The sequence below is a fragment of the Marmota flaviventris genome, chromosome 10 (assembly GCF_047511675.1).
Source record: "Marmota flaviventris isolate mMarFla1 chromosome 10, mMarFla1.hap1, whole genome shotgun sequence".
In the NCBI taxonomy this organism is placed as follows: Eukaryota; Metazoa; Chordata; class Mammalia; order Rodentia; family Sciuridae; genus Marmota; species Marmota flaviventris.
This window is the reverse complement of record NC_092507.1, coordinates 110,180,273-110,250,636: the sequence shown is the minus strand read 5'-3', so window position 1 is coordinate 110,250,636 and position 70,364 is coordinate 110,180,273. Positions and strand designations below refer to the sequence as shown.

The window sequence follows — 70,364 nt, the reverse complement described above, 5'->3', positions numbered from 1 at the left end:
TCATGTAACATTTGCTGATTTTGATATTGAAATTATCACCATGTGTTTGCTTCACTGGAGCCTATAAGTTCTTTGAGAGTGGGAATTCTATTTTATTCACTGATGTATTTATGCTCCATAAATATTTATTGAATAGATTGATTTGTCTTTTCTCCTTCTCTGAAGTTATATCCTCTAACTTGATTGAAGATGATAAAACTGGTAATGGAGCCACAAGGCTCACAGAGAGGACATGAGAAGTAGGTGGGGGAATGTAGTCAACTAGATGCACTTGTGATTTTATTCAGAATGGGCTAAAGTGGTTTTGACAACACCACTTAAAAAGCTGTGGCTAGTGATAAAAAAAAAATTAGCAGGCTGATCTAAGTATAGACATCATTGAGTGTAGACACAGTAGAAAATAAAAACACATAACAACAACAAAACCCAGAATGGTTTAACAGAAACACTTTTCCGTCTGTCAGTAATTCTTTTCCAGTCTGTGTTTCAATGCCTTGTGCGTATCCACCTCCTACACTCCCTTGGCTGGCTCAAGATGTCATTCAGGGTCTGTACCTACTTCTCCAGTCTCAGACATTGTCATTCTGTGTAACTGTTCTGCCCCATTCCCTGCCCTACAGCATCTCAGGTCTTTGCCCTTACTCAAAGTGCCCAGAAAACCTCGCTTCACCTTTGGGCTCAGCTGCCCCTACTAGGAAGCATCTCTGACACATCTCTGACACTCCCCATTTCTTATGTGCTCCCATTGTCTGCTTTGCAAGCTCTGTCCACATGTGCTTAGTGTCCTGCCAGATTTCTCTCAGGGCCTTCATCTTCAGTTTTATTCACTGATATATTCAGGCTCCATAAGTATTTCTTATTATCAATTGTCACTAACATTGAGCACTACACAGGGAAGAGAATGGCATTGGTGAACACAGTGTGTTTATGGCTACTGAGTGAGTGAGCCTGTGGGTGAAGGGATGGATGGAGACTACTTCTTGGCTCTCCTCTTCTCACTCTGAGTGTTCCTATTCAGAGTAAACTCTTGTCTCTTAGCCTTAAATTCAGCATCTGAGGCCTACTCAAGAACAGTCTTGGGTTAATATAGCTTTTCTTTTTGTGGTACCGGTGATTGAGTCCAGGGGCAATTAACCATGGAGCCACAACCCCAACCCTTTTTAATTTTTTTAAATTTTGAGACAAGGCCTCACTAAGTTGCTTAGGGCCTTACTAAGATGCCGAGTCTTGCTTAGAACTTGTAATCCTCCTGCTTTAGCCTCCCAAGATACTGGGATTACAGGCATGCACCAGTGCTAATGAGCTTCTCAGAACTTCATTATCCTTACTTGTGAAATAGAGATTATTTGTGAATATTAAATAAATGAGATGAATTCCAGTTGAAAATAGTTCCACATAGATGACCATAGCATCTGCAAACAACAGTTTTATTTCTTTATTTTTTTTTTTTAGAGAGAGAGAGAGAGAGAATTTTTTTAATATTTATTTTTTAGTTTTCGGCGGACACAACATCTTTGTTTGTATGTGGTGCTGAGGATCGAACCCAGGTCGCACGCATGCCAGGCAAGCACGCTACTGCTTGAGCCACATCCCCAGCCCTATTTCTTTATTTTTTAATGTTAATAATTTTGATTGTCTTCTCTTGTTGGGTTGGTGTAGATTTCCAGAACGAAGCTGAAGAATAGAGTGACCGTGGGTATTCTTATCCTGCTTTAAAACTTAGAGAAAGAACATCTAATGTTTTCCCATTACATCAGGTAGTGGTTTGTTTTAAAAACTTAGTAAACTAAATATTTTCTAATCTTTGGAATACTGAGTACAACTATACCTTGGCTTATATGACCCAGTTTTTCCTGTTACTTACAATTGATTTTCTTCTACTCTCCATTCTTGACATGTTAGAGGTTCCAGAGTCTATGGAGCCCAGCAAGGAAGCGGTCTTAGGCTTTGGTTAGGGGAAATGTTGTCAGAGGCAGGCTATTTTAGGGACAGTCCTCAGCCTGGCTAATCCCAGTGATAACATTCCCTCCTCCTCCCTCCACTTCCTTTGATCAGATGGGAAACACTTTCACTTTCTTCTTCCCCAAATTCTCCTCTGGGGATCAAGATGTGCTTCAAAAATCTGAACACATGAATGAAATATTTATTTTTACCATTATACTTTAATAAAAAGCTTACTGTAAAAAAGTATATCCAAGAGAAGTTATCCATCAATGAACATTGATGCTGTTCCCCACAACTGTTTACAAAATCTTCATTAGATGTATTCAATGAACATTGTTATGAATCCCTACTATAATAGCTGAGCACTGTGTTAAACTCTTGGGACAAAACTATGAATAAGGGCTGGGGCTGTAGCTCCGTGGTAGAGTGCCCGCCTCACACGTGTGAGGCACTGGGTTCGATCCTCAGCACCACATAAAAATAAATAAAGATACTGTGTCCAACTACAACTAAAAAAAATATATTTTTTAAAAAAAGTATAAATAAAACAAACAGTTTCTAATCTTCATGAAGTCTCCATGCTAGTTGCAGGAGAGAAACAAAAAGCTGGTAAACAAAGTTTAAACTATTTCAAATATGAAGAAAGCAAAGAGCTAACAGGGAATCAGGTAGGCTACTTTACTCGGACTGGTTGGAAAGATCCCTATCTGGAGGTGACACCGAGGTTTAGTTTTACATTCTCCCTGGTGTTAGGGATGGACAACAGGGCTTCACACGTGCTAGGCAAGCACTCGACCGCTGAGCCTGGATGTTTTAGGTTTAGGATGAGGAGTTACTCACAGGAAGGCTGGGATAGGAGCTGGATTGTTAATTCTAGGCAGAAGAAAGGAAAAGGCCCTGATATGGATGTGAATAAAAGAGGAACTGAAGAGGAAGACACTAAGTGGCCACCAGGAAACAAACAAAACAAAATGACACGAGACCAGAAAATCAAGCTGTAGGTTGCCTATTGATAAACCAACCAGGCTCATCTATATCTTTAAGGGTTGGAAATCCTTTTTTTTTTTGAAGCAAATAATCCAATACAAAGATGAAACTAAGTCAGGCACTGACTGACTTACCATTTAAAACCTAGAAGGTAGTCAGGTGGTGGGTTTACAACACACAGCTGTAACCATCCAGGCTTGGATTGTGGAAATAGAGAGCTGACGCTGGGGACAACCGCGTGTCCTTCCCCTCAGATACAGAACTCTTGGTTGATGGCTGATGTTTATGTAAGTCTGTGCTTTTGACCGCTCTTGATTTCCCTTCCCTCTTTTTCTGAGTAATTTCACCACAAAAATATACTGAAAAACATTCCAATTCCCTGAGTTTACTCAGGACGATTTCTGTTGAAATAGGCAGCGTTCAATTCAAATTGGATACACAAACAGAATGGCAGGAGAGGGGAATTTAGTGGTTTGTAGGATTGAAAAGTACCAGGATAGATTAGAAATGGCCACGTGAAAACCTCACATAAATTTCTCTCTCCGTCTCTCCGCTCTTCCTTTTGCTGCACTGACTGCGTGCAGGCCACATTTTCCATCATGTTCAGGTTTATCTTTTTGATTAGCAGTTGCTACAGAGAAAGAGGGCTTCTTTGACCTTAGCTTCTGCGTTATATGCCCGTCCCTGACCCAATTACTAGTCTGTGGGGTGTGGGAGGTGGAGACTGGCCCAGGCTGGGTTATAAGGCCAGCCCTAGAACTGGACAATGAAGAGGAAGAGGTGGGGAAGAAAGCACCCTGTTCCCCACAAAAACCCAAACGGAAGGAGAAGTAGGTGGTTAGAAGGAAAAATCAGGCTATTTTCACAAGAAAAAGTAGAATTGGATGCTGAGAGAGCCATCAAAAAGCAGTAGCCACATACTGTGATCTATTTCCTGCCTTCTGTTTGTCCATACACATGATTTTAAAAATGCCCCTACTTTCTGGGCATGGTGGTGCACACTTGTAATTCTACCTACTTGGGAGGCTGAAGCAGGAGGATTGCACGTTTGAAGCCAGCCTGGATAACTTAGCGAGATACTGTCTCAAAGTAAAAGTAAAAAGGGGTGGGGATGCAGCTCAGTGGTACAGCAACCCTGCATTCAGTCCCCAGTACTGGGAGTGGAGGGAGGAAAAATCCCTACGTAATAGCATGAAATTACCCTACATATGCATGAAAATCCATCCTCTTGTGCTCCAAAGGGAGTGTACATTTTCTCATGTCTAACTTGTCTCGGTTTTTCTTGGTCCCCAGCTTCTAGTCCATGACGTTTTAATGATTTTCATTCTCTCTACAGCCTGTGGCTAAACTACAAATTCAATCACTCCCTACACAGTCTGTGTAAAATGGTGGAAGGGAAAATAGGGTAACTCTTACATGAAAGCAAAGGAGAGGGTAAATAATAAGCACAGAGACTGTCCTAGAGGAAGTATCATATTCTTGCTAATTAGAAATAGCAAGAATTACCTGCCCTGAAGAGAACTTGAGTTTTCTGGCCAATTTAACTACTTTCAGTTTTACTCTCAGAAAGGATTCTTACTGACTCTTTCTCCATGACCCCGACTTGATGGAAATTGAGGAGGGTTCCTTTTCTTGGGAACCGAGCTGTTTTAGTCACTCACTTGATATTGTATTTCAGAAGTATGAAGTTCATCTCTGCTCTAGACCCTGGCCTGGAGTTTTAAAGACAGGCTTAGGGCTGGCTCATTCTCCAGTTTTGTGTTTAATGGTGGCCATTTTGGCCTCTGCCAGGGTGATTTGAAACGGTTGTCTGTGGGTGAGGACTAACAGATTGGCTTCTGGTGCAAGGCTGTGTCTTAGTGGATAGCTCTTTTAATTAGGGTGACCTGCTTTAGAGCAGTCATCTAGGTCTAATTATTAATAGCACCCCTATTTGCACTCAAAATTGTCCCATTTCAGACGATAAATTATATGGCCACTGTACCTAAAATGGGGTTAATTCTTCCCTTCTTCAGATAGGGACAGCACAGCAGGAGGAGTTTGATGCAGACCTGGGTGATAGTCTTCCCATTTTTAGTCTTTACCTTAACATCATTTCGGTCACTGTTTTGCAGGATGGCGATTTCAGTTCTTTGGCATGACTGGGTGTATTGGACTCTTTTTCATTGGGGGTTGCTGGTTAATAGCAGGAAGGAAAACTTATAGCCAAGCTTTCCTTTCTTTCTCTGCTTCTACATAGCCAGTTTCAATATCATCATGTGCCTTTCTTTAGATAATTTATAAAATAATAAGTAGTTTAAAGTCTCTAAAATACTGACATTGGTCAATATCTCAAACTCTATCCCTGACACGGAGAGGTCTGACACCTTTCGTTCAGTTTCTTGGCAACCATTTCAAAGGGAATTTCAGCTCCCTAGCCTGGCACAGAGCAATCTTTTCTATTCTCACTTTTCCTCAACCCAGCCAATTGCTGGGCTGCGACATCCCACATAACAGCTATATAGAACTCTTCTAGCTACAAGTTAGAACTAACTCAAAATAGCTTAAGCCCCAAAGGGAATGTTTTGGCTCATGTAAACAAAAAGTCTAGGGGTATCTTGGTTTCAGGCATGATCAAACAATACTGTAAAGATTTGCTCGTGTGTGTTTTCCTCTGTCTCTCTTTCTCTCTCCCCGCACCCCTAGCTTCCTCAGTTCTACTTCCTGTTATATCTTATCCTGCATACGGCACTGGAAGTGGCTCATTAGCAGGTCTGGATCCTGTACCACCACTGAAATGGAGGTAGAGGATGGCTCTGCACCTCTCTGAACCACAAGGACTAAAGGTGGAAAGCCGGTTATTTATTCCTAAAGGTGAGGCTATCCAAAAGAGGAGCAATGGATGCTTGCCAGGTTAAGAAAAATAACAGATGTATCACTTCTACTTGAAAACTTTAAACATGTTGGCAGCTGGGCTTCTCTTCTTACGGCACCCAGTGTTCAAACAGCAGACTCTTCAGTCATGTACACAGCCTGTTGCTGATATGAGCTGCCCTAAGGGATCTTTGAGACAGTCCTTTAAAATAAATGCACATGTCTCTGATCTAGGGCTTTTCACAATCTAAGTTCCAGACAGGTATGCTTGTCACCTTTGGGAAGTCCCAGGGCATGGTGGCCAGAGTTCACATTGATCAAGTCATCACGTCCATCAGCACTAGGCTGTAGAATAAGAAACACATGATTAAGGCCCTTTGCAGGGCGAAGTTCAAGCACTCCCGCCACCCACCAAAGATCCACATCTCAAAGAAGTAGGGCTGGGCTGGGGATGTGGCTCAAGCGGTAGCGCGCTTGCTTGGCATGCATGCCGCCCAGGTCCGATCCTCAGCACCACATACAAAGAAGTAGGGCTTTACCAAGTTTAATGAGGATGAATTTGAAGATATGGTAGCTGACAAATGGCTTATGCCCAATGGCTACAGGCTCAGATTCATCCACAACCATTGTCCCCTGGACAAATGGAAGGCCCTACACTGTGAGGGCTTCCACTATGCTACCTTCTCCTTAGTAACACCTGTCAATAAATCCTGCTTCCTGTCCACCTACATAGTAATAATAATACAAAATAAAACTAGAACAAACAAACAAAAAACCAACCAAACAAACAAAACAATAAGTGTTGAAAAAATCTGTCCAGGTTCTTGAAATATGAGAATGAAAATAGTTATCTAGGGGCTGGGGATGTGGCTCAAGTGGTAGCGCGCTCACCTGTCATGCGTGCAGCCCGGGCTCGATCCTCAGCACCACATACAAACAAAGATGTTGTGTCCGCCGAGAACTAAAAAATAAATATTAAAAAATTCAAAAAAAAGAAAATAGTTATCTATTTTACCTCAAAATGTTGAAGAAAAAATGAAAAAAAAAAAAAAGGCAAGGGTACACTATTTGTTTAAGAATAAAATAACAATCAGTAGGCATATAAGTTGAGACTTTTCTGAAGTTGCTGTGTACTTTTCAAACCTATTGCTAAGCTGATACTCTGATACTGGGGAAGCCTGGTTCTTCCTTTCACTGACTTGTCTATTACCTTCCCCTGAGGACATGAAGGGCAGGGGAGGGCACATGACAAGGGAGAAAGGAATGTCATTTCTGTCGGTCTCAGGCTCTGCATATCTTAGCTGGGAATGTGAAGTTTATTCACTTCAATTTCAACATCCCAACAACGATCCGTTGCAGGAATTTGTTAATTCAACCAGTATTCCTTGAGCGTTAATCCCTTATCCTTTCTCCTCCGTCTTTATGTTCCTCTCTCTTAGACCTTTTCCATCAGCATTTAAATATTCCCAAGGATCTCTCATCTTAAAAGGCAAACAAATGAACCCCCCACAAACAGAAAACCTTCCTTTGATCCTAAGCTACCAATCCTTCACAACCAAATTCACACATTTCGTGTTCCTTTTTAACTGTCTGCATCTCTTCCCTCCCATTTCCACTCCCGCCACTTGGGTTCCACTCCTGCCCCATGGGAACAAATGGGCTTATGGAAAAAGCACCATTGTCCTAGAACACAAACCCTTGTATAAAGTTGTGCAGCACTTGAAAGCTATACAGTGATTGTGTGATGTCTGTCTTTTCAACTGGGGTGTAGACTCCTGGAGGGTAAGACATAGCTTGCAGTTACTCAGTGAATATCTTATTGTTGGATGTTATATGTTTACTCAGGCACAGTGCCGGGAGGAATGTGTTAAATAAATCTATGTTGAAATAATGGATTAACTGGGATTGGAAACAAAGGAGAGGCACAGATTTGGTATGGGGTGGGGATAGTGAGTAAAATTTTAACTATCCTGAGCAGAAATTAGAAATGTAGAAGGAAGCTTTTTGGTGTTAGAAGCAAGGCAGAAAATAGCTTCAATGAATACAGATCATGTAAAATGCCACAGGCACACTTACCACTTTTTCAGGTAGAGCTATTAGAGGCTATTTGTTTTGACGATGGTTATGAACTCTTTCTTGGGACAGTAGGGGAGCATCATTAGAATGTTACCAGGCTGTAAACTGTAAAGAAGCACTCATTTATAGGGGCTGGAAAAATGTAGGCATCAGGGTAAAATTAATTTATATGAGCAGTTAATAAAGTGATGAAAACTTTTGGGAAGTGGACAATCCTATCTGCATGCTTTTCATCAATTCTCTACCTTAAATTAAACCAGCCTATTTTATCTCTGTGGTTAGAGTTCTAGAAAAAGAAAACTACCATTCATCTAGTGGATAACCTTTTCTTAAAAGTAAGCTAAAATCCTCACCCAAGTGTCCTAATTCACATGGATTCACAATGTGAGATGTGCGGGTGGGAGGGTAAGGCAGGAGGATCCCAAGTTCAAAGTCAGCCTCAGCAATGTAGCAAGGTGCTAAGCAACTCAGTGAGACCCTGTCTCTAAATAAAATACAAAAAAAGGGCTAGGGATGTGGTTCAGTGGTTAAGAGCCCCTGGGTCTAATCCCTGGTACCCAAACAAACAAGCAAACAAAACCCAACCAGTTCCAGTGATTTCGGGAGGTCAGGGCAGGTAATTGTGATCTTCTGTCTGATTATTTTTCAAACACATTCTAGAGCATCCCACTTGTCCTTTCCTAGCTGGGTTCATTACATTCTGCTCTTTCTCCTTGAAAGAACACAACCTTTAATCATGTGACCACTATGTGGCCCCCTCCCTGAATTTCCCACAAGGGTTTGGATCCCAGAAATTTCAAGAAACTTGTGAAGGGCTTTCTTGATCCTCATTATGATGGAAGTGGAGTTCTTCTCTTGTCATCAAGGTCCCCATTCCTTAATTTCTCCATCCTCCAAACACACACTCAATATACCTTAGGCATCATGTCTGTTTTTATAGGATCAAGGGAGCTGAGTCTTAAAGATGAATGGAGCTAAGATTAGCAGAAAGTCCAGTACGTTCTTCATTCAACAGCACACTGGATTTTACATGTCTAAAGTTTAATTCACGTAATTTATTTTCCACCTCTTAATTCAATTGCTTTTCTTGAAAAGATGTCTGGGCCAAGGCCAACTTTGGAGGGAGGAATGTCACCGGGTCAGGATCTGGAAACAATCAGCCCTGTATGGTTTTAAGGGTGAAGCGCCAAGATCTTAAGGAACCCGAATTCCTGGTGAGCAGTCAAGTTCTTTTCTTTAATCCGCCTCCACCGGGATTCTGACGGCATAAAAAAGAAAATCTATTAAAAAAAAAAAGTCAACTCAAAGAGAACCCACCACAAACTTCCTCATTTCTAAAGAAAAGGCCGCTCCCACCGCAGAGCCTCCGCACACTGCGACAGCTCTGCGGCGATGTCCAACCCCGACACTGCAGCCCGTGCTGGGAGCGCAGCTCCGGCACCACGCGTCGGCAGGCGGGTCCAGGGCACCGGGCACAGGTTAGCCCTTTCCTCCCGCACTTAGGGGAATGTATGCCTGCCTTCCAGTCCTGGGGTCCTAGCCTCGACAGGGGTACTGCTGTGGTGGCAGGAAGTCCCTGCGAACTACAAATCGAGGCATGCTGGGAACATTCCCCTGCTCCTCCCAGGAAATGTCCTTTGTCCAGCCCTACAGGAAGCCCCAGTGAGGAGTCAGCCGGGCAGCCAGCCAGTCGGCTAGCTAGTCTGCCAGCGAGCCAGCCAGCTAGCGAGCCAGCCAGCGGCTGCTGGAGCCGCCGCCGCCGCCGCAGCACAAGGGCAGTCGCGCCGCGGTGCGAGGCTCGGGCCAGGACGCTTGGTGTCCCCGCTCCTCGCCGCGCCCGCCGCAACGCAGGTAGGAGCACGGCTGTGGCTGGGCTCCCCCGCCGCCTGAGGATGGTGCTGATAGGGACCCGACCTGATCACTGCGGGGATGGGGTGTGTGCATGAGAGCTGTGGCTGAAAGGCTGGGCTAAGTCGTGTCCCCCAGATTGCACCGTTGTCCGCTCTCCTCCGGGCTAAGGGTTGCCGGGCGCACGGTGTACCCTCGCGCCTCCAGAGCCGAGGCTGAGCTCCCTTTGGGGTCTCTGGCTAGGGGCTGGGAGGAGGCTACCACGCGAGGGAGGAGGCAGCGCTGCGAGAGGGAGTCGGACCGTCCCGCCGACCACCGAAGGGGGCATCAGAGACCCTCGGAAAAACGAAGCCCAGGGAGGAGCTTGGAAGGCCAGGAGAAGGTGAAGGGCTTTGTGTGCAGCTGTGGACCGGGGCGGACAGCGCTCCTCTTGCCCTGCCTGCTCGCTCCCTTAGCCCCACCGGAGGACGGCAGGGTCAGGGTGGGGGCTCCGAAAGGGGCAGCAGGTCATCTTGGGTCCTGGTGAAATGTCTTCCTCTCCTTTCTTCACCCCTCCATTTTTCCCGACTCACATTAGCGTTTTTGACTGCGCTCAGACTGGGCAAATGGCACAATAAGGACGGGTGGGTGGAGGGCTAGGCAGCAGTTCACCGCCCTAAAGGGCTCGCCATCTAGCTCTAGGAGGCTTCCCAACCACACATGGCCTTGTTGGAGGCTGGGCAATGGTGGGACCTGCACCCAGGGGACATGCCGAGGCTCAGGATTGAGTGTAGGCTTGGGGCAAGGCGTGTTGGGAGAAGTGGGCAAGTGAGAGGTTGTGGGAAAGCAGCGACACAGGGGCACTGAATGCATCTTATGGCCAGTGTCCATAATGGCCTCCAGAATTGGATTATTACTTCTGGGAGTTTCTGCATTTTCTGGTTTTCTTAACTGTTCCCCGCTGTCCCCCTCAAGTGAATCGCTTACCCCTCCACTGTGTGCTAGGCTGAATGCAATTAGGTGATGCTGTATTCCTGCTCTGTAGAAGTCTTAACCTGTGGGGTGACACACTAACTCTATATCTCCTATGGCAGTGTTATCCTAAGAGACTGAGTGTGGGGAATGTGGTGGGATAATGGCTAGCAAGTTAATGGTCTTTAAGAGCTGTGATGGATGAGTGGGTAACCCTGAACCCTGCCAAAGTATGACTGCTGCAACTGAATTTACCTCACCTAAGGAGCCTCTTTTTTCTGCCCTCCCACTTGTCTTCAAGTATTTTCCTCCTTTTCTTCAGGCAAGATATTGTTATTATCTAATATGGAATACATTTTTTGTTGTTGTACTGGGGATTGAACTCAGGGCCTGTCTACCACTGAGCAATACCACCAACCCTTTTTATTTTATTTTTTTAAATTTTTAAATTTTTAAATTTGGGGTGGGTACTGGGGATTGACCTCAGGGGCACTTGACCACTGAGCCACATCCCCAGTCCTATTTTTGTATTTCATTTAGAGACAGGGTCTCACTGAGTTGTTTAGTGCCTTGTTTTTTGCTGAGGCTGGCTTTGAACTTGTGATCCTCCTGTCTCAGCCTCCCAAGCCGCTGGGATTATAGGCGCTGGCTCCTTTTTATTTATTTTGAGACAGGGTCCTCTTAGGTTGCCCAGGATGGTGTTGAATGTGTAATCCTTCTGCCTCAGCCTCTGGAGTGGCTGGGATTACAGGTGTGCACCCCTGCAACTGGCTAATGTAGAACACATTTTAAGAACCAAATGGACCTTTAAAATTGCGACTTGGGTGGCAAGGTTGGGGTACTCAATGCTTATATTAAGAAGGATGTGATAGGGCACAGAGAGAACCTTGCACCCTATATAAATGGTTTGTAGGGGGAAACATTTCTTTACTGTATTGTCTAGAAGAGATGAGATATCTGAACTAAGGTAAGAATGGAATTGTCCAAGTGGAGGATGTGAGGATGGGGAAGTGGAGGAGAATGCTCTGTGCATTTAGCGGATTGTCTTCAGCTGGGAGCATACTGGCTGTGTATCTTGGAGGTGGGGAAACATTGATGTCAGCCTGGCCCAAGAGAAAATAAGATGGCACCAAATGGAACCAAGATCATAGATGGGAAGTCCAGCTTGCCCTTTATATGACACAAAGGAAGACAAAGATGGCCTTCAAACACTTCTGGGATTAGAGTGTAAACAGATACCAGTCGGAAAACTCAGCAGATGTAGCTGGATTGATGTGGTGAAGAGCGACCTCGGCAATGGCCTGAGTCTTTGGATTTCCTCATAATTTACCTGTTTGTTTGCCTAATTCCTAGTTATCCAGAGAAGGGAAGGAGAAAGGGTAAAGGTTGGTTCCGAGGATGATAAGCTAAGGCAAGAAAAGGCCTTGTTTACTCATGAAGGAAGAAAACAAAAAGCTTAAGAGGTCTGGAGCCTGAACCTGTCTAAGATACTGCACCTTTTTCCTTTGCTTCTTTATAGTTTTCTGAGTACCACATACTAGGAAGTATGGACATAACCAATGGAAGCAACTCCTGACTGTGGCATTCCAAATTCGTCACAATTCCAATGCTTGCCTACCTCTATCCTCCTTTGTACCTGAGCCACCTTAAGTTATCTAGCTATTCTTATGGGAGACAGCTCTCCATCCCAGGTGGAACACATATTCTCTAACCTCCAGGAGTCAAGCTGAACCACCTATACCAACTCTGATTGTCCAAATCCTAGCCCAGATGATTAGCTCCCTTATAGAAGCCTTGCTAGCCAGAATTAATTTTGTCCTTATGGTACTAGTTGGCTTCTGATAGATAGTTGTTCATTTTCTTCTTTAAACTGTAAATCCCTTTCAAGTTCCTGTAATCCCAGTGACCGGAGAGTCTGAGGCAAGAGGATTGCAAGTTGGAGGTCAGCCTGGGCAACTTAGTGAGACCCTGACTCAAAAAATAAAAAAGAATGGAAGAGTGCTCCTGAGTTTAGTCCCCAGTATCACAGAAATACGTATATATCATAATACATATATATGTAAGCCCCTTGAGTTCAACGATCCTTTCTGCCCAGTACTCTTTTACCTAGCAGGTACACAATTTAGGTACACAAATGATGTTTGATTTTAAAAACATGAATAAACGAACAGATGAGTGGAAAGGCATGAGTGGATGAATGCATACATCTTAATTTACCTGTTTTGTAGAAAATCCTTTCTCAGACCCATCAGGACATCATAGACTCTAGGACATCATAGACTAAAGCATTACCTTTTGCTCCTGGCTTAAGAAGCAAAAGGTTCCAAAGGTCCTAAAAGGACCTGTCACACTGTCTATTACAAAGACATTCATGAAAATCTTTGCAGAGCTTCTTTGCCAGCCCTGTAGAAGTATATAGAATGAGTTAATCAAGTGGATTTAAAAATATTCTGTCATCCTCTCAGAGTGAAGATGGTAATTTTCCTTTTAATTATTAAGGTGATTATTGGAAAGTAGCACCACAAAGACTGTCCTCTTTGCAGCTAAGCCAGACAGGCACCATGTCTATTAGATTTTTATAGCCCAAGCAGTCTACCAAGGTTGAAAGGTAGAATATGGAAGTACAAGACAGATTAGACCCTTCAACTTTCTTTCTTCAAAGACATTGTAATTTAGTAGTCCCTTATTCATACCTAACTGGACAGCTTTTCTTGGTTTCTTTTCATGTGATTACAACCTTCACCATTTCTTGAACAGCTACATATCAGCTACTAAACAGGATAATTGATTTGTGTTGCCTCATTTCATCTGATGACTGACATTATTATCTCCATTCTACAAATGAGGAAACCAGGGCTTAGAGAGAAGAACCTCGCTGGAGTCCCAGACTGTACCCTGAAGACAGATTGGAATTTAGGTCTGTTGACTGCCAAGACTGTTCAGAATTTGCTGTCCATGCCAGATCTCTATTCCTTCTTTCTCTGGAGTCCTCCACTTTACAGATATCCTACCATCATTAGGCTTTTAAAATCATTCTGAGATCTACACTGTTTTGTGTAAATTTGTTATTTTCATGACCTTAAACTAGCGTGGCCATTAGTTGGCAAGGCCAGTTGCAGAATTCCTAATAGGACCTTTGGGCACACAACTGTCTGCCTGGAATTCTTTTCTTTTTTCTCCCAGCCTATCTGAATTCTTTCTTCCTCTCTTCAGGGGAAGCTCACTTCTTGAGTAGCCTGTCTTTACCATATCAGGCCACACCTTAGCCTCTCCTGCAATCTCTTGCATTGTGTGAAATATTTGGGTTTCAATATCTTATTTATTTTGTAGTACTGGGGTTGAAATGAGGGGTACTATATTTCAGAGCTATGTCTCTAGTCCTTTCTATTTTTTAATTTTCAGACAGGGTATTGTTAAGTTGCGCAGGCTGGCTTCCAACTTGAAATCCCCCTGCCTCAGCCTCCTGAGTAGCTGGGATTATAGGTGCGGACCGCCATGTCTGGCTTCAGTGTCTTCTTAATGAAAGACTTAAGTGAGCCCATACACATGACAGAGATTGTATGTCCTGAACACAGAGTGGCATATGATGAATTTCCAGAAACTGTGTTAATGGTGAATTGGTTATAAGTAGAAGGCAGAAATGTAGGCATGAAGCATTGTTTATATGTTAACAGTTTGCTCCTACCATAGAGGAGGTTTCCAAAGAGAGGATAATGATTTTCTCGGTTAATTTTCACCTTTCTCACATGACCCCTGAAAGAGGTAAGCACCATCTGGAAGCATGCCAGAGCAGATCTGCATAGTGCTGTTTTTATGAGCTTGATAACTCCAGCACTGAATGATTATGGTGCTTAATGATTTTAGGTAGCCTGAGGGGCCACTGCTTCACTACCTTTCCCCTTCCTGTCATGCTTACCCTCTGCCAAATCTGGGAAAGGCCTTTTGCTGTACATCTGAGAAAATCAGAGGGGATCCTTGACTTCAGGTGTGGAGAAGGAGGGAGGGAGGGAGAGAGAGAGAAGAAAGAAAGGATGGGTGAGGAAGGAAGATGAGATTCCATTTCCACTTCTGGTATCACTTCTGAGAGAGTACTGCAGTGAGTGTGGGGTCTGGATTTGGGCTGTATTGCATCTTGTGTGATGGGGGAATGGTAACAAAAGATCAGCAACCTCTCCTTGGGTGGAAGAGACTGTCCCATTTCACAAAATTGAATCCGTCTCTGGAGGCCGATTTAGACTTCCTTTCCTCTGACCTCAAGGTTGCCAGAACTTCGAAAGCCTTGGTGGAAACACAGTGTGCCATGAGCTGTTACAAGCAAGTTAGTCATTTTAAAGGCACATAGGAGAATTCATGGGGTTTCTACATCTGTGCAGCAGGTCATATTCTATACATGTAGGCTAGCAACAGGGTTCCAGTGAGGTGTGCCGGAGGCTGGAGGGCCACTTGTGGTACCCCAGGCTTCCCTCCATGCAGGGGCCCAAGGCTCAGTCCTGGGCACACAGCTCTCATTTGCTATGTGTAGTTAAGGAAACAGGACTGACTTTTATTCCGAGAGGTGTTTTATGTATCTATAGTTTTCTTTCCATAAATGACAAAACAGGAACCATTCTTTCTGGGTTTTATTTATTAAGACATGTTTTGCATTCATCCCAGTACTATGCGTATTCATCATTTGAGGCTTGGTGAAATTTAGGCAGGGCATTATAGGAAGGAAACTTTTGACCATTTTTTCCCATACTTGGGACGATTATAAATGTCACAGAATCACTTTCCTCCCCTAGTCCCCCTCCCCGCCCCCCCCCCACCCCCTACCTCCACTGTTTCCTTCGGCAGGTATTGACAGTGATTTCTGAAGGTGGTTTTGAAAGCTGGACTTTCAAATCCACTAGAATTTAATCTCCACAGCTTGGAAGTTAGAATAATGGGTAGCATATGGTAAATGTTCAGTAAATATTTGTTGAATGAATGAGTGTATGACATTTTAAAATATTTCATTGTGATTCTTTCCTGATAGGATAGCATTGCCATTTTTGTTTTTTAATTTTTATTGAGTTGTGGAAAAGGGCATATGCTTATAAAGCATATAAGATGGGGAAATGATTGTATACATAATATACACATTTTTTTTTAAAGAGAGAGTGAGAAAGAAGGAGAGAGAGAGAGAATTTTAATATTTATTTTTTAGTATTTGGCAGACACAACATCTTTGTTCGTATGTGGTGCTGAGGATGGAACCCAGACCGCACGCATGCCAGGCGAGCGCGCTACCGCTTGAGCCACATCCCCAGCCCAACACATAAATTTTTGAAATAGACTTTTTTAGAGCGTATTCAGGGTCACAGCAAAATTGAGCAGAAAGTAGAGAGAGTTCTGGTAAGTCCCCACACATGCCCAGCCACTGCCAACATCCTGTACCAGAGTGATACATTTGTTACAGTTGATGAGCCTATGTGGATACATCATCAGCCAGAGTTCCTGGTTTACTTTAGGGCTCACTCCTGGTTGTACAATTCAGTGGGTTTTGACCCATGTATAATGACATGTATCCACCACTACTGTACAGAAGAGTTTGACTGCTCTAAAAATCCTGTGCCCCACTTAGTCAGCCCTCACTCACTCTAGCCCCTGGCAACCATGGATCTTTTTACTCTCTCCATAGTTTTGCCTTTTCCAGAATGTCATATAGTTGGAATTATATATATTAGGTAGCCTTTTCAGATTGGCATTTTCCTAAAACTTTATAACATATATTTAAGATTCCTTCCCCTTTCCTTCTGGCTTCATAGCTCATTTTTTGGGGGAGAGGGTGGGTAGCAGGGATAGAACTCAGTTGCACTTGGCCACTGAGCCACACCGCCCCCCCACCCCCCCCCACCCCCCAAGCCCTGTTTTGTATTTTATTTAGAGACAGGGTCTCACTGAGTTGCTTAGCACCTTGCTTTTGCTGAGGCTGGCTTTGAACTCTCAACCTTCCTGTCTCAGCCTCCCAATCAATCCTCTGGGATTACAAGTGTGTGCCACCATACCCAGCTCATTTGTTTCTAGTGTGTAATAATATCCTGTGTCTGGAGGTACTACAGTTTATATATCCATTCATGAATTGATATTTTGGTTGCTTCCAAGTTTTGACAATTGTGAATAAAGCTGTTATAAAGATATGCAGGTAATTTTTGTGGACATAAATTTTCATCTCAGTTGGATAAATGCCGAGAAGTGTACCTGCTGGATCATATGGTCAGAGTTATGTCCCTGCTTGGTTTTGTAAGAAACTTGGACTTTCAGAGTGACTGTGCCAGTTTGCATTCCCACTGGCAGTGAATGAAAGTTTCTTTTGCTCCACATTTTACCAGAATTTAATGTTGTCTGTGTTTTAGATTTGGGCCATTCTAATAGGTGGATAGTGGCATCTTGTAGTTAATTTGCAGTTCCTTAATGGCATATGATTTTGAGCATCTTTTCATATGCTTTCTTGCTATCTATATGTTCTCTTTGGTGAGATGTCTGTTCAGATCTTTTTTGCCCATTTTTTTAAATTGGGCTATTTATTGTTGAGCTTTAAGAGTTCTATGTATATTTTGGATGGCAGTCCTTTATCAGATACTCCTTTTGCAAATATTTTCTTCCAGTCTGTGATTTCTTGTCTTATTCTCTTTTGCATATATGAATTTTCATCATTTCTTTTCTTTTTTTGGGGGGCGGGGTATACATGTACCAGAGATGTTTTAAATATAAAACCAGATATAGGAAACCAAAGAGTGAGAGACTTGAAGAAACACCCCTTCGTGCCCCCGCCCCCATTTAAATTTTTTTTTTTTTTTAATAAGGTAAATGTCAATTGAATTGAACCATAGTGTAGCCACAATCAGAATTGGCCTGGTGATAGTTACCATAGGAACATGGTTGGTTCTATTTCCCTAATAGGTACTTGTGTTTATTGGTCAAATTAGTGGTTTGCTAGATATTTCTGGTCACCACTTCCTATATGGCATTTAATCTTTACAGATTTCTTTAAGGACTTATATTTGCTTCACAGCTTAATTCTGGGCCTTTAAGAAAGGGGTTTTCTGATTGTTTGTAGGTAAGATGAGAAAAACAAGAAATTTGTGCCTCACTGGTTATAAGAAAAAACAACAACAAATAAAATAAAACACCCTTAAACTGCCAGAGCATTAATTTCAGTCTAAATAGATACTCTTAAATACAAATTTCTCTGTATTTGAATGAGTTCCCTGCCTTCCATCTTCCACTACCTACTTTTTTCTTGGTCTCATTATTGTTTTGAGAATATTGAGTGTTGGTCTTTTCTCATTGATCATTTTAATTTCTTGTTATTGCTACTCCCATCTTTCCTTGGGTGGGAGAGAAGCAGTTGATCTGTTAGATCAGGGGAGAGTGGAGGAGCATTTTACACCACGAACACAAACAGCTCTCACTACCTCCATTCTTTGCACAGCTGAAGCAAGGGTTAAAAGCTGGGAGTGGAGGAAGGACCCACAGGGCCATTTGATACAGACAAGGGCTGCTGACATTTGACCAAAGAACGCAGAATTCTTTTTGGAGAACGTTCTGTCTAACTTTTGAAGCTAATTGCTACTTTCTGTCATGACTGCCTCTTAAGCAGGATAATTAAGCATGCTTGGCTCTGGGTGCTGACGGGCTATCAGATGCAGTCAGGAGAGCTAGCTTATTTCCGGGGCCCTGTCTTACCTGCTGTGATTTTTGGTTAGATCACTAGATTTCCTAGTCTCTTTCATTTTTCCCTTTGAGACCCAAGGAAGGAAATAATTTCACCTAATTGTATTCATTTCAAGAAGTACGTGAGGGCCCATGGTGTGGTGGAATCACTGTAACACCACTTGTGAACACAAGGAACTTATGGTTGGGAGGTGACGTGGGAGAGGGAGAGCCCACAGTAAGGTATGAATTATTAAGTCTGATATTTATTTTTAAAACTAATATGAGGCAGAATAAGATAAGGAAAAGTATATCATAAGGAGTCATACAAAATGAAATAATTCTGAACATTTAAAATATTCCTATAAGGTAGGTTCCACCAGTACCTCATTTTTTAAATGGAAAACTGAGATGCAAACCTTTCACCACTATAGGTCCTGCTTCCCTCCAGGAAGGGAGAGACATCCCAGATTTCTTGAGGAGGGACGGCGTGGCAAGACAGGAAAACACGATGCCTTCTGCAGGATGCAGAGCAGCCCTTTGGGGCTGGGGGTTAAGGTGAAGAAGGAGAGTCAGGGGCTGCTTTGTTGAGACTTGGACTCTGTGCCACTTGTGCAGTAATTTAGGGGTTTCTGAAAAGAAGAATAAAGGGAGTGACGTGTTAACTAGGTGAGTGTCCACTCCCGTGATAGTGGCAATGAAATAAAAGGAGAAATTCAGAAAGGAAGGATATGGCAACTGGTTTGATTGAAAGGGGTGAGGAACAGGTCAAAGTTGACTCCAGGGTTTTGAGCCTGAGAAGTAAGAACAAAGAAGGCATTAACAGGAGTGGACACTTGTCGGAGCTGATTTGTAGCAAGCTTTTGGGAACTTTTTGAAATGACCCAGGTCAGATACTCGTATTACAAATGGAAATTCATTTAATCTTTACAATAGCCTTTCAAGGTGGCTCCTTCTGGCACATTGTGTCCATGAGGTAACTGAGACTGGGAGAGGTGAAATGAGTGTCCCCGAGGCATACGGTGTAAATGTGGCCATCTTCTGAATGAACCTAGGGCTGCTGACTGCATAGCGTGTGCTTTTCTCCTTATTTCAGCTGCCTCCTGTCCCTTGTTACCTGGGATGTGCATGGCAGCATTTTGGGACTCTGGATCTTCGGTTATAACACTGGGGCGTCATTAGGAATGTAGATCTGAAGTGCAGGCCTGGGATTGTGGTGAGAGGTTCAACTTTGTGAGGCCTCTGGTCAGAGCAGGTGCATATTTGAAACTTCCGGAAGATGTCAAAGCGTTGAGAGAGACAGAAGAAAATGTGGAACAAACCCTTGAAAATTGACCTGTTTTGTAAGGTAAGAAGAGAAGACAGGGTAGAGTGTGAAGTTCAAGAAGAATCGCTCATTCCCAAGATCATCGCTCATTCTTCTGTACTCAGTCGGAGGGAGGCCAAGCACAGAGTGAATTTCCAGGGAGAGCATCTTGATGAGTATTCTGTGTGGCCAGTTATTGAGCTACAATGCCAGACCCTTTTACAATGTTGTTGATGAGATCACAGGAGATGTGACCACAGGATTTGGAAGACAGAAAAATAAAGCTGCTATTGATGGGAGCCTGGCTTACTCAAGTTAGCAGTTAATATCATCTGCTGAGCTGGCTCATACCTGGAAGCCCAGGCTCATGGGGAAACTGGTGTGTGCGGTGATGTTAGCTTTGACCAGGGCTCACTGGCAACTTTCCCTCCTTTACCCAGTAGCCTGTAAGATCTGTTTGACCTTAGCTGGCCATAGCGGCACACGCCTGTAATCCCAGCTACTTGGGAAGCTGAGGCAGGAGGATTGCAAAGCCAGCTTGAGCAACTTAGTAAGATGTGTTTCAAAATAAAATTTAAAAATAGGAAGGCAGATTCCTATTATCCCTAATAGCTCAGGGATAGAGAGCCCCTGGTTCAATCCCAAGTCCCCCCAAACCCAAAATTATTTGGGTTGAATACAGTGGTGAATGCCTGTAATCTTAGCAACTCAGGAGTCTGAGGCAGGAGGATCACAAGTCCAAAGCCAACCTCAGGCATTTAGGAAGACCCTAGGCAAATCAGTGAGACCCTCTTTAAAAATAAAAAGAATAAGATAAAATAAAGGACTGGGGATGTAGCTCAGTGGTTAAGCACCCCTGGGTTCAATTCTCAGGTACCAAAAGCAAAAAACAAAATGAAAACTTATTTGGCCAAAACAAATGACACTGGGAGGAAATGTTATAGAATATATAATTTGATGACTGATTTTAGGCATTTAAAAAAAATGATACTGCAGGATGACAAAGTCTCCTTTTTAATGAGAGGGTTTCATAGTTAAAATGGAAGAATGTCTTTAAAGATCCTTTTGGATGGACAGGGGTGTAGCTTAGTTTAAGACACTAGACAAGCACCACAAAACGACCACAAAAAAACTCTGATTGTTTTAAAATAGCATAATCAGTACCGTCTGCACCATCTCTACAGCTTCATGGGCTTTCTGTGTTCCTTTCTTTCTGACTTTTCTTTCAGATACTATACCAAGGACTTGAAGTTATTTGGTGTTTACCATGACACCCTATTAAGTAAGTGCTGATTCAAGTAGCTGCTTTTTCTAGCCAACAAGATGTTCCGTATTTCTCTAGTGAAAGCAATAGATAATCCTAAACTTATTAAGTCAGAGATCATTTCAGAGACCATTGCAGAATATTTGTTGACTTAACAAATATTCTTCAAACTTGTATCTGACCCATTTCAGAGGGTCAGATAGAAGTTTGAAGAATATTTTTTTTTTTTTTTTTTTAGAAGAAAACTTATTGAAGTCACAATAGGGGGAAAAATTAGCAGGAGTCCAAAAGAGATTGGGGGGGGGGGTGGAAAGGAAGACAGCAAGCAGCAAAATGCTGTCATGCAAGTCAGAGCACTAAGTCCATAAATATGTCAGAGCAGGCTGGAGAGCACCTGATGCAGGGAGACTGTGCATAGAAGGAATCAGGTAACCTGAGTGGTAGTCCCAATTCTCCACCAACTGCATACCTTCATGAGTTCCAACAAAGTGTGAATCTTCTTTGGTCCTCATTTTTCTTATCTGGAAAATGGGAGGTTTTTTAAAGAAATTTTTAATCCAAAGTGGTGAGACTTTCTCATCATCCCTATATATTTTCTTCAGCAAAGTTTAGTTTATGAGCTGCCTGCCCTGCCACCTAGCCCACTTCTATACCTCCTCCCACTCAGGGAAGATAAAGTAGGTAATTAATTGATTTCTTGTGATTCCAGGGATTGAACCCAGGGTTTTGCACCTCATGAGGCAAGTGCTTGACCACTGAGCTATGTCCTTGGCTCAATGCAAACTATGAAATCCAGGGCAAAAGATGTCATGGAAAAGAAGAATCCAAGAAACAAGATTTGCCCTAAAGAACCATATTGGATGAGCTGGGTGTTTGATCTCCCCAGTTTACTTTCCTGACTTCCTGTTAATCCTGAACTGGGTCTCTCATTCTTGGAGAGTTTTGTGTAACTTTTAGAATCCCCTCTTTACCCAGGAATTCTCATGATATTATTTGTTGGCAAGATGACTTTGCTGACATTTTGAAGATTTGTTAGGAATGAGTTGGTGACTTTGGCCAGATTTTAATTCTTAATTCTTTTTCCTCTGAGAAGAGGATTAACTAACAAAAGCATTTTGTGTATTGAGTAGGTTATGGTTTGATTAATGTGATTTGACTCACAGCCCAAGTAAGCAGCTAGGGACCCATAAAACCGGGGTCAGACTTATAAATTAGGGATATATCCCAGAGAGGCAGTGTATTAGTGACTCTAAGAGCAAACTCCTGCTCTGTGAATATACCTGCCGGATAACACAGATGATTTGAAAAGCAGGTGAATTAATGTTGCTGGGAGGCCGACATCTCAAAGTCCCAGTTAGCCAAGTACCACTAGGTTGAGTATCAAGGGGTGAAGGAAACCAAAGTTGAGATGCTAGCTCATGTCTGCTGTTATGTGGGGTGCTAAAGGGTAATTCATTTTACCTTTCTAGATCCTCTCTGCTGGGCTCATCTGCAAAATAGGCTGCTAGCTGAGATCACAGACTGGATCAGACTGTTTGCCGTTGCTAGGGGTCTCGTTCTCCATCCCCTGCACATGATGGTTGTGTGCTGCTGCCTGGTTTGGGGCTTACTGCCATTATTTTCTCTTCTGTGCCAGCCCAACAGAAGATCTCGTGGCACATAGTGGCGAAGTTGCTCTTCTTCCCCAAAACTACTCTGGATCACTTCTGACATATTTTAATGATTTGTAATGTATTATGAGTTCTTTAGAGCGGTGGTTTATAACAGGATTTGTGTTTGTTTTGTCTTTGTTCCATGGATCCTTTCGGGGTCCAAGGAAAAGCTGTGAGCCTTCTCTGTGGAAGAAGTGTCCACATACACACTTACATAAGTTTCAGGGTATTCTTGAGCTCTGAAGTCTTAGAACCCAGGCCCAGAACCGATCCTCAGAAAGAATATTCTGTTTACAAGTTTGAGTGGTGCTGTTGCTCTTTGAGAAATGCTATAGGAACTAGCACAGGAGGGGCGTAGGAGACCAAGCAGAGAGTCTCGGTGGCTGTGATGTTCAAGATATGAATGAGCCCTGGACACTTACAGCCTCCTTCTTGAGACAGATTCATCACTTCCTAGAGGAAAGCAGCATCTTGGAGACTAGTTGTGTGCACCATTGCCTGAAAGAAAATAATCTGCAAGCTTTTGGTTTCTAAAATAAAGTGGGAACATACATTCTAGCTCCTGTCTCTGTTCTGTGGTATGAGTCTGTTTGGATGGCATCCTCTGAATTTCTCTGAGGAGGACACTATCTACATTTTAAAGTTCTCCGGTTTGGCTAGCAAAGTAATTCTGTTCCTGACAAGGTCCGTCTCAAGGAGACTGCATTTTCCTACATCACTTTTGCTGTTATCCTCCCTTTCATCTTTGCATGCCCTTACATTTCTCATTCCCTTAGAAGATCATTCTGGGGATGATCCATTATTGAAGTACTTAATCCGTGGGATACTCCCATCATTTCCTCAGTGTGACTGTCCTGGGTTAATTCCTCAAAGGCTGTCATAACGTCGGCCTCTAGCCTGGTTTATTTCCCTTTGGTTTTGAATTTTCAGCCTAGAATTACTGAATTAATGGTAGAAGTGAATAAGCACTAAGCGTCCTTTGAGTTCTTTAAAAATATGAAAGTAGATAAAAGTGGAAACAGGATTCTGATTCTATTTTGGATGCAATAGCTATTCCTGAATCTCATAAAATGTGGTGGAGGGGAGAGACCCAAAAACATTAAATTTAAGGGTTTTTTTTTCTTTTTTTCCTTGCTCTCTTACTTCACTGCTCCAGTCCCTGCTTCCCATGAGCTCTATCCAGGAGCACAGTAATCATTCCTGATTTGGTATGGTTTGTAAAAGCCGGCTCTTTCTTTTGTGGAAATCATTGACATTTTGTTGTTTTGCTCACAATTTAAGTGAATGTAATCGATCCTAAGTTTCAGAAAAAAAAATATAATTGGATTTCCATTTTAAAACTTCTTTTAGTAAGTTTTATAGCAAATATAATAGTGGATAGAAGAGAACGTATAAACGTACACATATGACCATCCAGCCTCAGCAAGGTCGGTATACAGCCAATCTTGTTCCATCAACACATCCTGGTTCCCCTTCGCCTTGGAAATACGCTGAAGCAAATTCCAGACATGTCATTTCACCTGTCAATATCTCATGTATTAAAGATGTAAGAAATCTTTGCAAACGTAATCCAATACCAGCACCTTAAAAACGAAGCTTAATAGCAAATATCTAATCAGCATTCACAGCTCTTTCAGTGGTCCTATACTTTGTTTTTGTAGTTTGTTAATGTGAATTGGGATTCATCCAAGGTCTCTGCTGTGAGGCTGGTTGATAAGCACTTAGGCTTTTGACCCATAAGTTTTCCCTTCTGTTTCTTGCCATTTTTGTCACCGTTTTATATTGGTATTGAAGAAGCTGGATTATGTGTTTTAGTTTCCTATAATCTAGGTTTTGCTTATCTGTTATTTTTAAGGAAATGAGTAAAACAAGTATGTTATTTTTAAAAAAGTGTTTTTAAGTGTGTGCAAAGTGACTTCTTTACATTTTCTCCCCCTGCCATCTCTTTATGGGAAGACCTTGGCCAGTTACATGCAGAAGTGTCGCTTACGGGGTGCATTTCCCGGCTGGCCGGAATACACCAGCCATTCCTCATCAGTAACACCAGTTATTCTGGGCAGAGAGTTGGAAGGGCGGGTTTTCCTGTTGAATGTGCAGTGAGAGGCAGGAGATCAAATGTCCCAACACTTCTTTTTTTGTTATGAGGAATGAGGAATATTCTCTTGAGGTTTGTTCATTCCAGTAGAAAGAGGATCTCAGAATCTCTGGGTTGGGAAAGCTTTCCTGAGGTTACCTGACCCCATCTGGCCACCTTAGCACAAGATTCTAATACGAGGCTGTTCATTAACATTCCACATCTTGCGTAAATCCTTCCACATTTCATGTTTTCTCTTTTTCCTTCAGAGAAATGGATTATTAAATTGAACCTCTTTCTGGTGTACACATACTCATGCCTGCATATACTTTAAGATTAATCTTGATTCTTCCCCTCTGTCCTCTTCAGCACATAACTCTGAGACTCTATCCAAGTATTTGTATGTAATAATGGTTTTCATGAAAAAGAAGATGTTTTCAGAAGTAAATTTTGAATTACGATGGGATTATTGCTGATTGTACTTTTTCATTAAGCTATATATAATGGTTAATTTGATGTGTTAACTTGGCTCGGCCACAGCGTGTCAAGATATGTGGCTGAGCATCATCCTGGATGTTTCTGTGAGGGTGTTTTTGGATAAAGTTAACATTTAGATCAGTGGACTTTTGAGTAATGCTTGATTGCCCCCCACAACTTGCGTGAGCCTTATCCAATCAGTTGAAGGCCTAAATGAAACAAGAAGACTGCTTTCCCTGAGCAAGGAGGGTTCTCTCTAGCAGATGGCCCTCAGCCAAGAACTGCATCTACTCTTGGTCTTCAAACCTGTCATCCCATCCTGTAGATTTTGGATTTGCCAGCCTCCATAACTGCAAAAGCTAATTCCTTATAATAAATCTCTTTCTAAATATATATCCATCCATTGGTTCTGTTTCTCTGGGAAAACCCTGACTCAAACAGAGGGGAAAGGGATAAAAGGGGCAGATGTATGTCCCAGATTTATTTGACTGTTTTTTAAGGAGGCATTTTATATCAAAGAGATGCAAAGATCATTGGCAAGGCCATGAGAATACTGAGATTCCGGCCACAACTCTTCTATCACCTGCCTTTGGGTGTGTAACTCTGACTTTCCCTTTCTTTGCCTCAGTTTATTCTCTGTAAAAGGAGTTTGAACCAAGAGATTTCCAAAATGTTTGTATTTCATGAATACAATCATTGAACATCTGAGCCAGCTGCTGTAAAGCTTGTGTGAGGATCATTCTTCTGAGGATAGCCTTGGGCTTCCCTTGCTTCATAAGAAGAAAAGAAAAAAACTAAACAAGTTAATGTATAAAGGTAGTAATTGTGGTATAATTTCAAGCACAGGGGACAAAAAAAAAATTACAGAAGGAATCCCTGTTTCAGGTAGAATGCTCTCATCAGTAAATTTAGAATAGAGATGAGTCATGTCTGCATGAGGACCTTTAGCTTTGGTGACTTTTCACCTGAGTGCAGAGAGTCTAACTTCAAGTATACTAAAGATCTGCCTCTGCACTGCACTAAGTCTTATTGTGCAAAGAGGGAACTGGGTGGTGATGGTGGTGGAGGCTTGGCAGCTGTGACAAACTGAGGGGCCCTCACCCAATCAATGGACAGGAAATGTCTGGCTACAAGGACATTGTCCTCATCTTGACCACAAAGATTGGAAGGAGTCTGACTGGCGCTGACCTGTGGGTTTGTGGACTGATCTCTCTGTTGCCTTGGTTGTATGTATGTGTGTTGCTGGGTCCTGATCCTAGTGCCTTGTGTGTGTTGGGCAAGTAACCTCCTCTTGTTAACTTGGGCTTCCCTCTCCCCACAAAAAACAACAGTAACCGCAAAGCAGAAACCTTATTATTTTAGCTTTTGCTGTCTGGAGAGTGGTCAGCACTTAGCTGCAGTAATCTTTTGGTGTTCTCTGTCTGGAATTAATGTTCACCTTACGTGCAGTCTGCCACTTGGGCAGCTGGCCTTTAAGGCTGGACGATCTGAGTGTGTGACTTGGAAAGCCAGCTAAGGGGACAGTCAGCTGCCTACCTTAGATGGGGACACAGTCTGTGTAAGAGGCATGCCCTGCAAAGACAGCCAGGTAGCTTTGTCTTTTGAGATCTTTCTGAATGTTAGCTCACCATGAGGCTGGGACATTGACGGCCATATCCCCTGGGAGGCTAGTTGACGGTTTACTCGGTTGGTGCTTTAAATGGACAAATGATTAACCCCCTGGAATCCGTGGTTAGACCCCAGTTATGGTGTTGAAGTCAACCTTTGAACCACGGGCTAAATTTGTTTTTCCAGACCTCTAATCCAATCAGGTGTCCCTGTCTGGACTCTGGTATGGAAAATTCCCTTGGGAGACGGTGGTGGGCAGGGGGTATGGGAAGTGGCAGGAGGACGCCTCCAACTCTTGCTGGCCCTCCCAGCACCCCACTGAGGAGGTAAGGAAGGGACCTGTAAGACGAGTGGGAGACAGGAAAGGAGTTGCAGCCTGGAGGCGGCTGAGTGGGAGCTGCTCCTGGCCCTCTGCCCAACTGGCTGCTTCCTTTCCCTGACATGACAGCCCTGCCGGCCTGGCTGTGGGCCACTTGGCAGTGGGCACAGCAGCACAGCACATGATTCCCCACCAGACCAGCCGGGGCTGCGAGGGTCCTCAGGGATGGGCAAGGAGGTCTGTTCTCACACTGGCCGGCTCCTTCCCCACTGGGCCACCCCTGCCTGGTGCTGCCAGGTGTAGTGACACAACTGCCTTCCCTTTTACTTCCCCAGTCCAAGGCTCTCACTATCTGTTCCCATGCGGAGGAGGAGGAGGAGGAGGGGAAAATGCCAAAAGACAGTTGGAGTCCTGACTATGGCTAGGAGATACGCCACCTGTTCAGTGTTCTTCATACAGAAAATGGTTACCCCAAGTTACCTGCAGTTGCCAGCCAGAGGAGAGGGACTTGTTAAATTGTGGTATAGACACATAGATCTATTCCAATAGAACACTGGCTCCCAGCCTGATAGCAGTAGGTTACCTCCTGGCAGGGAAGTGGCAGAGCAGTGTGGGGTCCAAGAAAAAAACAAAAACCCAAAATGCTCCCAAGATGAGAGAGGGCAACCAGTGATTTATCTCTGAGAGGCTGAGACACTGGCTATCATTCCTAGTCTTGGTTTCTCTCTGTAAAATCTAGGAAGGTGTGAGAGACGTGTGTGCTTGTCTACCCCAACCCCTTCACAGGAAAGTCAGTTAAATTCATAGTGGGGCTTCTGTTCAAATCAAAGAGATTTTGCAGGTAGCCATTGGGAAAATAATAAACTCAGGTTAAATTCTAATTCTGGCTCTACAATGGCTTCACTTCCCCTCTCCCACTTCCCTCCCTCTCTCTCTCTCTTTTTTTTTTTCTTTTTCAAAGATACTTTATCACATTTACCTCCACTCAGCAGCAAAGTCTTCAGGTGAGCTGATTAGTATTTTCAGTAGGGTTGAGTATGGTTGGAAGGCACTTGAGCATTTTCATAGGGTGATGAGTTTTCTTTATTGACTCGAGACTTTGGGGTAAAGGAAGGGGCACAGAAATGTTGTTAAGCTCTAGAAACTGGGATTGGAACAGTCTTGGGGAGGTTGCCCAGTGCCACCCTAACTGATATGATCTGCAGTCAAAGGCTGTATAAAGGTGAAGGGGATCTTTAGGGGGGTGTGAGTTGCCACGCTAGGGCAGAAGCTGTCTCCTGAGCCTGACCATAGTGCCTCTTCAGATGAACTTACCCGAGTATGTGACACATGACCACAAGAGGACTCAGGCACATTCAAACCCAAACCCAAATGCCTCATTGAGTAGAAGTCCAGAGGGGGCAAATACTTACCCACAGTCACACAGCACAGGGGTGGTGCTGCTCCCAACCAGGGCTCTCTCCCACAGCTTTTTTGTTTCTATCAGTGATTAGAATAAAATGTGGAATTAATTTTGTCTGCCTGGCTATTCCCACTTCCCTGTTGTTCTAGTCTTCTATTCCTTCTGACTAGGGGGTGGCTAGCTCCCTTGCAGATGGTGTTGGTTTGTTGAAGCACCTGCCTGTTCCTCATTCAGCTTTAGACCCATATATGCCTCATCAGCTATAAACTTTCCTGCTCTCCTTAGCTCCCCTATGCTGCTAGCTCCCCCCCCCCTCCTTTGTTCATTTGGTGGGTTGTTCATTAAGCCTTCAGCAGCAGGAATGAGGGAAGCTCTGCTTGTACTCATTGAAGGCCATTCTCAGTGAAAACAGCTGTGAACCTGTGTAATTTTTAAAATCAAGAAATAGGCTAAAGTTTACTACAGTAGTCAAACTACTACTGATTGTGTCTCTAAGGTGCCGGTGGCTTTTATAAAACACCAATCTTATATGGTTCTCAAACACCCATACAAGGTAGGAGGGTGCATCCTTGTTTTTAAGGCTATAGTGTCTGAGATTCAGCAAGGTCATGCAACTTGCACAAGGTCAAATAGCTGGCAAAGAGCAGAGAATTTGAACCCAGGTTAATCTGGTCACAAAGCCACCAAACTGTCCCGCTACCCACTCATTATCCAACTGTGGCCTTGCCCAAGAAAACATATTGCTAGTTTTTATTTTCAGAATGAGTGGGGAAGGAGTTGGAACAAAGTGTGCTTGAATATCTGCTGACTGACACTTCAGTCACACCACTGACGAGATAACATTTCTGAATAGCAGGTCTTCTAGAATGAGGAGATCACAACTCCTCGTCTTCCTTTTTTTGTTCCTTCTAGAAAAAATCATAGGGCTTTTTCTTTAATATAACTTATGTTATCAACAACATTGGCCTTTTTCCCAGTTAAAAACCACATGTTTACTGTAGAAAATACAGATGCACACAAAATGACATGACTGAAGAATGTGGGCACTGGCTCTGGATTTCCAGGGTATGGGCCCTGCTCTGCAGGTCTGTGTATGATGTTGGCCTCATCATTTTTGTGTCTGTTTCTGGTCTGTGAAGTTGGAAATAGCCAAACCTCATTGGATTTTTGTTAAGTTTAAATGAGTTGATAGCTGCAAAATCCCCCAGAGGTAAACAAGAGATTTTTAACATTTTAACAAATATTCTTCTAGTCACCCTCTCTGAGCCTGTGTATTCATGTGCAAATATATATGCTAACATACATCTATTAATAAACAAAAGAGGTGATTTTTTAAACCCCCTACTTTCATCAGGTTCTCTGCCCCTTCCTTACCCCCACATGTCCTTCTCCATGACTTGATGGTTGCCTAAACCCCAGTGTGTGATGGCATGAATGGAACTGAATACATTTGTTAGGTGTATAGTTTCCTAGTTTTGCACTGAGCAGATTGGAGTAGTTGTGCCATGAACGTTGCCTCTGGGTGATAGGAGCTTCGACATTCTTCAGAGCATACCTTTTTTTTTTTTTGGTGGGGGTGGGGGGAGCTCAGAACCTGCCTTGATTCTGAGCATGGCAGCACTGTGAATTCATATGCCAGCCCTGAGCCGGCCACTTGGACTCTGGCTCTCGCATGCATGTTATCCCCCTTAAATCTGAAAAAAACATGTTTCTGAATTGAACTTCTCTGGTATGACTGCTCTCTTGATTTGCAAGAAATCACAAACCCGATTGTCCTCTTGTTCCACTCTTGCCATTTCTGAGGCGCTAAGAAGCTGTCCTTAAAATGCATCAGAGGAGAAGCCCTGCTCCTTGCTTGCCAGGTTGGTCCCACCTTTCTGGGTAGAGAGCTGCAGTTAAATCTAGGCCATGCTGGGCACTGAACCTTGCTGTTTTATGAGTTTCTAGTGATGTGCTTAATTCCTTTAGTGGTATGAAGTTCTTGCTGGCCTCAAGTTGGCAGAAACCATTGATTAGTTCCCCCTTCCCTACCACCCATCCCCTCCGCTGCCTTCTGACACTAGCAAAGCTGACTGTCGCCTGTCCACACCTCAAGAACATTATATAGAGAGACTTGAGTCCAAGTTTGGCATGCAGAAGGCAAGAGTGATGAGCTGAAGTGACTGGGGACAATAGTCTCTTGTGGGATACACCTCTGAAAAGGTTTGTGGTTTAAGGAGATCTTTTCTCCTACAGCCTAACAGAAGAATCAGGAGTATTGGGAACCTGGTATTTTAAATGATGTACTTTCTAAAGGAACTCAGATGCATTGTAGGACGCTACTGACAGATCATGCTCAGGCATCCAAAACATTTAAGGGAAGAACCTGGTTGTTTTTTTTTTTTCATTATAATCTAGGGACTATATTTTTTCACTGCTGAGAAAAGAATCTAATACGTTATCAGGCTAATGTGTATGCAGAATTGTAGAGGAGCCAGTGTGTCTTTGAGGTATGCTAGACCAGCATTAGGACTTAAAAAGAGAGAATGATGTGTATCTCACATTTGTAAAACTCAAAGCATCAATTATTCTTGGTAGTGTTTTCCAAAGTGATCTCTAATTAGTTTCCTCTTGACACTCTCCCTGTGAGCAAGGTTAAGTAACATTACCCTCTTTGCAATGATGAGGACTCCGAAACAATGAGAGGTTAATTGACAGTGCCTTGTGGTCTCTACACTGAGGCTGACCCAGCCAGAGGAATTTCCTCTGCCTGTAACTCCTGCTTTCCACTCCAAAGGGTCTGCAGAGCCAGGGCTGCCTCAGGGAAGACTTCAACAGAGACAGGAAAAGTCTTGCTCAACCTTCATTATTATTATTATTTCTTTTTCTTTTTTGGTAGTACTGGGGACTGGACTCATCAGCCATATTCTTGCATTCCTGTTTGGGGACTGCTGAAGTGGTAGTCTCTTGCAAAGTCATAGTCCAAGTTCCTCCACCTAGAAACCGTTTTGCTGCCTTGCGCCAAGCTGTAGGAGTGATGGATGGCAGAAATAAATTATTTTTGGCTCAAATGCTCAGTCTTGGCAGGGGGCCCTTTGTATTTGAGATGTAAACCTGACATCTACAAAAGGCTTAGGAATCTGATGTTATTTTTTCCCTGTAGTTCACATGTTGGCCTCTTCTGTAGAAGGGTTATCAGTTGTCCCTCATGCATGTTCCTGTTAAAGCTTACTTTCGATTCAGATATTGCAAAATATGTAATTAGGAGCACAGAAATGTTTCTAATCTAGGAAGCCCTTGCATCTCTGCCTTCTGCCCCCAACAGACCTGCTAACATCCTGAATCATCTTGGCTTACAGCTCCCAGCAATGCAGCAGATCAATGCCACAAAGCCAGGGTTGGTGGTGCCACTGAAGACATGGTCTTATGTAGGACGTTACCATACTGATGGTAGTTATCCTTGTGTCCTGACTGTACTTTTTTTTTTTTGGCTCCATAAAGGCCCTCTCATAATTAGCAAAAGTACTCATAAGATTGTTATGGGCTTGTGGAGGGCAAGCTTAATAAGAGTAAGGAAAGCATATAATTTTGAGCTAGAAAAATTGGTCTAATCTTCCCTCTATTTATGAGTTATGGAGCCTTAGGCTAACAGGTCTTCTTTTTGAACTTTACATTTTTTTTCAGCTATAAAAATGGGGATATCTACCTCATGATCAAACTATAAGGCCACACTAATAAATATGTACTTCATAGACAGAAGCAGACCAAGTCTGGGACCAGTGAGTGTTGCACATGGCCTTAGAATGAGGTTGCTACAATTCGTCCACTACCCAGATGTCCTCCTCTGTACCCAGTTGTTTACCTTAAATTTACACAGGGTGGGGAATAGACATTTGCCATCTGGGACTTGGAAGTCTAGAAATTTTACTGGATGGGGGGAGATCAAGGCCAGACATGGTGAGCAAAGTGGACGCTGAAGTGACTTTTCTGTGTGTTTTGTCTGGAGCAGGGATCCTTGGTCACCACTGTTGTTCTTTTCTTCCTAGATGGAACAAGAAGATAACCAGGGTATGTGTGAACACCAGGACTCAGAAGACAGAGCGATGAGCTCCGATTTTGAGAACACGGAGGACAGGGAAGGGGACCCAGAAGAAAGAGGAATGGGCTTGAATTCACAGGATGCAGAAGAAAGAGGCCACCTGGAGCTGGAGATGGGCTCCAGCCCCCAGGAGGAAGCTCTAAGTGAGGACTTCAGGGGAAGGGAAGTAGTGTCCAACATCTGCACAGGTGAGGAGGTGGGAATTTCCCCCACTCACATTCACATCTTGCTTTCTAGAATTACAAACAGGGGCAGCATTATCTTTGGGGGAGCTTTCTAGAGACCATTAAGCAGGATTCTGTACTAACATAGCCTTTCTAGGACTGGTCCTTGGGCACATTATTTTCTTCAGTCCAGTCTGAGGTGGGCTGTGCTGGTAGGCATTGGTGAAGAGGCTCACTCATGGGTACAGCACTTTACAGTACAGATCACTACTGTTAATTCCCAGTTCTAACAGCACTTCAGTTACTCAGGTGACACTGGAAGGGTCGCTGGAAATGAGTTGCTGAATTTAAAGAGTTACTGAGCACAGTGTTGAGCACAGTATCCAGATGCAGGCATACCTCCTCTGCAGACAAGTAAACAGTGTTAAATGACCTGTTTAGGTTCATGTGACTAATTCCCCGAGTGCCCAATTCTTCTACAAAATCCCTTGCCATTCCTGACCTGAGAGCTGGATCTTTATCCACTTCCTGGTTTCTGTCTTTGGGCATTTGTTACTTTATCCAGCTGAGTACATGCCCCAGGGTCAGAAATGAGCTGAAATACTCTATGTTAGGACTGTAAGGTTACATTCCTTACCGCCTGACAAAGTCCCAGACTCCCTGCTGCCCTCCCCCACAGTGCACACAGCTTGTGGCCTTCCATAACTGAGTAACTTCCTGCAGTGCCCTCTGCTTGGGGATAAAGTAGCTAAACACTAACAGGTGTGTATCCTTGAAGCAGCCTCCAGCCTGGGCTCAATAGCTCTAGCCTCCATGCACTTTCCTTCTGTCATCACTCTCCTCCCCGATCCATAGATAAGACCAGAAGGTGAGTTTAGTTTGTTGTTTCACCTGAAGCTGTACCAGGATGCAGTTTTAAAAAGCTGGGTTCATAATCATATATGCATGGAATTTATTTGCTTCATTTTAGCCTCCTGCCCCTCTCCCGTGCCACCTCTTTTTCAGACTGCCTTTGAAAGTCGGTCTAGGGCTTGGTTAGGCCAAGTGTTTTATTAATTAATTAATTTATTTATTAATTAATTTATTTATTTATGTGTGTGTGTGTGTGTGTGTGTGTGTGTGTGTGGTTAGCTATGCCGATCTTTTCTTTTGAGGCAATAGCCTTACAAGGCACTGGTAGCTCTCAAGCAGTGAAAAACCTTTTCTCTGGAGATCGAGATCCCAGGGAGTTCCACCTGGCACAGACTCTGCCATTTCCTGCATTCAGATAGCTCCGCTGGGTGGGGCCTGCGGAAGAACTGGAAAACAAAGTAGCAAAGTCTGCAGAGAGTGTACACTCCTTAGGCCTTTTCTGGGAGGAACCTAGTGGGAGCGGGGGCTGGAATGTAAGGGGCTGGGTGGAGATTGGGAGCATTTGGGGGAGGTGCATTACACCTTGGCCCACACACTCTTATTGTCCAAGCTCCTTTCCTCTAGTCTTATCTTGTTGAGCGCTAGGTCACTAAGCCCCTCTGCTTTCTTTTCAATGTTGCAGAGGGATTGCTGAGTGAGGAGGAAGCTGTTGCTCTCCATGAGGAAGATGATCAGCCTGGTGTGGTTGACATGGGGATGTTCCCAGGTCTGTCGGAATCAGACAGCATATCCCGGAGTCCCCAGGAAGAGGAGGAGGAAAGTACTGGAGAGAATAGGTTGGAAGAGGAAGAAGAGCAGCCGCCACCTCCCATACTTCCCTGGAGGCGCCACCTGTCCCTGGGAAGTCGCCACCGAGGTGACAAACCTGCTCACCGCCGCTTCCACCGCCTCCACCACCCCATGGCCATGGATCTCGGGGAGCTAGACAGCCTGGTGGCTAGCATCATGGATGCGCCCACCATCTGCCCCGACTGCGGGGAGAGCTTCAGCCCAGGTGCCGCTTTCCTACAGCACCAGCGTATTCACCGCCTGGCAGAGGCCGCCGCGGTAGCCAGCCTGGAGCCCTTCGGCCTGGCGGGCGAGTGCGGAGCTGTGGTGGGGATGATGGGGATGGGCGTGGCGGGGGGCTTTGGAGCTGGGCCCGCACTGGCCCGTCCCCCTCGCGAGAAGCCCTTCCGCTGCGGGGAGTGTGGCAAGGGCTTCAGCCGCAACACCTACCTGACAAACCACCTGCGCCTGCACACTGGCGAGCGGCCCAACCTGTGTGCGGATTGCGGGAAGAGCTTCAGTTGGCGCGCGGACCTGCTCAAACACCGGCGCCTGCACACCGGTGAGAAGCCCTATCCGTGCCCGGAGTGCGGTGAGGCCTTCAGCCTCAGCTCGCACCTGCTGAGCCACAGGCGTGCGCACGCGGCCGCCAGCGGTGCAGGTGCTGCAGCGCTGCGCCCCTTTGCCTGTGGGGAGTGTGGCAAGGGCTTCGTGCGCCGTTCACATCTGGCCAACCATCAGCGCATCCACACGGGCGAGAAGCCTCATGGTTGCAGCGAGTGCGGCAAGCGCTTCAGCTGGCGCTCGGACCTGGTGAAGCACCAGCGCGTGCACACAGGAGAGAAGCCCTACATGTGCTCAGAGTGTGGCGAGACCTTCAGCGTCAGCTCGCACCTCTTCACGCACAAGCGCACGCACTCGGGTGAGCGGCCTTATGTGTGCCGCGAGTGTGGCAAGGGCTTTGGGCGCAACTCGCACCTGGTGAACCACCTGCGCGTGCACACAGGCGAGAAGCCCTTCCGCTGCGGCCAGTGCGAGAAGCGCTTCAGCGATTTTTCCACGCTCACGCAGCACCAGCGCACGCACACTGGCGAGAAACCCTATACATGCATTGAGTGCGGCAAGAGCTTCATCCAGAGTTCGCACCTGATCCGCCACCGCCGCATCCATACTGGGAACAAGCCGCATAAGTGCGCAGGCTGTGGCAAAGGCTTCCGCTACAAAACGCACCTTGCACAGCACCAGAAGCTGCACCTGTGCTAGGGTTAGGTCGGAGGGAGGTCGCCCTCTGTGAAGCATGTAGGGAATAGGTGTCCTGGGGACAAACCCTATTGAAAGAAGTGGGGAAGGGGCGGGAGGGGCAAGCTGAGAGTGACTGAGGAGCCTTTGAGTGTTAAGGAGTCCCCAGTAAGAGTTGTTATTTTGGGGTGCTATATTTTTGCCTACTTCCTGATCTCCAAGAAACTTTTGGGAGATGTGTTTGAGTAACGACTTCCTCAAATATACCCTGTAGGGAGTGAAGGGGCTTGGAGGAATAGGTGATTTGAGGACCTTGAGGAAGGGGGTTTGGAGAGTGGGGGTGGGAAACAGGATGGCAGGCAATAGAGTAGATTGGGCTACAATGACCTGGGGGAATCAGGGGAGGAAGTATGGTTGGAGTGAGAATAAAGTATAATGCGGGTATAAATAATTCTGAACTGGTCCAACCAGGTGGTAAGCCAGTGTTTGCCCTGAGCCCCCAAATCAGCTATAATCGAGGAGACTCTTGTCCATCCTGAAGGAGAGGATATTTAGTATACTCTTCCTTTCTCTGAGCCACAGTTAGCTGCTATTTTGAGGCATCCAAGGGAAACTGGGAAGAAAACTACACAACCTCATTTCAAGGGGCGACTTCTAGGGTGTAGAAATACATTTGTAACTGGTTCTTAGATCTCTTGAAAAATCCTGCTCTTGCTTCTGATTCCTTGGTACTGCCTTGAACACCCTCTAACTTTGTGCTAGGTCAAAATCATCTACGTGGTTGACCTGCCCCTTGCCCTGTGTCAGGTGTGTGTGCCAGGCCCAGTATTTCTTTAAGGTGTCACTTGTGATCAGGAAAATGGAACAATCTCAGCTATGTGTGACTTTCCCCTTCCCAGGTCAGCTTGATGTCTGTGTTTCAAGTGAACCCCAGATGGTAAACTGCTGTCCTAATGATCTGCTACAGAAGTCAGTTAGCTTAGGAGGTTTTTCTGGCAGTATGTGAAAAATCCAGGAAAGCAAAGTTCACAAGTTGGAATGCAAGGCTCCTTTGTCTTTTTGCCTTCAGTTTGCATGTGTGCCCTGTTACCCGCTCACCCCCAACTCCATTCATATTGATGAGGGATCTAGTTCAAGCAAGAATTTCTTTTTTCCTTCATGTGGAAGCACAGTGGAAATCTCAAGGCTTTACACAAAGAGGGCAAAGTCAGGGAGAGGTGTAAATGCAAAATTGCCAAATAGCACAAGCAATGAATGTTTTCTAGTTGTTATATAGATGCCAAAATAGCACTTTTGTATTTGCAAAGTGCTTTATGCTTTTTAATGATTCTTAGTTGTTTCTCACGTCTTTGTGAGCTAAATCAGTATTATGACCTCTGTCTTAGGGAAAGCCTGGGGGCAGGAATATGGCAGGCTGACCTGAACAAAGGCTGAGGACAGTGTGAAGAGGTATGGCCTCACCTTTTGTGTTCTCCAGCTCAGCTGCTAGGAAGACATACCTGTCATGATTTATATATATATATATATATATATATATATATATATATATATATATATATATATATATATATAAATAAGGACACTGAACATTTTTACCTTTGATTGAAAACTCAAAGCTAGCCTAGAAGGGCCAAAGATGTCCTTATTGACAAAGCTGGTCTTTGTCACCTAATTAGAGTGACCTAGTTATGTTGCATTTCTAGTAGAGGGCTGTAGTTAGATGACTTTTGTATAGATTTCAGTTCCATATGCTGAAAGTCCCTTCCCTAGGTTAGCCTTTAGAAGTTAGAATTGTGGGAAACAGTATTGTTTTCTTCACTAACATTTGTTACCCTGTACTATTCATAGAAGCATCTTCATAAACTGTTGGACACAGTTGAAGGGGGGGGGATAAAGCTACAAGACGGTTTTTACAGTTTTAGCAAAGTTTCTGTGAATGCTAGTAATTTATACTTGATCTGTTGTATTCTAGCAAAGAACTTTGGGGACTGTGGAAAAGCATGTTTTTGTCATTATAAGAACACTGAAAAAAATTCTGCAAATTCTGGGTTTGTGTGTTGCTTGTTGATCTTGCCCTCTGAATTAGTTTACTGCTATTCATAAATACAAATAGATGTTCATACTAGGGATAATTTCAAAATACACTAATTCTTTTAAATTTTATTTTAATCAAGAGTTATACCAGCAAACTACATTTCCATTATTTATAATGACTCTTTTAGTCTGAATTGAATACCAAGTGTACAAGATCACCTAAAAATAATGTAGCCACTTTATAGGTAATCTTATTCCTTTATTTTTTTTTTCCCATGCACATCTACCTCTTCCATCTGTTTTAAATTCTTTCAAGTCTGTGCCTGTGAAATCTCTTCCAACTTTTGATTACTCGTGGATTGATTATCTACTCTACTGGTTGTTTGGTCTTTTGCTGCCGTCATTATGCACAGTCTCATCAGCATCAAATATATTACATATCATCAGCAGCTTTGAGAAGAGGGTTCAATGGAAAGTGAATATATGAAATGAAGGCAGTAGAAATCCTTGAACTTCATTTGCCTCTGTTCTTTCTATTACCATGGATAAGAGAATCAGCCATCATGTCAATGTCTTTTCTATGAGCAAAGCCTTTAGCAGAAGAAAGCTGTATAACCATCAAAATCCCACTCCCAGGGTGTATTTAATTTGTGAGTCCATTTTTCTTACACTTCTTCAGGGAAAATACCTGCATTAAGTGAGGTTAAATACATTTAGGAGGTTGTTTCTTGTCTTAAGTTTTAGAATAGTAGTATTTTTTCGGTAAACCCTATTAATTGTAGTTCATCCTTGATGGTGTTAAAGATTCCTTACTCCAACTTGTTGATGATGATGGAGGCAAATGAATTATTAATATTTGTTCCCTGGTGAGTTTGGTCCAGAGTAGGCTTCCTCTGCTGCCCTTCACTAAGCAAAACCTGGAGCAGTTTAGACGTGAAATGGTTTTGATTAAATCTTGAGTTCTAAGTTGGAAGAAGAAAATGAGATGTTAACCCTTTGAGCCGTGTGGTCTCTGTACAATCAAGAGGCTGTACATATGTGAAAAAAGTACAAATTAAGAATCTGTGTTCATAGACAATCTGAACTGTGTTTCTGAAGTTTGTGCACATTTTTCTTCACTGTAATGTTATTTTACATCTGTTTGTTAAAATAGTAATTTAATAATCTTAAGAGTAACAGGTTTTATGTGAATGTGCTTGTGTATGTGAGAATTGCCTTGTTTTCAGGTCATTTTATTTAATGATGGTTCCTTGGACAGTATTCTAATGTTCATCAATCAATATGGAATATTTGTCATTAAATCCTTATCAGCCTTTTACTCTGTCATTCTTTCTTCCTTGTTTGTTATTTGTTAAATGTCACTCAGTTCAACCTGTGGAAGCTATGTGCTGCTAAAACAGGCACTAGCAAACTACCAGATCTGGCCTGACTCTGTGTCAATAAAATCCTATTGGAATATAGTGTCACCCATGAAGTCACCTTTATAGATTGCCTATGGCAACTTTCATGCTGCATGGCACAGCTAAGAGGTTGTGACAAAAGCTACATGGGCCATGATCTTAAAATATTTACTATCTATAGCTTTAAAAAAAATAACAGTTTTCTGACTCTTATAGTAGAAAGTTCATATGGATCCTAAATCATTCACATATTAGCTAAAATCTGAAATCTGAATAGTTTACACATTCTTACTAGTAACTCAGAGTGGCACACATAGACAAAAGTGGTTTTGGCATGTTGGGGAAGTGTTACAGTACTGGTATCCATTTCCAAAGATCTGTCTTTGTGCCTTATTAGTGTGTGGGGGATTAGGAGAAAGGTCAAGAACAAGTAGTTTTGGAGAAAGGAACTTCCGTTTCCAATCTAATCTATATAAAATGTATTCCTGAATCACATAACAAAATATTTTCTTTCCCACAGTTCAAAAATGTAAATTAGTGATTACTGATAATACTGAAGGGAATGTAAGAATTAGACTGACCTTTTTTGCTAGTCTGAGCTAGTTCTCTACTCAGCCAAATAGACATCACATTAGCAGTTCCTAAGGATGGAATCACAAAGACAGAGGTAGGAGGAAGCTTGAATCCACGCTGCTTTTAATGATCACGGTTATCTCCTTGTTTGTGCACTAGCCCTTTCCCTTCCCAGCCAGGCCCTGGGCAGGCATGTCCCTAGGAAGCTTCAGTCCCAGAAGCTGTGCCTATCACATTCCTTGCAATGCCTGACTTTTGAAAGCATCAACTAGACCCGCTCTTGCTTCCACAGGCATCTCTTGAAAACACTAAACTCCAGACTTGGTAAACCTGCCTTTCAGAAGCTCAACAGAGGATCTGGTCCTTGGGTCTATACCCCAAGAGTTGCCCCACTTGAATGGGCAGGTAGAGCAGGATTCTGCAACAAACCAGTGAGAGGAACCATATCTGGTCCTCTGGGAATTCTTGGGTTTGATTAATTCAATAGAGACGTTCTCAACCTTGGAGAGGTTTTTGTACATTTACTTTTTAAATCTAGCTATTGATGAATTGCAATGAAGCCTAAGTGTCTAATTTTATGAAAGCAGCCCAGGAAATTTTAATAGCAAACAGGGTTGAGAACCCAGTAGGACCAGTTAAGGACCTCCTTTCTTCCTGCAGAAGTCAGGAAGCAGGGAATAAAGGCAAAGGGCATTGTAAGATTCCCAGGCTTTGCTATCAAGGGCTCCTGGAGACCACCTTCCATACACCTTCCCCAAGTGGGAAGATACTGGTCAGGGCCCGACCAAGTGCCTGTCTTTGCTGTTCACCAGAGAATGCAGGAAGGGGGCATGAAGGCCACCACTGGCCTTTGTCTGTATGCTCCTCTCACATTTAGCCCTCATCCCTCCTTTCTGGTCTTCATCCCCCAACTCTTTCATTGACCAGAGCACTTCTCACTTTTCTCAGCTGCCCTTTGCAATGACCATGTCCCCTTTAGCACCAGTGGCAAAGGGGAGGAACTTGTCCAGCCAGTCTCTAGCATGAACTGCCTAGTGCTGGCCTCCTGTTTTCCTGTCAGAGCCTCAGGTGCTTCCAGATTTCAGTTGCCTGCTGCCAGCCTGGGCTTTCAAGGTCATCTCTGCTAACTCACATTCCAAAGGTTTTCCAGTTCTACCTGCTCAAAGGGAGTATAAGGTACTCTTCATCTTACTCTGCGTGCATCCAGTAACCTGTTCATCACAGCAGTATGAAGTTCTTTGCGTTCTGTACCCATGAGGACCTGGCAAGGCATGTCGATATCAAGTTGGCCTATGTTTAAGAAGGTTGAGAAAGATATGTGTGTATAAAGGGCTCAAGCTGGTGTTCTGTTCTTACATGTGGAGAAACTTCCCCCAAAGTTGCAGGATGGACAGGTCCAGTACTAGAAACCATGGATTCATTGGAAGCAGTTCACTGCTATAATTTGATTCACAGAAGACAACATTGATGACTTCTCTGAACCACAAGGGCTAAATGGATCTACACAGGTGTTCCCATAATGTCCTGAGGAAGCTGTCGTGTATAAGCAGTGTCCCCCATGCTGCAAGGCAGTGCATGATTCACAGCAGATTTTCTGAGAAGTTTGTTCCATAAATGAATGTGACCAGGCCTGCCCCTGCTAACCTTTTCAAGGGCACCCACTGCCCAACAAAGCCAGACAAAGTACCCATTGCCTGATTCACAACACTTGTAGACGTGATGATCTATAATTACACAAGACATCAGGAGAGATAATAGGCATAGTGCTCCATGTGGGGGAAATAGGTAAAAGAGAGATGCAGAAGCTGCCATATTATCCAAGGTTAAAAGCTGGTTTTGTTCCCTGTCAACCATCAACAACAGCTTCCTGGTGCTGAATTATTTTGTAAGATTGTGAGACTATTGATGTGTCTGGAGGGGGCAGTGATGGTGAGGATAAGAGGATGTCATAAGTCTAAAGCCTTCACATGCTCTGCATGAGGGAAATGGTAATTCAGCAAAGCAGCATAAAATAGAATATCTCCAGAGTTCTTGTGTAATGGTAGATCATCATGTAACGAGTGCTGCAAATTGGGCAATAGCCACTTTACTTGGGCAGTGTGTGCCATGGAGAGACTAATAGACACAGGATTGGGAAAGCTCTGGCTAGATTCATGTGTTGCTAGATATACCCTGAGCAAGCATCTAAGTAAAAGTGATGAAAGCATCTTGGGAGGTTTACTGGGGGTAGTTCTACTGTTCTGTAGGTTGAAGTCTACCTGTGCTGTGGACATCATGTTCATGACTTCAGAGCCAGACTGTTGCTGGCCTTGTATAGCCACAGGTGGAAATGAGACCTTGACTGGATCTGTGCAGGGGAAGGTACAGGTGTGAGGTGTTGGAGGAGGAGCACATTAGATCACAAGCTGGACGGATCTTGGTAGATTCTAGAGTCAAGTAGATGTCAGAGGGGAGGCATAGCCCTACTCTACTACTGATGGTTTTGAGGGCTTGGCAAGTCACTTTATGTCCCTGGTTTCTGGGAGGTAAATAGCGATAGCAAGAAGCACATATCTTTAGGCTAGAGGAAAAACTTGACCATACTGAGGACTGACTCCATATTTTGCCAACAAAGTATTAATGTGGGAATCCTATTCAGGCCATTAATTAAGCCTAATATGGAGGCCCCAGTGTCTGTACTTCTCCGTGCCTGTGATATTCTCCTGCTAATATTCACAGTGACTTGACATACTCCGGCCAGTGCAGGAAAAAGTGAGCTGTGGGGTCCTGAAAAGGATGCTTCTGTAGTCGTGGCCAGTGTCCATTCCAGGATGACCACAGGCCAGCATTCCATGACTAGTCCATGCCCGTGTCTCCTGCACCTACTCTGGCGAAAGGGCTGATGTTGCTGTTGCTGAGCCTTGTGTTCTGAGGATGCACTACACGGTATATTCCTAGGGAGCTTCTGAATTGTAGAAAATATTATGACTGCCCCAGAAATTGCAAGTGACTCAGTGTCCCCTGTTTTTGAGGACAGGGTGGCAATGTACAATGTGATAATTCTCTCTTTTCCTCTGCTCCTCCTGATGAACCTCTTTCATGCTTCAGAACCCAACTCCATTCCCTGCTCATTACCTTCCTGTGTGATGTTGAGCCAAGAAAAAGGTAAGAAATTCCCCCAGAGTCCTCTGATGTGCAAAGCACTTGCTACAGAGGGAACAAGGTGTCCTTATCTCGAGTCTCCTAATATGACTTTAAATTGGAAAATGTCATAAAGTTCTAGTATTTAAAAATAGAATTTTCTTATTTTTCATAGCATAAAAATGCTGAGGGCCTTACTTTGTTTCAGGAGTATGTCTAATTTCCATTCCCATTACAATCTTTGCAGGTGGTGTTACTTTCACGGAAGACTTCTCTATTTTCTCTCTCATATTCCTTTTACTAACTTTAACTTGCTCATTCAGTCCTCCCCATACAGTTAAATGAATAAATACCCTTCCCTGCCACAAATACCAGGGAAGTCTAGGATTCTCCTCTTGATTCTGATTCTCCTAATGATGACATAATTCTTCAGGTTCATTGACACCTTGGAGGCAATTTTGTATCTCTTTTTCCTTTGTCATCCACACAGTCTGCTTCTCGGATTTCCTTTACTCCCTTTCCTTCCATATGTCCGCAATTCAGTTGAGTTTGTTTGTGCTCTGTTTCACTATTTGTGTGTCCATCATCTATCTAAACATTGATCCTTTGAGCTCACTTGGGTCAGGGCGGGTAACACACAGATGAAGGAGTGGGTTTGTCTTCAGGACTTGGAGGTGCAGAGGGAGGTGAATGAATAAATATATACATGCATTTTAATTAGGTATGCACAAGAAGGGGGGCATTTAAACGAAAGGTTTTTTGATGATGAATAAGGAACTGAGAAGGATGTGTCAGCAAGAGAGCTGGGTACCCTCTAAGCAGTAGGAATTCTTCGTACTCAAGTGGGAATATAAAGAAGTACAAAGTAATCAGGAAGGTCCAAATTATGGTATGTGGTTGGAGCATCAAGTCGGATAATGCAGGGACAGAGCAGGGATTGGCAAGAATTTAGTCTGAGGTGGTAGAGGGGTAAGTCTTCAAGCCTTTGGTATTATACTCAGGTTGTCAGACCTGTCCTTGTCCTGGGGCTCTACTCAATGGTTTTAAGGGAGAAAGTGGCCAAGTTTGATGTGATTTTGGAGAGACATCTCTGGAAACTATGCTCAGAATGGCTTTCATGGATGATTACCCAGCCAAGGAGGCCCTGTGGGGGATTAGACAAAGAATGACAGGGGTCTGGACCAAGGCTGGGTGACCAGGGAGGAAGATGACATGTTATTTTGGAGGTAGAATGGGGAGAACTGAATGAGAGGATGGAGGAGGAGTAGGGGATGGCATCAGGTTTATGGTTTGAGAGAGTGTTGCATGGGACCCATGTGACCACCTCAGTCTGTCCACTCTGCCCTGGCTTGCCTCGGTCTGTACCCCACATTACGTTTTGTCAATGTGACATACACCAGGCCACCATCTCTGGACTTAATTTCATTCCTTTCCTTTCCCTCTCTCCCATTTCTTTTCTTTCTTTCTTTCCTTCCCTCCCTCCCTCCCTTTCTTTCTTTCCTGCACTGTGCATTGAAACCCGGGGCACATTACCACTGAGCTGCATTTCCAGCCCATTTTGTTTTTTACTCTGAGACATGTTCTCACTCAGTTTCCTAGACTGGCCTTGACCTTGGGATCCTCTGGCCTCAGCCTCCCTCATCACTGGGATTATAGTCATGTGTCATTGTGCCCAGATTCTTCAAGCATCCTCCTCATCTCTTGCAATCCATCCTGCAGGGGTGATGCTGCAGTGATCTTTTCTGGGAAAATAAAGAGAGACCTTCACTGCCTCCCATGGCAAACTGAGTGGTGAGTGCCCAGATCTGCTCTGTGACTCTCATTACTTGTCGCTGTTGGAGATGACCTCTTTTGCCATAGAATCGGAATGTTAGAGGAGATGAGGCATAAAAGTGGAAAGTAATAGAATGTCCAGTGCTCTCTAGAAGGAGCACACAAGGTGTACTCTGAGGCAAAGAAAGAAGGAGTGGGTATCTCCTGAGGAGACCAAGGTGTTTCAGGCCTGTGTCCCTCATGCCTGTGCAGGTGTATCCTCCACTTCTGGTCTGCACCTGAGCTCTCTGTGTGGCCCAGACACGTCTCCTTGTGCAGGAGCAGGATCTCCTTTCCTGCAAGGGCCTCTGCAGATTCCACTGTCTCTGTCTGGAGCACTGCCCTCACCTTTCTGCCTGTGGAATCCTCCCGCTCTCCACACCCAGTCCAATTGGTTGGGCCTATTGAGCCTCTGCCCAGGAGGGATCCTCTGTGTGCTCTGCACAGTTTCCTGAGTGTGCAGCAACCATCTGGTCTCACATTGTATTTCCCAACTGGACCAGAGTCTGGGAACACACATGGAAGGGAGTAACCCATACCACTGGCTCAGGCCACGTAACATTTTCTCAGTTCGCACATTCTATTCCAATGAGAGTGATTTTATTTTTAACAAATTATGGCCTATTTCAAACATGCAGAAAGCCTAAAAGAAGATAGAATGTACAGTGGGATCTACAATAGACTGTTACCTTGAGCACCTCATGTTTTAAGAAACATAATTTTACGGTTAAACTTGGAACTCCACACACATATTCCTTTCCTGGAACTGGTCTTTAAACTTTTTTTTTTTAAATGTTTAGAGTTAATTTGCGATATTTAGGGATCAAAACATTGAGATAAAAATTGGTGCTCTCATTTTGTGAAAGTTCTGGCTCAGGCTATCACCTTCTGGCCACTTCACCTTCTGTTATTCTGGTTCCCAGCATGGACCTCTTTGGCTTTTAATTCTCATCTGCACTCTGAGATTTTAGCCAACACTATATTTTAGCCAACTCAGTTGCTGTCTCCGTGTTCAGTTATTCATACAACTTTAGCCAGTGGCTGAGTACCTACCTGTCTGTTCTCTTATTTCCTTGCCAGAGGCTGCAGAGTGCCCATATACTGAAGGGAAGGGAAGGGCTTGTGCAGGCTGCCACTCTCTGTCCTGTCTCTGCTGCCCCTCTGTGGTGCATTTTATGTGGTGCACACAGGCTTGTGTGCAGAAGCTCCCACTGCCTGGCATTCTGTGCCAGTGCATGTAGAGATAGTGGACTTTGTTGTTCAAGGCCTTATGCTCTTTCAGTCAGGTCCACTGTCCAATCCCTTCATGCTACTTGTCTTCCTTTTGGAGATGAGGCCTCATCCTATCCCTGTGAGACTGCCCTGATAAGTTCAGTGATGGATTTCACTTGTCTGAAAAGGAGAGAGAGGTTCCTTGCCAACTATTCATGGACATCCTATGATGCTCCCTGTGGCGCTGGTTGAGACCTGGGGAAGGTGTGCATACCTCAGCAGAGCTGGGCTGCACTGGCTTTTGTTCTTCAGACATCTAAGCTGACAGAGGGGAGGCTACATTTTCCACCTTACCTACTACTTGGGAACACTCTATCCACCCTACTACTTGGGAACACTCTATCCCTGTGCTCACTGCTGATTCTCTGTCCCTTAAAGAGTTGCACATGGCTCCTCAGTGTTTTTTCTCTTTGTTGCTCAGAAGAAAATCTTAAGCTATACCCTTAGTGATAGCCCAACTCAACAGAATTAGTGATTTGTATATTCCCAGGTATCAAAATGCAAACCTTAAATAGATTGAGTTTAAAGATGTTCATTAGCTTTTAATTGTGGTCTGAGATACAGACAACATCCATCAAACTTTGGATGTTCAATGAACTTACCAAACAAGGTGGCTTTCAAGGGTATGAAGGGGCTAAAGAGAACCAAACCAGACAGAATAAACAAAAGGGTTTTTCAAAGTTATTTTTCAAAGTTATTTTTCTTGTAAATGTTAAGCACAGTGCACATCATTGTCATGCTGGCTCCACCTGGCCTGTTTAAAAACATAGCTATTGATTTTGTGAAGTTAGATTGACATCTTTTTCTTGGGGTGTGGAGATTAGCAGGAGGGACTCCATTGTGTTTGATCTGTGGGCCTGGTGCAGGAATTCTGTTCATGCCCCAAACCTCATACATTATAGTCAATCTCAAGTCCCCTTCAGATCCTATCACTTCTCTCCCCACCTAGTTCCATCCTCTTGTTTTGACCAAAAGGTGGCCATACATGGACTTGGAAGGGACAGTGGAAAAATGTCTTCATAGAAACACCCTTCTCCTGGTATGCATTTTAAATTTTTTGGTCTTTTCTGCCATGACAGTTTCTGGGTCCTTTATTGTTTGTTGGTTGGTTGGTACCAGTGATTGAACCCAGTTGAGATTAGCCATTAAACATCAGCCCTTTTTCTAATTTTTAATTTTTTTAATATTTTGAGACAGAGTTTTGTTAAGTTGCTTAGAGCCTCTCGAAGTTGCTGAGGTGGGTTTTGAACTTGCGAACTTCCTGCTTCAGACTCCTGAGTCGTAGGCATGTGCCCCTACACCCAGCTTGATGTTTTCATTAAGTTTTATGAAGGAATGGGAGATGTCCAAAGAAAAGAAATGCTTTAGCACAGGAGAGAGGGAATAAAACCAAGAGGCTCCTGGTGGCTCAAGGAAACCTCTAAGTTGTGTCATTGCCGTTGTACCCATTGTGTCAAAGAACCTGGGATGGTTCACTGGTCACTTTCTAGAGGGAGCCAGGTAGAGGAGCTCGACATATAGCTCCTGACAAAACCCGGGCCCCCTTCCCTGCCATCTGCCCATCAGGGAGTCTTTTTCTTCAGTGCTCCCTTGTGTTTTTCCACCAGTGAGCCAATCCACTCCACAGTTTTCTCTTTGGCTTCTTCCCAGGTGTTTAAGGGCTTATAACCCAGATCTCGCTGAGCTTTCTTGTAGGAGAAGGTAAACACACTATTTGATGTTGTCAGTAAATAGCGGCTAAAGGGAGGTTGATATTTGTAAATGGGACTCAGAAGGAAGCTCACTGTCTCCAACAGGAAGGCAAGCCAGTACCTCAGAGAGAGAGGAAGTCTCAGCCTGGAGTCAGGGCGGAGGCCCCATTCTTTGGACAGGTTGTAATGGAAATCATCATAGCTTTGGTGAGGTGTGTCATCTGTGATGTAATAGAACTGTCCTCGGATGCTCACGGCCTTCTTGGGGTCCCTCAGAGCCCTGCAGGCCAGAATGTGTGCCCAGGCCGCATTGCCCACATAGACCGGGTTAGCTACAGAGAACTTTCCTGTATTTTCCAGGACTCCATTGTTCTCGAGGGCCCTATTCACAATTCCAGAAAGTACAGGGCTTCCTTCCCCATAGATGTATGGGGGCCTTAAGGAACAAGTCCACAGGTTGCCCCCATTTTTCAGAGTGCTCCCATTAGCTGCCAGCACAGCCTTCTCAGCCAGCTTTTTGCTGTAGGGGTATGAAGCCGTCCATGTAGTTTCATGATGCTCTTCCTAGTGGCCATTCTGGACGATCTCCTTATAGGAGTTGGGTCCAGCTACCGCTATTGAGCTGGTGTAGATGAAGAATGGCACACTAGCTTGGATGCAGGCGTCCAACAGGAGCTGGGTACCTATTCATGGGGAGCAAGTTGTCAGTGTCAGGAAATAACCTAAGAGTGCACCATGGCCACAGAGTCTCCCATATTTCCATCTATTATCCCAACAGAGGAGTTTACTCCTGATCCAAGTACATTATTCCTTGCCATAGATTTACACCTGCCATGGTAAAGTCCCAGGAAAATGCAGAAAAGAGATTGACATTTATATTCTATAATGAAGAATTTCTTGCATGTGGGCCCATAGACCTGTCTGTACTTTGTAATATGTGTGTATTTGTGATGGTGTGTGTATAGTTTGATTTTAGAACTGTACATAGAAGCCAGGTGTGGTGGTATATACCTGTAATCCCAGTGGCTCGAGAGGCTAGGTAGGAGGATCACAAGTTCAAAGCCAACCTCAGCAAGTTAGTGAGTCCTCCTTAAGCAACTTAACAAGACCCTATTTCAAAATAAAAAAATAAAAAGGGGATGTAGCTCAGTGTTATAGTGCCCTTGGGTTCAATCCCTAGTGCAAAAAAAAAATGTTCATAGTGTTTCCAATTTATATTTTGTCAAACTGAATATTAACAAAATCCCATTAGCACTGGGAATATAACTCAGTTGTAGAGTACTTCTTTAGCCTGTATTGGGTCACAGGTTTGGTTCCTATCACCATCAAGAAAATAGTAAAGAAATAAATAAAAACATTTGTCATGCATCTCACTTCATTAAAGATAGATCCTTTTTAATTCTAGAAATTCAGAAGACCATACTTTCAAGGACAGTTGGAATTTTACATTACATAAGCTCATGCACAGTGGTTTATGGGCAAAATGCACAGCTTAATAGACATTACAGTTCTGCCATGCTTTACATTTGTTGAAGACCAATAAAAATTTTGTCACAAGGATATTGTTTAAGTCACTGAGTAAATGGTTATCGAAATTTGGGGAGGTGCTGGAGACCCAGCCTCTGTTACTAAATGTGTGTTCCCTCAAAGGTCCCTCGAACCCTACGACTCTGTTTACTTAGTTGTGAACAGAAGAGATGATCATCATTCCCTTTACTTAGCATTCTGGAGACCTGCAGTGAACTTTTCTGATGAACCTGGTTGAAATTGAAATGAAAGGTGAGCCTTCTATTGAAGCACCTCTAATATTAGAATTCTGTGGAACTCATGGAATAGTGAAGACCTTCAGGTCCTGGATTAGTGCAGATCTGCCTTGCCTTAAAGAAGGATGGAATGTCCCGGACAGAGGATTATTTATATAGGAATTCATTTATTTGTCATTTAGAGTATTCTTGCAATCTGATTTTCTGAAGAGAGAGCCTTGGTTTTCTAAAAAATATAAAATGTTCTCTAGAAGATGTACGATTAGTTTTCTAACAGGGAAAAAATGAGCACAACTGTGTAGTATTTTCTAAGCCTTGACAACATATTTGTAATTTGTACCTCCTACAATGCCTCTTTCATTTCAAATCATGTTTGTTGGATGAAGCAGAGGGTAGGCTTCATGAGGCAGGAAGTAGTAATGAAATTCTGGTTAGTTCTAGCTCATCCTGCAGTGTGTGTGTGTGTGTGTGGGGGGGTTGTGTTAAGGACATGGCAATATGGGAACCAGGAAGGGTTTTTTGGTTTGTTTGTTTGTTTGTTTTTTAGGTAATGATGTGAAAGAGCAACAGGCTCCTTTTGATGGATTTGGAAAAGGAGTCTCTGAGTAATTAAATGTGGAGATCAAGGCATTGAGGACAGAAGGGCCAGGGCTTGGGTTGCACTGGTGTGGGAGTGACTGGCCTCTGGGGCTCAGCCTAACAAGCTTCCTTAGGCAAATGTGTCTAATTTGAAGTAAAAGAAGTCAGCAAATTATAAAGAGGCACCTAGTGTTTAGTAATGAGAGTCTAAGGAGGGGTTACTTTGGTCACCCCTGTAGGACCTGCTCCACAAGAGTAGACTCAGAGAGAGATGAAGAGATAGTATTATGGACAATGGGTAATGACGATTGCTGGAAAAAAAGCATCTTGGGTTGGCGAGTGCTGGACCATTGTGTCTCAGCAAACTTCTGTGGGCCTGCTTTGCTAGTGTTCTGGAGAAGAATACTTCTCTGAGGTGAGCAGGAGGGCTCTGGATGTTCTCATTAGCCCTGATACAAGAGCTAGAAGCATGAAGGAGGAGGCACCTGCAAAGTCTTTTCTGCCCAGGCAGACAGGGGGTGGATGGATCTCAAGAATTTGGAGACTCAAGGTGAGTTTGGAATAATGGTGCAGTAAAAGGGATTCATGGCAGACGAACTCACACAGGTGTGAGTTTAAATTCCCATTTTCCTATTGGGCCTTGGCCAGGTTCCTTGCCCTGTCTCAGCTCTGTATTCCTCAAACAAAACCCTGAGAATACGGCTCTCAGCTCTTTCATCTGGGATAGGTGAGCAAAGACACCTGAGTCAGAGCACAGGAGGTATTTCATGGGGCGGGTGGGGGGCAGGAGCTTGTCTACCCTTTTCATCCTGCTTTGCCACCCTCAGCTCTATCTGCTCCGTCTCGTTCCCAGGCCACTCTACCTTTCCCATTGACATCCATGATGGTCTGTCTGGCATCAAAGATATCAATAATAGAGGCTATGTGAAAGACAGCCGAGATGATATAACTTTCCTAGCTTCATCTATAAATATAAGACCAGTAAATCTCCACATCATGTATGACCACAAGAATGGGAAATTTTATTCCATGTATGTGTAATATGTCAAAACACACTCTACTGTTATGCATATCTAAAAAGAGCAAATTTTAAAATAAAAGAATTTGGAGTGAGAATCAGGTAAGTTTGGAATCAAGGAACAGTAGAAAGAGGTTCATGGCAGATGGACCACAAAGGTGTGAGATTACCTGGGGGGCCTTGCTCTATCTCAGCCCTGGATTCCTCACGTAAAACCCTCAGAATAACATCCCTGAGCTTTTGTCAGCTGGGATGGGTGAGCAAAGACAACTGGCCCAGAGAACCCCAGGTTTCCATGATGGGGGCTTCTCTACCCCTCCTGATCCTGCTTTGCTACCCTCAGCTTCACCTGTCCCATGTCATCCCAGGCCACTCTACCTTTCAGATTGACATTTATGACGGTCTGTCTCTGAATGAAACTCTCGGTATCAATCATGGCAGCTGTATGAATGACGAGTGAGAGGCCCTGGCAGGCTGTCCTCAGGCACTGGGCATCCAGAATATCTCCTTCCAGCCATGTCACCTTGGTCTTTGTCTGCAACTCTGTGGGGACAAAGGCAGATCATTGAAAGCTTTATGAATGATCCTGGATGTTTCCTCAGAGATGTGACAATCAGCTAGGTTTTCAAGGACAGTCATAGTGAGAAGATATTAGTTAGGGGCACCTTTCCTAGAAACGACTAGTAACAAAAAGCTCACAAATCAGAATGTGTCGAATTTACTTGGAAAGAACAGATGACTCTTTTTAATCCCATTTCAATATGAATATGAATCTGAGCAGTGAACTTATAAGTGTGTCTAGGTCATTTGAATTGTTAGAGTAATGAGACATTCATCAATTTTAATAAGAGAGCTGAGGCTGTGCAGAGTTGGACGTGAGGGAAGGATCAGAATTTAGTTCTGTAGGGAATGAGGAATCCTGTGTGGATTTGGAATTGAAGAAGTAGAGGCAGGGTTGTAGCACAGGAAGCTAACCTTGGCCTCACCATATCAAATGCACAGCTATGGGGTGTGAGAGAGTAGAGTAATCAACAGATTAATGGGAATGTCTCTTATTACATATTATCAAAAGCAGACATTGATCCTGAAAATAAATCAGCTTCCAAAGTACATACACTGCAACGACCAAGTGCTACAACATCAGTGTCTTCAGGCACCTCCAATCCTTCAGGAATGACTCTGCCAAGCACATTGTCACCTTAAATTAGCCCATGAAGCCCACTGTGTGCTGTATGCTGTCTGCGTCAATATCCTACTTGTGCTTTATAATTTACACACAAATTCTAGTTTGCTTCCTTCCTTTCCTAGTTATCTCATGGGATGTCCCTGTCTCCTGTGTAGGTGAGGAGAGCAAGGCTCAGAGAAATCAGGGACAGCTCTAAGCACATACTTCTAGCGGAGGATCCACCTTGGCTCTGCCTCCAAGCCTTGCTTACTTTCCTCTGCAGCCCTGACTGTTTGAAACCAACTTTTCTGAGGCAGAGTGTAAAGAAGCCAATTGGATCAAAATTGGTCATAGGGCACTAGAACTGCAAGGGGGACAATCAGAGAGGAAGGGCTGGGCTGGGGAAGGCCCTTTCTGGGGTCCAGGTAGAACTGCTTGTCTCCTTAATCCTCTGCTAAATTTTGTATTCTCCAGCCTCCTTTCCCTTCCAGGCAATTCCAGGAAGGCCCTGTAGTGGAGGAGGGCAGGGTAGGGGTATGAGAAGGAGGTGGGGCTGGCCTCAGAGTGGCCTTGCTCTGGCTAAATCTCTTGCACCTGCTGCTTCCTCTGAGTCTCCTTTGCTGCTGCCTTCAGGAACTGGTTCAGAGGAACTGCTTAGACAGGGAGCAAAGCCCAAATCACAGATGGAAGTGAACCCTCACTGTTAGTGCTCAGGTACCCTGAGAGCTAGGAGAGGGCAGTTGGGGACTTCAGGGTGGAGCCATAGGTCCCACCTTGTCCAAGACACTGAGGACTTAGCATCTGTCATAGCCGGAAGACCCAGTTGCTTTTCTGGTGTGATCTGTATTCGAAGGAGAACCAGAGATACACAGCTGGCCTAAGTGGACTTGAAGAGATAAGAATGCTGGAACCGGAGCACCTGGCTCCAACCCCACATGCCTTCTTGCTGTGGGCCCTGGGACAAACTAATTAACCTCTGTGAGTTCATCTTCTCCTATTGCTGTCCTGAGAAGTTAAGGAGTCTACATTGCGAACGTGTTGCACCAAAATATGAGACTGGCAAGGAAAGAACTCAGAATTATTTTCCATTTTTTTCCTTTCTGCAGGACTTGAGCTATTGCCAGGATATTCCTGTATGCTGAGTATCACACTTTTCCTGTCATCGGATGTAAACTTGCAAATATTTGTGTGACATAATCATTACCAACAGTCTTGGTCTTATGTTAATTTTCTTTAATGTAAAAAAGAGACCCCATTGAAAATGATAGGGGAGGAATGGTACATTGGAAGATGTCAAAAAGGGACCGGAAGAGCTTTGGGATGGGTATGGTCGCAGAGTGCTAATCAGGTACCCCTGTAGGCAGGGTAGTGTTCTCCATGCCACCTGTGTCCCCAGGTGGGGCAGGGTGGCAGAAAATCCTTGAGGCAAACAGGGGTCAATGAGAGAGTCTGTTAAGAGTCAGCCAAGGGTCAAGTGGTGGGGCTCTATAGGTCAGGCTCTAATCTGTGGTCTTCTCTCTAATAATCAGAAGACTTTGGACAGTTACCTCTCCCAAAAAAACTTTAGTAATGCCTTCACTGTCCAGAGGTTTGTTCCCCTTTTCAACTTCCCCAAATGATTGTTTGGAGGTTCTGGGGATGAAGCAGGTTGGAAATGCACTATCCATGCAGCTAATGCATTTGCACTGGGGAAGCAATTTTGAATAATGGGTAGCTACTCCAAATCTGCAGTCACTTTCTTTGTAGGGTGAAGAGAAGAGAGTGGTGGTGAGAGAGATGTAGGAGGAATCCAGGTGAGGCATGTGTGGTGATGCTAGTCCTCAGTCTTTGTTCTGCCCTATGCCCTGTCATGTGCTAATTCATTCACACATCCTCTCTTACTCTCTCTTTCCCTCTTTCTCTCTCTCTCTCTCTCACACACATATGTTAACACAAATTCACCTTTATTTTCAGTTCCTTTAATTTCAATGCCATTGATGAGACTAAATGACCCCACCCCCACAAACAAACAAAAAACAAACCAAGAAGCATACCAGAAACAGGACAAGAGAGACAGGGTCCCACTACTAAGGTCTCCTGCTGAACGGGGCTCTGTAAATGTCGCATACCAATTGCCAAGTCACAATCTTTCAGCATGTTAAAGCTCTGTAGGCAGAGGAGAGAACCCAAGCGTCCCAGAGGTCCAGTGGCTTTTGATGGTCACCATGTCTAGTTCTGGTTTGTGTCAAATCCAGTCACTGGAGAGCTGTGCTGTGTCATTTCTACAATGCCACCTGATTCCTCTGGATGTGTAGACATAGGAGGAGTCTTAAGACTCCAAATTTCCTTTATTAGTTGGACAAAGAGACCCCCCCCCCCCAGCACACATTCAGGATTCATAATGGAGCCACACACTCAAGCACCAGCTCACTTACTAGACAATTCCTCCCTGTTCTGTGGTCTGAAGACTTTATACAGGGCCCTGACCTCCTGTAGGTCCTTCTCCTGCACCAACATGCGCATTATCCTCTGGCCCAGGAACCCTCCTGCTCCTGTCACCAGGCAGCTCCACCCAGTCATGGTGAATGCAGGAAACAGAACACAGCAGGGAGCAGGTACAATGAAAGGTGATGCTAGAGAGGGTAAAAAGAGAAGTCCAATGAGTACAGGGGTACAGAAAGCCCTGGGATGATGTAAGGGAAAACCCTCCTCTAAATTAGTTTCCTACTATTCTCTCACAACAGAGATCACTTCCATGCTCCCACAGCATATGGGGGATTTCTGCAAGCAAGGAATCAATTGTCCTCTACTCTGAATCAATACTGACATTCTTCTTGGAGATAATGTCAGATCCCAAATGAGCAAGGACTCAGTCCCCATGACTCCCAACCGCTGAAGACGACAGTTACAAACTCCATGTTGTTTCACTTGTGCTGAGCAACTAGCTACAAATTGAAATTCCCATACTACCCTCATTAAGTTTGATTACGTTTCTTGAACAGTTTATATAGAACACAGATGAGTGTTTACTTAGGTGCATGGTGTTATTAAAAGAGATACTTAAAAGCATACAGATGGAGAGATGCACAGGGTGAGGTGTGGAGGAAGGAGCACTAACTTACCTGCTCTTCCTGGATATACCACCATGCAGGTACTTCCATGTCTTCACCTGTCTGGCAGTTCTCTGAACCCTGTACTTGAGGTTGTTATGGACACTTTACTAAACAGACATCATGGAAGCATGGACCATCATTTCAAAATGTGATTGGACACCAAGAGGGTGACTCGATGCTAATCAAATGCATGGATAACTGAGTAAGGCAAGTCTGTAAGTCTGTTCGTATTCTTCAGCATTCCTTCCTTGAAGGCAGAGGGTGGGATTCCTGAAGAACGAAGGCCTTCTTTGGCATGGCACGCCTTAGGGAGGGATTTCAGCCAGGAAAGAACACACACACTCACACACATACATATATATTTGTATCATTAATATATACCATTAATATGTGTGTGTGTGTGTGTGTGTGTGTGTGTGTGAATTAGTATCATATCCTGGTTATGGAACATGGGTTCTTCACATCACACTGATATACATCTCAAAAGAATCTGCCGCAAGTTGATCATATTATATAGACTGTGTCTCCCAGGGTGAGACCCCTCAGGTTTGCAGACTTCCTGCCCATCTTGTCACTTTTCAAGCAGGATTGTTCTTGGCAAATAAAATTCTTCATGATCCTAAAAGGGTGGGAGAAGACTATATCCTGATTGAGCCCTGTCTTTCTCTTTCTGCAGTATCATATCCACTCATTTTGTGGACCTAAGTGGCCCTATTCATTGGTCTCATGGGGACATGGATTGATAGCTCTAACAACCTTCCCAACCTAGAAGGAGGTTTTTCTGATGGACATCATGTCCTATTTGAATGCACTTCTAAAATGTCCGCAGGGCTGCTCCCTGCATTGCTGTCCCTCTTAATGCACCAGGTTTCCAGTGCTTTCTTCCTGACCATGTGGGCAGGCTTTGGCCACTTACCATGATTCAGAACTCCACCCCCACCCCACCCACCCACCAAGACAAACACAGGAGCTTTTATTACTATTCAATTTCTAAGCATGCAATTGAACCCATTGAGCTGATTTGTTGTCTTCTTCAGATAGAGCAGCTTCCATGGAAATAGGAGTTGTCATTTCACCTTGGAGTTGTCACCCATAAAACTACTTCAGTTATAACAGCTTCTATGGAAATCCGACGTTGTTTCACACTTGGTTTGTGCCATCCACAAACCAAGTGGGTCTCTATGGTCAGCTAAGAGCTGTTTCTAGGTCTTGGTCCAAGTATTGGCAGACCCCAGCAGCTCTTTACACAGTTCCAATCCTAGGGAAATGGGTTGTGTGCTCGTGACTACCTCCTTCCTGCCTCCCTCTATAGCATGGTCCTGTGAAAACCATTTCCATTTGATTCAGGTCTCCTTGGGCAGTTTTATGTCCCTAGGAAGTCTTCATGGTATTTCAGGTTACAAGGTGATTTTTTTTTTAAAAAAGTATTTTATTAGTTGTTGGTGGCACTTTTATTTATTTTTATGTGGTGCTGAGAATCGAACCCAGAGCCTCACATATGCTAGGCAAGTGCTCTAGCCACCACTCCAACCCATACAAGGTGATTTCACAAACTCTATTCATGATGGTAGCTTGATTAATTTCTGAAAGAAATGTGAAAATGGTGTAAACCAAAATGGGCTCATTGTGGTCAACTCTCACCAAAAATAAATATGGTCAAGAGTCATAAGTGGTTTTCATGCAGATTTGCCTCATACTATGACAAAAGTCTCTGCCAGAGGCATACCCTGCAAGCAGACCATGGCCACCTGAGTCAAAAAATTCTTTTGAAAGAGATTCAAGATGTCAGATTAGAGGAAGGCTGTGTTTCCATTTGCTCTGTGGCTCAGGATTCAAGCAGTGGATTTGCTGCTTTTTAGAAGAGTGTCTGAAAGAGGGACTTCATTGAAATTCAGTATGATGCAGTCATAATGTTTTGGACTAAGATTTGTGTGCACTGAGCAAAGGGCAAGAAGGAGTTCATTAAAGCCAAGATGATTGTTGTGATAGCAGCAGCAGCAGCAGCATCAACTAATTGTAGAGAGTAAGGATAACACACACAGAGAGAAACATAATGGACATATTTGACTTGGAAAAACCTGTCGAGAAGAAAAGCAGTCTGGACTTAGCTGATCCAGAGGCTGCACAGCAAACTGATATTTGAAAAATGCCGTGAAATTCTCAACTGGCACGTGGAGAGTTGAGGCTAGGCACTATCTTGAGGAGGCCATGCTGCAGTCTGCTGCTGTGGGAGCCCTTGAGGTCATAGCAAATATTGCTACTCTGTCCCAGCAAGTGCCTACTATGTGGCCTAGGGTGTACCTAGCAGAAGGTGATTGAAAAAGGCAGAGAGAAAATTGTACCCAGATACAAGTCTGAGATATTGAGAGAAGAGCAACTTGCTTTCCCTTTGGGTTTGGAAGCTCATGAGATCGGCTGAAGGTGGTCAGGAAACCAAATAGGTGAGTGTAAATACACTCACAGACTAAACCTGAAAAAGTCATATTTATGGGCAGTGGGGTATAAGAGAACTATGGAGGATTGGCTCCCCTACCCTAGATTTTTTGGGAGACTTCTGAGATCCAGATTCCCAGCACAGATCAGCATCTCCCAGCCCTAGGGGTGTGTTGATCTAGACTCTACAGAGCAGATAGCACCCAGAAAGTCCAAAGGCCTGTTTAGAGTTAAACACCATCAACTAGAACTCCCCACCCCCACACTGCAACAGCTCCAATCTGGGAGATTATGGATCTGGCCTGTCCAGACAAAAATCCAATTAACACTATTTCCCATTCCATCCTACCTTATACTGGTTATGATCTAGTTAATCTATTCAAGTAGATTAATACAATGATTAGGTTAAGGCTTTCATAACCTAATCATTCTACTTCTAATCTTTTTTGTATTGTCTTACACATGAGCTTTTGGGGGACACCTCACATCTAAACCATAATACTACCATTCCTATTTGTGTGGTAATTAGCTCCAGGTCTATAACCAGCATCAGTTTTAGGCCACTCCAGCTTGCAACTCAGTGAGCCAAACAAAAAGAGAAAGGTGTTAACAACTCCTAGCCCATGCTCTAAGAGGGGTACATAACCAAAGAAGAAATGGAAAGGATAGGTGGGCATCAGCAGTGATCATCCTTCCTCATCAATAGTTCTGACTACTTCAATGGAGAAAATTCTTTCATTTTTATTAAGAATCTTTTTCTGTTTTCTTTTTTGGTGCTCTTGCTGTGCTAATGAGTTCATTGATACACGTTTTTCTTATTTTTTTGCAACTTTTATGATTATTATTTTCCTTTATCTCATCTTTTACGATTCTTGTCTATTTTTGTTTTGCTTCTCCTTTCTTTCTTCTCCCTCTAATATCCAAATTCTCTTGTTCTCTCATTCTCTTAGTTTCTTTATTTTTTCTCCTTATTATAGTGATCACTTGCAATATTCCTTATGCTTTCTCTTTATTGATATTTGGAACATTGTAAACTTTCTTTTACCTTGTAATATTTTTTGTTCTCTTAATGAACTGTATACTTACTTTCTTTTAGAACTATTTAGTTTGCAAAACTGGTGCCCCCAACATTCGTGTTGTTGCAGTTGATAGGACTATGAATGGCAGAGTTGATATCTGCTGTTTAATGCCAGGTCTAGTTCGTGACTATTGTATTTACTGATAGGAATTTCTGACCCCATCTGTTTCAGCCAACTTTGTTGCTGTTCTGATCAAAATACTTGATAAGAATGACTTTAGAGGAGGAAAAGATTTTTGGGAACTCACAGTTTCAGAGGTCTCAGTCCAAAGATGGCCTACTTCATCACTCTGTGTCTGAGATGAGGAAGAACATCATGGCAGAAAGGTGGAAGGAAGCAGCTCAGGACATGATAATCAGGAGGAAAGAGAGAAAGGGAGAGATTGCTCTCTTTGCTGCGGACAAGATATAAACCCCAAGGGCATGCCCCAAATGACCTAGCTCCTCCAGTCACACCCTACCTACACACTACATCCTAGCAATGACCCTAACTGGGTCATTCAAGTGAGTTCAAGTGGGTTTAGATCAATGAAACAAGAATTGGTTCCCTGAAAAGATAAATATGATTGGTAACCATGTAGAAAGAGAGAGAAAAACCAAATCAACAAAATTGGATATGAAAAAGGAGCTATCATTGCAGATGCATCTGAAAGCCAGAGGATTTGAAACTGTTTGAAAAGTTAGACTCCTATAAACTGGAAAATCTAGAAGACATTGACAAATTTCTATATGTATCAGATCTGCCTGAATTGAAACAGGAAAATACAGAAAAGAGAAACAGATCTATGTCAAGTAATAAAATTGAAATAGCAATTTAAAGCCTTTCACCAAAGAAAAACCCAGAGCCAGATGGATCTTCAGCTGAGTTGTACCACATCTTTAAAGAAGAATTAACACCAATCTTGCTCAAATCAATAAATGTAATTCAACATCTAAAGAGAATTAAGGATAAAAATCACACAAGCATCTCAATAGATACAGAGACAGTTTTCAATAAAATTCAGCATCAATTATGATAAAAAGACTGAAGAAACTAGGGGAAGAAGGAGCTTACTTACCTCACCATCCTAATGGAAATTTTCAACAAACCCAAAGTCAACATCACAGTGAATGGGGAAAATCTGAAAGCATTTCTTAAAATTTCAGAGCAAGACATGGATGTCCAAGTCCACAATTCTTATTCAATGTTGTACTTAAAATCCTAACCAGAGCAATTATGCAAGGGAAGGAAATAAAATAGATAAAAATAGAAAAGAGAGGAGTCAAGTTCACTGTTTGCAGATGATATAATCTTATATTTAAAAGAACCAAAAAGCTCCATCATAAGACTGCTAGAACTAATGAACAAATTCATTGAAGTAACAGGTTACAAAATCAACATACAAAAATTAATAGCTTGCCTATATACAAATAATGTATTTGCTGAGAAGGAAATCAGGAAAACAAGTCAATTTTCAAAAAACAAGCAAACAAACATTAAAAACCTAGGAACATATCTAACCAAGGAGGCAAAAGATATCTACAATAGAAACAATAGAGTACTATAGAGAAAAATTGAAGAAGACCTTAGAATATGGGGGAAAAAATCCATGTTCATGGGTAGGCAAATTAATACTGCTAAAAAGGCCATACTACCAAAAGCAATGTGTACATTCAGTTCAAACACCATCAAAATATCAATCACATTCTTCATAGAACTAGGAAAAATAGGCCTAAAATTTATTTGGAAGAATAAAGATCCAGAATAGCCCAAGCAACTCAAAAAGAGAAAGAAAGAAAGAAAGGCAGGCCGCCTGCCCTGAATTCTGGAGGCATTACAATACCTGACTTTAAATTATACTATAGAGCTATAGTAACGGAAACTCCATGGTACTGGCATAAAAAGAGACCCAATAGACCAATGGAACCAATAAAAGATACAGAGACAAACCCAACAGATACACTCAACTGATCCTTGACAAAGGTACAAACAATATACGTTGGAGAACAGACAGCCTTTTCAACAAAAGGTGCTGGGAAAACTGGTTATCCATATATAGAAGAGTGGAACTTGACCCCAATCTCTCACCCTGCATATAAATCAACTCAAAATGGAACAAAGATCTAGAAATTAGACCAGAATCTATGCAACCCCTTGAAGAAGATGTAGGGTCAGCATTCCAGTACATAGGCTTAAGCTACAACTCTTTCAGTTGATCTCCTAAAGTTCAGGAGTTAAAAATGGGATCAAATGCATCAAATTCTGCAGACCAAGAATGTGACGAGAGAACCTGCAGAATGAGACAAAATATTTGCTATCTGTTCTTCTGACAGAAGATTAATATCCAGAATATATTTTTAAAACCCTAAAAAAACCACAACTCAATTAATAAGTGGGCAAATAAACTAAACACACACTTCTAAAAAGAGAAAAATACAAATGGTCAACAATTAGAAAAGGCCAACGTTTTTAGCAATTAGGGAAATGCAAATCAAAAATATATTGAGATTTCATCTCACTTCAGTTAGAACGGCAGCCATCAAGAATACAAGAGCAATAAATACTGGAGAAGATGTGGAGAAAAAGGAAGTCTTTTACATTGTTGGTGGGATTGTAAATTAGTTCAACCACTATGGAAGTCAGTGTGGAGATTCCTCGAATACTAGGAATGCAACCACCATATGCCCCAGCTAAACCAATCCTCAGTATTTATTCCAAAGAATTAAAGTCAGCAACATATGCTTATCTGTGTTGTATGTTGCAATCTTAACAGCACATGCTAAAAGAGCACCAATAAGATTACCTCAGCCCACAAAATGTAGACTAACCTCTGATGTGCTGGTAGGGACACAGACCTACATGGGACATTAACTGGGGTTATGCATAGCAATATATGCATACTTATGTTTATAGCAGCATAATTCACAATAGCCAAACTATGGAAGGAGCCTCAGTGTCCATCAATGAATGAATGGATGAAGAAAACACGTATACACAACGGAGTTTCATTCAGCCAAAAAGAAGAATGAAATGACATCATTTTCAGGATAATGGAAGGTACTTGAGAACATTGTGCTAAGCCAAATAAGACAAACTCAGAAAATGAAGAGATGTATGATTTCTCTCATATGTGGAAACCAGAAAGGAAAAAGAAAAGGAAAGGTGTGTTGGGGTCTCTTGAAGGGAGGGAAGAGGAGAAGGAAAGGGGGAAATGCTGGAGAATGATATTGAATAAATTATATTGTTATATTTTGCATGTGTACAAATATGTAACAATAACCCCACTGTTATGTAAATTATAATGCACCAACAAAACTATGGGAAAAAGAGTACTTCTATAAGGACATCTTCCAGCAACTTTATTTCCATTTCCAACTATCCTCACCTCAGTTTTACTTATTGTGGCCAGAGATTATTCCTTCAAAATATTTCAGGTAATCTTTTTCAGTTTTGTCTTTAAGAACCTCTCCTTTCCTCAACATCTTTCAATTTTCCCACAGTTTACTATGGCACCTGTATTCCTATTGCACTGCTGTTAATACAAAAAATAATATTATTATTGGAAGAAACTCTGTGATTAATTTTTTTTATTTTGATGGACAGTAGCAATATAGTAAATGCAATTCCAGTGAAAATTAGTCCCAAACCTCAGTAGTTACTGGGATGCACTTTGAGGCCTTAGTTGTAAACCCCAGTTAATGTCCCATGTAGGATTATGTCCCTACCAGCACACCAGAGGTTAATCTACATTTTGTGGGCTGAGGTAATCTTTTTTTAAAATTTTATTTGTTTTACTTAGTTACACATGACAATCCAATGATCTTGACATATCATGCATTTGAATTAGATGAGATATAATTTTTCTGAGTATACAGGTTGCAGAATCACATTGGTCATGCAGTCACCTATATACACACAGTAATAATAATGTCTGTTTCGTTCTATTTTCTTATTGGTGCTCATTTAGCATGTGCTATTAAGATTGCAGTAAGAGTATGGTTACATGCCTTCTGTTTTAAGGTATTGGTAAGGAAAACCATTGCCCAATCAGACTGTGTCTCTCCCCATAATACAGTCAGGTCAGGTAAAAGAGATGCAAGGATTCACACGTAGGTCAATCAGGGCAGCTCCTGTAGGAGATGTCCTTGATAGAGTGTCACTTCTCCCCAACCCAATTGCAAGGATTACATGCCCCCCACCTTTTGCCCAGCATTGTAAATTTTAAGGAGAGCCCCACATAATTCTCTTGCTGTTATGGTTTGAATGGTAGGTGTCTCCCGCATAAATCATTAATATCTTAATGGACAGACAGTCTTTCTTTAAACTTACAGAACCAAGAATATCTGGATGCTTCTACTTAGTTTTTAGTCCTGAGTATCACCTAACAAAAAGCCTGAAAGTTGGTGTGAGGTTTAACTTGCTAAGAAGTAATATGTATGTGTTGAGAAAATAGGCCAGCCTGGGCAACTTAGTGAGACCCTGTCTTGAAACAAAATTAAAAAGGGTGGGTAGGGAGGCTGGGGATATAACTCAGTAGAATGCTTCTTGGTTCAATCACCAGCACCACACAAAATGAAACAAAATAAACAAAACTCCTTGAAATACAGAAATTAGCCACAGAAAGTCAAGGCTGATGGTTAGGTTCCTGTCAGAGGAAAAAAACGTAGACTCATGCTGTGACTAACACTCCTCTAGAAGAAACACTCATTGTCCATTTTCTCATTATATTTCCTTTCCCTCCCTATAAAAGCCCTTTGCTCCCCTTAGCACCCCAAGATAGAATTTTAAGATCTACACCACCTCCAACTTCTGATGACGGTGGATCTTGAATGAGCCTGATTTCTTCCTACCAACTTTCACCTCCTGAATATTGGATTTTGAATGTAGAACAGACTGGATCATTAGTCTCTATCAAATTCTTTTGAAAAATAACAATTCTTCTCTAAAGTTTTATCTCCATTTCACCAACCCTCATTTCCACCTATAACCTCCCTTTGGAGTTCATCAACAGCTGTTCATTCTCTAATGCCTCATAGGGGAGTGTTCCCCCAGTTGACATAGTATCTCTTTCCATCAAATATTTAGGTAAAGGAGACAGAGCTTCTTTATGGAAAACCTGTTCAAACATGTCAGCTCTTCTATGTTTATATTTTATGTTTTAGTCCCAGGAATTTATCTTCTCCGACCCCAGACCATTTTGCTCTTTCTTATACAAAAGACTTTTGGTACCCAGCACGTGTTTGGCTATAGAATCCCGGCCATCTGGGCAATCTTTGTGTTGATTTCTCTGAGAAATTCCAGATTAGCTTTCTCATTGGAATATTGGCATTATGATGTTGAAAATTTCTCCCAACTGGGTTACATGCAGCAAACTTGTTAGCAGCCCTTCCTTGTTGAGTTACCAGTAGAGGGACTCAGTCATCCACATTTGAATTGTGATGTATTTGTGGACAGCAGGCTGTGCCTAGCTCTGAGTTACTCCATGATGTATAGAACAGTACCTTTCAAACTGTGCCTAACTGTGTTTTCAGTAAAATGCCAAGGTAAAAAGACACTACAACCTATTTGTACAAACAAAAACCATGATCTGCTTAGCACAAATACAAGGAACACATTGATTAATTATTTAGCAAATTAAATCAGGAACACCTGGACACTTGGGCACATCAAATCATATCAGAAACACCAGACATAGCAAAGAGCCTTGTCAAGGAATATTGTCACAGTGATGAGCTTGCTCATCCTGACCCTTGCTCCTCAGCTCAACTCTGCAGAACTGATTACTTAAAATCTTTATCTGACCATGTACATTGATTCTCTGCATTCACATCTGCTCTCGACCTTCTCTCCTCCTGCCTCAGACTTCAGAGTTCCTGGAATTGTAAACATGTACCACTGTACCCTTCTGACTCTCCATTTATAGTCCCTTGCTGTTATGGTTTGAATGGTGGGTGTCTCCCCAAAAGTTCCTGTTAGTGGGGAATATTCAGAGATAAAATGATTTGTTTATGAGAGCTATAACGTAATCTGTCCTTGTTTGAATAGATGGAATAGGTGCTAACTATAGGCAGTTGGCAGGTGGCTAGAAGAGGTGGGTCACTGGCACATGCACTGGAGGGGCATATCTGTCCTGAGGCTCCTTCTCTCTCTTTCTCTTTGCTTGCTGATACCACCATGACTATGTAGCTTTTCCTCTGCTGGGCCCTTTCCCCATGATGTGCTCTTGGGCCCAGAGCAATAAGGTGACCAACTATGGACTGAGAAGTCTGAAACTGTGTACCCCAAATAGAAGTTTTCTCCTTTCAGATGTTCTTGTCAGGTACCTTATTTTACACTGTTGCAAAACCAAATTAAAACAATAGTTTTCACCCCTACCAATGTTTTTCATACGAGTAAAATATTCTGAGATGTCCTAAATTTAGTACGAGGACAGAGAATTGAGAAGATGAAAAATATTATATAGATAATATTAGGACCAAACGAACTAGAAATTGTTCCATAAACCTAAGCATATGTTGAAGCCCTTAACTCAAAAGGGCAGGAGGATGACTATCAAGGGGTCATTGGGAGCTGCTTTGCACCCAGAACACTGGAGAAGCAAGTACTTCTTAAGATTATTCTCCTATTCAAAAAGTTCCCCCTCAGCATTTTCCTGCTGACCTATTGCCAGTAGAGGTCACAGCACTTTCCTTCCCCCAAATTCATACAAAGCTCTTAGCTCTGGTGTGGCAGACATTTCCATTCTGTAGTTTTTTGATGTTGGTAGCTAAGGGACCTGCCCAGGACCTGTTCCTTCTTCTCCTGACTAGCATTTGTATGGAATGGCTCTATAAGCCCCTTTATGCACGCATGCCTGGGCCTCAAGAGTTTTGCTTTAACACTTTCTACATCCATCTTAATTCTCAAAAACCTTTTGAAAAATGTCCACCTTCCCTAGGATAAATCCTGTAATTCTACCTTCATTTTCACCACTTTCCTCTTAATTAGCCTATTGTTTATGTTGGCATCTGTAAGAGCATATAAGGCGAAGCTGAGACACCCAACTTGAAATGTTTTCTCAGAGGTACAGTTGCACAGGGTGCCCAAGAAGAAGGGTCCCCATTAACCAGAGCATCTACCATGACATGGGGGACGCGCTTGACAGACAGGTGAATATCCCAGTCGTATTGAATCTAGCTCCACACACGTGCATAGGAGGCATTAAAGCTGCTTCACGTGGGCTGCTCCAGTCAGCATTTGTGGGGATGTGGCAAGTCCGGTTCTCAGCATGAAAGCCATTGTACAGTGGCTTTGTATAGTTCCCTTGAACAGCTGTTCCCTTGGGATAACCTAGTGTGGGTCTCCATCAGGAAAAGCCATCTGAGATGGTTCCATCTGGAGCTGTGTATCCTGCATCAACCCAAACATGCTGTTCCACTCTGTAGCACTTAAACACACTGCTCCTAAGGGTGTTACTCTCACCATCCATTTGAAGAAAGTAAATGAAACTTTCTTCAAACCAAACCCTCTGATTTCCATAGAATGTTGGTACTGTCCTTCCTCACATGGGTGGCCCGCTGGTGCCCAAGTCCTAGAGGTGCTCTCTGTTATTCCAGCAGCTTTTCCCAGGAGGTCACTGAGGCTCTTGGTCTGAGTTCAGGCAGACTGAATTCTGAGCTTGGTCTAACCTCAGTCAGACTCAGGCTCTCTTCCATTTTCACTTTAGGCATCCTGGCTAACAATGGCCAAGGGACTGGAAATGTTACTGTTTTCTGATTAAATGCAGGACCATGTGCATCCAAGGGAGAAACTCCCCAGGTGTTATTTCCATCTCCAAATTCCAGGGTAACTTTTATCCTCAATAAATGGTTGCAAACACAGCTGCTCCTTCAGACCATGGGTGGCCAAGTGGCAACCCAGGGACAAAAGTATCCCCATCCCTCACTGTTTTGTCATTGGCCTTCCCACATAATAAATTTTTGTTATCCAGAGCCATGCTAGCAAATTCTACTTCACTCACCAAAAATGCCCATTCACCCTTTTGAAGCCAGTTGGAAGTCTCAGGTTGACAGACCTGGGCCTTCTGATCAACCAGCTTAGACGGGATCTGGTTCATTTGTTTAAGTTAATAAAAAATCCCAGGGAAACATCTGATTTTCTGGTGGAAGAGGATGGGAAATTTCCTATCTGATTTCTGAAGCTTCCCTGGAATAAAGTAACAAAGATGAATCATAAAGGCATAAAAAATTCATGTATTTTAGAGGAGTGCGATTTCCCACTATTCCAATATTATTCAAAAATTGATAAACCCCTTTTTCTACAAGAGAGGTGCAAAATGGGGAATGTAGACAATTTTGGGGTAGCTAGTTGATAATTTTCAGGGAAATTCTATGTGCTTGGGGCAAAGTGTACTTGGCCCCTAGTATGAACAATGACTTGTAAATCATTCTCTATGGGATTAAATAGAGGACTAGGGTATAAACAAGTCTGGGCAGATGTGTTGACAGACTTGAGTCTTCCTGTGATATGAGTCTAGTTAATTAAATTTCAGTGAAGGAAAAAGAGGGAATCTTTTCCTTCCTGGGGTTCCAGACTTGAAGCAGCAAGGAGAAATTAGGGGCAGCGTGTTCTGGCACTTTCTGCTTTTATGTCTCAATTTGTATAGATAGCCAGCATTTTGAGGTGTTTGTTTTTAGGGTGAGAATCCCCAAAATCCTTCACCAGTTTACTCTGTAGGATGTTTACAACAATGGAGACAGATGAAGAGACTAATATGGCAAAGCATTTGGGAAGGACACAGCCACCCTCTCAGAACCTCCTGGGTTTATCCATCATGAAGCTGTCTGAACCTTGGCCTTTTGCTGTATTAAGGGGACTTCACTGCATAGCTATGATTGGTATTTGGAAAATCATGTGTCCATATGATGAACAGAAAAAGATTGGCCCATGCTGAAAGAATGAGGAAGAAACTCAGCCAGATCTGTCTGTGGAGATTCTCCAGTATTTCTTCCTTGAGGGTATAGGACAGGATCCTGGTAGAATGAAGAGGATTTTTATGACCCACTATACTTTGCCTTAGAGTGGGATATGAGTCAAACACTGTGGTCCCCAACCACCATAATAAAACATATCATTATATAATAACACTTTTGATTTCTTCCATCTATCATGGTGAAAATCCCACATTCACATCTGCTCTCCATCCACCATTCCTCGCAACATGAAGAGTAGTTGAGAAAAACATGCAAAGTTCTAACCTGTTGTAGTGTAAAGGGCAGCTGAAAGGGCGACTGTGCTGGTCTCCTCATTCTCCAAGGCAGGACTGGGGCCTTATATGCTGTACCTTCTGCCTGAGTCTAACAACCTTGGACTCTTGTGGCATGCTCATTGCGTGGCTTCTCTTTGACAAATCTATAATATTACAACATGAGTGTTTATTTGCCAAAATCTTTATCTTCATTCCTTATCAATGTGTGGGTTTGTGTGTGTGGGGGGGGATCTTCAGAGATAGGTGACTGAGAATGATGGAACCATCTCAAATCTAATCTATAAAATGAATTTCTGCCAGGCACAGTGGTGCACATCTATAATTCCAGCTCCTCAGGAGTACTAGACAGGGACATGGAGAGTTTGAGGTCAACCTGGACAACATGGTGAGATGCTATCTTAAAAAAGAAAAATATTATGTCTTCCTGAATCACTTGAAAGTATTTCTTTACTTACTCATCCTCAAAAATGTAAACGAATGATTACCAATTGTACTGAAGGGAACTAATCAACTAGATTGGATTTTGTTGAAGTCTCTGTTCACCATTGAAACTTGCATGAGCAATTCCTCAGGAAGAAGTGATGAAGACACAGAAAGAGGAAGTAAGAAAAACATTTTAATTTGTTTTAATAATCACTGCCGGGTCCTTCTTTGTGTGTCCACAGGCCCTTTTCTTGTCCAGCAGGGTCATGATATCATGAACCTGAGTGACTGCTGTGCAGTTGTACTGTTCTCTGGAGTAGGGTGAAGGATTTGATTAGAAATATAAGAAAAAAGGGAAATTAAGACAAACTAGCAGAAATAGATGGAACAGAACTCAATGGGTAAATCAGCCCAGAGGGGGTCTGATCTCTAACAATGAGCATTTATTTTTTAGGTTTTAAACATCAAAGCGATTCACTATGAAAAGCTCTTCTTTGAGGTAAACAGGATGAAGTTTGTGAGCAAAACAGCATAGTTGGGGCTTATGAGTTGTTGCCCATCTCGTCTATCTCTGTGCAGCTAGGATTCAAATTCAAAGCTTTGAACTAGTAAATCCATGAAGAGCATGGAATTCTCCCTATCAACAGGAGTCAACCTCCAAATGAGCATTTCTCTTGGCACTTTCACACCTAAAGATTCCCTAAAGTGGTGTTTCACTGCCCAGGCTTACAGAGTTCAAAGCAAAGATTTATTCGCTGCTCCAACATCATTGGAAGGCTGGGCCAGCTCTGGAAGGAGGGAGATCCTGCTCAAGCCTCACTGTTGTGGCTTGATGCATCAACCAGACCAGCTCCTGGTTGCACAGGCAATTCACCAAAACACTGGGTTTTATGAAGAGTTTTCAGAGCTATGCTTGAAAAGTTTCCCAGCCTGCATGTGCAGGTGGAGCTTCTAACTAGGAACAGGTGAGAGGAACTGCAGTGTGTTCGATGACAGATTTCTTTGGGAGTATTAGTTAAGGCTAGAGATATTCTCAACTTTAGAGTGTTTTTTGAGCATTTACTTATAAAACCTGAATATCGAGTGCTAGATTGGAGGTCAAGTATCTATAAATTTTATTCAAGCTATGCCAGCAATTTTAGTGGCAATAATTGTAAAGAAGCCTGTAGTGCTAGTTAGGCATCTCCTTTCTTTGGGATGACAGGAGGTAGAAGCCATCAGCGTCAAGTCCTCTTCTGTGTCCAGAGGAATAGAGGCAAAGTCATTGTAAGACTCCAGCCTTTGCTGTCAATGGCTCCTAGAGACCACTTCCACACACCTTCCCCAACTGGAAAGACAAAGGCCAGGGTCAGGCCAAGTGCCTTTCTTAACACTTCACCACATAAGACAGGAAGGTGCATAGAAGGATGCCAAAGTCCAGTCTCTGCTCTATTGCACACATTTTTTGTAAACTTTAGAAATAGTTCAAATGTTTAAACTCAATATAGTTAATAGAAAAATTTACATTTGACACTTTCCCACCAGGACTTGAGCAGAAGTACATCATCCACTTGGACACTCTACCTGGCACCACTGAGGTCAGCGTTACCTAGTGCTGGGGTCAGTCTGCACCTGTGCTCCCTAAAGAATCCCAGTTAATCCTGCTTAGTTGACATCAAGCTTCTGCACTCCCTTTGTCTCTCCTCAGGTGCCACCTGCACACTCAGCCTCCGCTCTGCACTAGCTCTCAGGCTGTTTCCTCAAGGTGCGCTCCTTGGTCTCTTCCCCAAATCCCACCTGCTCTCTGGTGGTTCTCCCAATACCTTAGGCTCAGCTTTCTCTCTGTGCTCATGTTTTCCCCTAGCACTTTAGCCAGTGGCGGAGCATCTGCCCCTGTTTTCCTTATTCCTTCCCACAGGCTGCAGTCCTCAGGAGCAGGTAGGGGAAGGGAGAGTGAAGGCTGGCACTGCCTGCCATTGCCCTGTTGGCTTTTCCTCCTCTGTGTGCTGCATTTCATGCAGTGCATGCTGGTGTGTGTGCAGGAGCTCTGACTGCCTGTAAGAGGTAGTTCTGTGCCAGTCTGAGGTAGGAATGGAGGACCCTGTTGTC

General features: G+C 43.2%; 1 protein-coding gene, 1 non-coding gene and 1 pseudogene across 2 annotated transcripts; 2 read left to right on the top strand and 1 right to left on the bottom strand.

The window, feature by feature from the left end:
• The first annotated feature begins 5,855 nt into the window (after nt 1-5,855).
• LOC114096777 (small nucleolar RNA SNORA70) lies at nt 5,856-5,986 on the top strand. The gene has a single exon (XR_003583487.2). It is a non-coding gene; the product is annotated as a small nucleolar RNA SNORA70 (small nucleolar RNA).
• Nucleotides 5,987-9,620: 3,634 nt separating this feature from the next.
• Znf697 (zinc finger protein 697) lies at nt 9,621-35,672 on the top strand. Its single transcript, XM_027940231.2, has 3 exons — nt 9,621-9,711; nt 32,461-32,701; nt 34,212-35,672. The coding sequence occupies exons 2-3, from the start codon at nt 32,461-32,463 to the stop codon at nt 35,618-35,620; spliced, it is 1,650 nt and encodes a 549-aa protein (XP_027796032.1). The 5' UTR covers nt 9,621-9,711; the 3' UTR covers nt 35,621-35,672.
• Nucleotides 35,673-47,369: 11,697 nt separating this feature from the next.
• Nucleotides 47,370-54,582, bottom strand: LOC114096707 (3 beta-hydroxysteroid dehydrogenase/Delta 5-->4-isomerase-like; annotated as a pseudogene).
• Between the last annotated feature and the right edge of the window lie 15,782 nt (nt 54,583-70,364).

Excerpts from the sequence above, each read along its gene's own strand:
- Znf697 (XM_027940231.2), top strand. The coding sequence starts at position 32,461 with ATGGAACAAGAAGATAACCAGGGTATGTGTGAACACCAGGACTCAGAA. Across the intron at positions 32,702-34,211 it reads AGTGTCCAACATCTGCACAG|AGGGATTGCTGAGTGAGGAG; the intron begins GTGAGGAGGTGG and ends TCAATGTTGCAG.